This window comes from Mustelus asterias, chromosome 21, assembly GCF_964213995.1.
Source record: "Mustelus asterias chromosome 21, sMusAst1.hap1.1, whole genome shotgun sequence".
In the NCBI taxonomy this organism is placed as follows: Eukaryota; Metazoa; Chordata; class Chondrichthyes; order Carcharhiniformes; family Triakidae; genus Mustelus; species Mustelus asterias.
This window is the reverse complement of record NC_135821.1, coordinates 51,280,993-51,349,734: the sequence shown is the minus strand read 5'-3', so window position 1 is coordinate 51,349,734 and position 68,742 is coordinate 51,280,993. Positions and strand designations below refer to the sequence as shown.

Genomic DNA, 68,742 nt, shown 5'->3' with positions numbered 1-68,742 from the left:
CGACAATTGCTATTTGCTGAAGACCAGTAGACTTTTAAAAATTCATTCATGGGGCATGGGTGTCGCTGGCTGGCCGGCATTTATTGCCGTCCCTAATTGCCCGAGGGCAGTTGAGAGTCAATGGCATTGCTGTGGCTCTGGAGTCACATGTAGGCCAGACCAGGTAAGGACAGCAGATTTCCTTTCCTAAAGGACATTAGTGAGCCAGATGGATTTTTCCGACAATCTACAATGGTTTCATGGTCATCAGTAGATTCCTAATTCCAGATTTTTTTATTAGATTCAAATTTCGCCATTTGCCGTGGCGGGATTCGAACCCAAGTCCCCAGAACAATTTCTGGATTTAATAGTCTAGCGATAATACCACTATCGGCTCCCCTAATTGCCATGTCTTGCCAATTTGTCCAGGATGGCAGGATGGGTAGTAAACAACACAATTGTGATGTTTAGCTGCTAATCCTTTTAAAATCACGGCTACAGTATTCTGAGAGAGTAATCCAGGTAGCTGATGTCCGCTGTTGTTGCAAACCCCAGGGAGACTGATAACTTTTTAAAAAGAAAATTGAACTTCCAGTTACTTGATGAAAGAATGATACATAAGAACATAAGAAATAGGAGCAGGAGTAGGCCATCTAGCCCCTCGAGCCTGCCCCGCCATTCAATAAGATCATGGCTGATCTGACGTGGATCAGTACCACTTCAGATACAACAGATTTCACATTTTAAAACTTTTAAAATATTTTCTTTTGAGATTTTTCTCATTTTTACAAACAATGCAACAAACTCTCAAGGGCTGGTACATTACAGTATAATCATTTCTCCCCACACATACTACGTACGTACGTATGTATGTATATGTGGGGAGAAATGATTATACTGTATCTTTGGAGGCACCGTTTGTAATGAATAATCCAAACCAACTGCGTTGGTGCTTCCTTGTCTCCTGTATGTACCCATATCTCCGTAATCACACATACATGTACGTACGTACGTACGTATGTATGTACCCATATGTATGTATATACCCATATCTCCGTAATCACACATACATGTACGTACGTACGTACGTATGTATGTACCCATATGTATGTATATACCCATATCTCCGTACGTACATACGTACGTACGGAGATATGGGTACATACAGGAGACAAGGAAGCACCAACGCAGTTGGTTTGGATTATTCATTACAAACAGTGCCTCCAAAGATACAATCAAGGAAAGGATGTTTCAGACATTGGGGTAAAACAGGATAACATGATAAAGTCATAAATACATGACATAATGGTGTATGCCCTCGCTTACAGGATACTAGAGACAGAGCCATGTAACTTACATTCCAGGATTTTCAAAGTAGTTGCGTATTAAACCAAGGAGCATATATGATAACACAGTGTGGAAAAGGATGATCAGCTAAAGATTCTCACACAACGCTTCCGTGCATACCAGAACATACTTCCCCATCTTCAGCTATATAAGGGGCGCCATTGATACAGAACAATGTCTTCCCAGGAAATGTACTCGGTCTGCACCATTGCTGAAGTTTGTCAGGGATTCTTTGACCCCAAAATAACACAAATACAGAAACAAACTACGCAACACAATTAGTTCTAAGGCGGTTTCTTCAACTGTGAGGACTCATTTTTAAAATTCAAGTTTATTGATTAATGTCACAAGTAGGCTTGCATTAACACTGCAATGAAGTTACTGTGAAAATCCCCGAGTCACCACACTCCGGCGCCTGTTCAGGTACACTGAGGGAGAATTTACCATGGCCAATGCACTTAAGCATTGAGAGGAAACTGGAGCACCTGGAGGAAACCCACGGGGAGAACGTGCGGACTCCACACAGACAGTGACCCAAGCTAGGGATCGAACCCAGGTCCCTGGCACTGTGAGGCAGCAGTGCTAACCACTGTGCCCACCATATCCAAATCTGCAATCTGTACACCAAACCACCCACCTCCCTGCATTGGCAATACTCACATTAGCAATAACAAGAGTAAAGGATACCACATAGTATATACCACCATTATAAATACAAGGATTATGCAAGAAGAGAAAACATAAATATCGCATAGCCCGAGTGCCTTGCAATCTACCCAGCATGTTCTCCAACATTCAAGCTCTTTAAGGATATTGAACCCTAACTAGGATTCAATTTTGACACTGCACCAGAAACAATGCAAGTAGTTCCCCCGTGCCTCCTTGCACCCCTGGCATAACGAGGATATAGTAGGTTCAAACCAGTGTCTTTAGCTTGGAGTACTTAAAGGAATATGCTGAGTGATGCATTCCATTATAAACAAATGAATGTCCTTGATTTTCAAAGGGTAACTGGGGCAAAACTTGCCTCAGAGCTCACATACTAGATTACCTCCATCAACATGATAACATCACAAAATCAAGAAAAGTAGTATAATGACAATGGATAAAGTCCAGGATTAGCGATGAGTTGCAGATAATCACTCCAAATTATTGTCATCCATGGATTTTAGACAGGTTAAAGCCTGAGTAGGATTGTCAAACAGCTTTAAGGATCTGTCAGATGTCATCCTCAGGGTAGCAGGATAAAGCAGGGCAAACTGCTTTCAGACGCTTTCTAGCCTCATCAAAATTTCTGCAACCGAAGCTATGAAAACTTGAAGGGCACGTCGCATCCTGTTTTCAAGGCCTGACCACTGGCCGGTAGTCGTGCGATTAATCCGCCCAGTTTTCATATCGAGATTAAGAAAATGTGGTAGTCAGTTCTCAAAGGATTTAGCTAGGAGTTTGCCCTCAACTTCTTCTGGAAAACCTGTCACAGGGACACCCCTCCTCTGGCCCTGGCTCCCCAGCTCGATCAGGATATCTGGCATGCCATTTTTCAAGATTGAAAACGAGCACCAACTGAGGAAGCTGCATTCTTGACAATAAGGATTTTTTCCTCTGCTTCATCAAGCTGCTTCTTATCGGTACTCTGCAGTTCAGCAACATGAGCACTGAAATTCTGTGCCAAAAAACTGAGTTTGTCATCTAATCATGTTGGCAGTCATGTAAATGCCTTTGACACCACTGGGTCGAGAGCCCGCTCACTGATCAAATTGCCATATTGAGGGCTTGGCTTCACCACAGCTGTCTCTGGCTGCTTCTTTCCATTGAGGATTTCCATAACTTCGCTGGTTCAAGAGCCCGCTCGCTAACCCAGTGACACGGTGGCACAGTGGTTAGCACCGCTGCCTCACAGCTCCAGGTACCTGGGTTCGATTCCCGGCTTGGGTGGCTATCTGTGTGGAGTTTGCATGTTCTCCCTGTGTCTGTGTGGGTTTCCTCCGGTTTCCTCCCACAGTCCAAAGATCTGCGGGTTAGGTTAATTGGCCATGCTACATTGCTCCTTGATGTCCCAGGATGCATAGGTTAGAGGGATTAGTGGGGCAAATATGTAGGGTTGCGGGGATAGGATCTGGGTAAGATTGTCATCGGTGCAGACTCGATGGGCCGAATGGTCTCCTGCGCTGTAGAGATTCTATGACTTTACTTATCACTTTGCCCCAAAACCCAACCAGAAATCTTCCAGGGACATAGTACAGAGTTTTCACTCCAAGATTTGGCATTTATGGATAAATGAAAGGATTAAAAGATGAGTAGTGCCACAGCCATTCCTGCACTCCCATCACGTGTCCCCCACATTTAAAAGTTTTTAACAACCAATTATTAAAAGCACTATTGAATAAACATTTTCTTTTTGAACAGAATTTATACTTTAAACTACAGAAGAACATTCTGTTTTGTACTGATCACACATTGCACTCTTCATGGCTCTACAGTCCTTGTAGCAGACAATTCACGGTTTCTCCCAGCTTCCACTAGATTTCTGTGTTCTGTTTCTCTAAGTAGTAGCTTCAAGTGATCACCTCCAGGTGCTTTCCTCAGTTTTTGGAGAATTTCTTCAGTTCACCTGCAACAATAAAGCCTGTTCCAATGATTGTTCTTCCCCTGGCCATGCTGAGATAAATTTCTTAGAAACCTTAGCTAACTGCAAGATGTGACTCTTTGACTAGAGATCGCCTCCCTCCCACACATCTGGCTGTCATAGTTTGTGAAGCCAAGCGGCCTCTTCTCTCTGCTGACCAATGCAAAATTGCTGCTGTTATTGATATTAATTTATATATTTTTTCACTCAGAGGGTGGTGGGTGAGTGGAATCGGCTGACGTCGGTGGTGGTGGAGGCAAACTCGTTGGGGTCTTTTAAGAGACTTCTGGATGAGTACATGGGATTTAATGGGATTGAGGGCTATAGATAGGCCTAGAGGTGGGGATGTGATCGGCGCAACTTGTGGGCCGAAGGGCCTGTTTGTGCTGTGGCTTTCTATGTTCTATGTTCTATATAGGGAAGCCTGTAACCTGATCTCAAAAATTGCTTCCTCTGTCCTCTTTTCCCTTGGCAATGTGAAACACACAAGCCTTGCATCTAGGTGTAAATGCTGATTGATTAACAATTTTAACCCCAACTTTCTTTGGGTAGGAGGGTGAGCTGTGAGGAGCATGCAGAGATTGTTCAGTGTGATTTAGACAAATTGAGTGAATGGGCAAATGAATGGCAGATGCAATATAATTTGGATAAATGTGAGGTTATCCACTTCTGTAGCAAAAATGGGATGGCAGATTACTATCTGGCCATAAATTAGAAGAGGGAAATGTGCAGCGAGACCTGGGTGTTCTCGTACACCAGTCACTGAAGGTATGCATGCAGGTGCAGCAAGGAATAAAAAAGGCAAATGGTATGTTGGCCTTCAAAGCAAGAGGATTTGAGTACAGGAGCAAGGATATCTTGATGCATTTATACAGAGCCTGGGCGAGGCCACACCTGCAGTATTGTGTGCAGTTTTGGTCTCCTTCTCTGAGGAAGGATGTTCTTGCTCTAGGGGGAGTGCAGTGAAGTGTTACCAGACTGATTCTTGGGATGGCAGGACTGATGTACGAGGACAGATTGAGTTGACTAAGATTGTATTCGCTGGAGTTCAGAAGAATGAGGCTCACATTAACACTGCAATGAAGTTACTATGAAAATCCTCTAATCGCCACACTCCGCCGCTGCCTGTTCAGGTACACTGAGGGAGAATTTAGCATGGCCATTGCATCTAACCAGCACGTCTTTCAGACTGTGGGGGTAAACTGGAGCACCTGGAGGAAACGCACACAGACACAGGGAGAACGGAGCATAATATAGACAATGATAAAGCTATGTTTGTAAATTGCATCATACCAAAACTCATGCTTTTGATTTTTAAAAATATATAAATAGAGGCATAGAGTACAAACGCCAAGAGGATTTGCTAAACCTATCTGAAACTGTTCAATCTCAGTATGACTATGGTTTCCAATTCTGGGCAGCTGAAGAATGTGAGGGGGTGGGTGCAATAAGGAGTTTGGAAACAAGAATGCACCAGGACACATGATTTCTCTCCCTGGCCCTTGACTGCAGAACAAGTTACATGATTCCCTTAATTTCTCTAAATTTAAAACTACACTCCCAAAATATAATAATCTTATAAACCTCATAATTGTAACATTGCTCATGGATTGTACTTAACTCTAAACAATTTATAAATGCTTGTATGTTTCAAACTCCAGGTCAGTTTGTTTGCAACAAAGTATAACTCTGAAGTGCAACAGATGATCTTGCAGATACTAGCTGATTTCCTGTAATATTGTTCATAGGCGATCTGGATTCTGGACTAGAATTGCAATGTTTTTAACTGCTAATCAACCTTGATGCTTTAAGGCTATTTTTATTCTTCCACAGGATGTGGACGTCGCTGGCTAGGTCAGCGTTTTTATTGCCCATCCCTAATTTTCCTTGAGAAGGTAATGGTGAGTGAACCACCTTCTTCAACCGCTACAGTTATGTGATGTAGGTACACCCATTGTGCTGTCAGAGAGGGAGGTTCAGGATTTTGACCCAGCGACAGTGAAGGAATGAGGTTTAAGTTTGTTTATTAGTGTCACAAGTAGGCTTACATTAACACTGCAATTACGTTATTTTCAAGTCAGGATGGGGTGTGGCTTGGAGGGGAGCTTGTAGGTCGTGGTATTTCCATGCTTCAGCTGCCATTATCCTTCCGGGTGGTATAGGTTGTGGATTTGAAAGGTGCTGTCCCGGAACCTTGGTGAGTTGCTGCAGTGCATTTTGTAGACGGTACACACATCTGCCACCTGGGGTGGAATTTTACCAAAAAGATTTCTGTGTCAGAACGGCGAGAATGATGGAGTGAACAGCGATGCTCTGGCACACTCCACCATGTGATCTTTCGTCACTCAGTCACTTTTTTGGAGAGTTGGGAGTTTTGCACCAATACTGGGGGTGGGCAGGGTCTAAACACGCTGATGAGCACAGTTTCTGAGCTCTCGGGCACCCGTTTCGCAAAGGCGCCCTGACCTCTCAGTGTACTGGGAGACCCCCATCCCAACCCCCAGAGATCAGTTGACATGCCCCCCCCAAACACACTGCCGACCTCCTAATTGCTGGCTTCCTGATGGCCAGATCTGGCCTCCGATTCCCAATCCCACCTCCAGCGCCCATCCCCATGCAGAGTTCCCCCCCCAATTCCCTCCCCTCCTACCACCCTGCCCCCCCTCAGGCCCCACCTGCTGGGCAAACCCAGGGAGACCCCAATGGCCTCTGGTCCCACCAGCAAAGATGTGGAGATGCTGGCGTTGGACTGGGGTAAGCACAGTAAGAAGTCTCACAATACCAGGTTAAAGTCCAACAGGTTTATTTAGCAGCACTAGCTTTCGGAGCCTCAAGATCCTTCTTCAGGTGAATGAGGATTTGTGTTCACAAACAGGGCATATAAAGACACAAACTCCACCAGCGAGGCCATCACACCCGGGTCCCATTGATGGGGACCATACATGATCCCCATTGGCGTGGACTTCCACCGGTGATGTCCGAAACTTTAGCAAGCCGGGATGATAACGCCCCAGTCTCACTAAAGAGATGCAGAGCAGCTTTTGAATATTAAAATCAGCTTCGCACTGTTCCCCGGCGCGAGGCTGATTACGTTTTTTTTAAATGGCCCAGAAAGATTGTGACCAGCTGGACTCTGGTCGCGATTCCTGTTTTTGGCCTCCCGCTGACATTTCCTGGCCTGCTGCGTTACTTGAGCACAGCAGGCTGAGAAAATCGTGCCTAAATTGTGAGTTTTGGGAGCTAGATAAATGTAAAATAGAACCAACAGCAAGATTGGATAGACTTTAGAATCATAGATGTTTGTGGCACAAAAGAAGCTTCAGACTGTTATGTCTGCTAGCTGAAAAGTAGTTATTGAGCCTAATACGACTTTCCAGCTCTTGGTCCATAACCTCATAGATTATGACAGTGGTTCTCAAACTGTCCCCTAGAGATCTGCAGCGACCTACCGGGGGTTCATGATGTAAGACAAGCCTTACAAGGGGATAAATTAGCTAATGAGTGGCAATTACAGGTGTGATCTGCTTCTCTATTGATGGACAGGTAGTGAAAGGAGAAATCAGGCCTGTTTAAATTAATCCCCCTCCTGTCTGTAACACTACTGACCCCGGGCTCCTGTCAACAAGAGACAGGCAGTAAGAAGCAGATACACGCATCTCACTGTTACCTGATGTCTTAAAATTATTATTGAAGCAATCTTTAATATGTGGCACTTTCATATTATAAACATTATATAGTATAATTTACATGGGGGGTCTGTGATTACTAATCGCTTTGAAAAGGGATTCAATTAACTTTTGAGAACAACTGGATTAAGGCACACCAAGTACTTTTTAAATGTAATCAGGTTTTCTGCCTCTACACCCTTTCAAGCAGTGAGCTCCAGCTGCCCATGACCCTGTGATGGAAAGATTCTCCTCACTTTCCTCTATTCTTTCTACCAGTTACTTTAAATCAATGTCCCCCCAGCTATTGACCTCACTGCTAAGGGAAATATGTCCTTCCTGTCAATTCCATCTGGCCCCCTCAATCTTCTACACCTCAATTTAAATTTTTCCTCTGCCTCTTTTCCGAAGAAAACAACACCAGCCTATAACTTTCCTCAGCTAAAATTCTCCAGTCCTGGTAACATCCTGGTAAATCTCCATTTTATGCTCCCTAGTGCGATCACGTCCTACAATTCAGTGATCAGAATTGTGTGCAGTACTCTACCATGGCCGAACTGGTGTTTTATGCAGTTCTGGCAGCACCTCCCTGCTCTTGTATTCTCTGCCCTCAGCTAATAAAGTATAAAATCTTATTCAATTTATCTGGCTGTCCTGCTACCTTCAGGGTTCTGGGGGCTTGTACTCTTAAGGTCCCTCTGTTCCTCTACACCTCTCAGTAACTTTCCATTTGGCATGTATTCTGTTTTGTTCTCTCCAAAGGCAGTGCATCACACTTCTCTTGAATTTCCATCTGCTACTTTTCTGACCACTTGACGTGTCCATTGATACCTTCCTGCAGTCTACAGCTTTCTTCCTCACTCAGTCACATGATAATTTTGTACATCATGTGCAAACTTCTTAAATTTTGCCCCTACATGCAAGTCTAAATCATTAATATCAACCTCAAAAAGCAAGGGACTTCATGGTTCTAAAGAACCCCACTAAAATCAGCTCTTTAGCTACAAAACACCTGTTGATTGTTATCATTTGCTTCCTGCCACTGAGACAATTTTGGATCCAATTTGCCACTTTCCCTTAGAATCCCATGGGACTTTACTGCCCAGTCTGTTATGTTGGACATGCAAAGTATTTTGACTAAAATCAGCATAGATTACACCAAATGTTCCACCTTCATCGACCTTCATTGTTACCTCAAAAAATTCAATCAAGATCCCCGAAAACTACCTTAACAATGATTAACACTGTCCCTTGATTTTTTTCCAATAATTTTCCCACCACTGAGGTTAGGCAGACTGGCCTGAAATAATGTGGACTATACATTTCTCCCTTGTACAATAGTACAATATTGGTAGTCCTTCATTCTCCAGCAAGCCAGAAAGGATTGGAAAATAGTCAGAGGATGCATTATTTTCTCCCTATCTTAACAGCCTGGGATGGATTTAATGTGGACCCACGTATCTATCGACTTTCCAAGATGTTAAATATTTCCTCGTTCGTTCATGCTTATCCTCTCCAATATTGCATACTCCACCTTCTCAACTGTAATGCTTACACTGTCCCTCTCTTTTGTGAAGACAGGAAAAGTATTCAGTAAGAATACTTAAGATGCCCACATCTTAATTGGGTGATATGGGGAAGAGACTATTGATATGAAGATAGGACGGAACCCATAACTTAACAAGGCAGTAATTTGAAACATCAACTGCAGCACCAATAGAATGATTGGAATGGAACATGATGTGTGGGTTAGGTTAATTGGCCATGCTAAATTGCCCCTTAGTATCAGGGGGACTAGCAGGGTTAAATAGGTGGGGTTAAATGGATAGGACCAGGTGGAATTGTTGTCAGTGGAGACTTGAGGGGCCGAATTGCCTCCTCCTGCACTGTAGGAATTCTATGGTTAGTTGTGAACACAGTTCTGGAGCAAGAGCATGTGACCGGGACCAAAATTGTGTGGTGCAAATCCTGTCCTGCATCTGAACGATGGTACAACAGGATTACTATGGAAAAGCCATAGTGTCACAAGTAGGCTTACATTAACACTGCAATGAAGATACTGCGAAAATCCCTTAGTCGCCATCCTAGTCTGCCACACTCCAGCGCCTGTTCGGGTACACTGTGGGGGAATTTAGCATGGCCAATGCATCTAACTAGCACGTCTTTCAGACTGTGATTATAGATTAAGCTAAAAAGCTTTCATGGTGATAGGAGAGTTAACTGCAATTTAAAGCATTATAGGAAGAACTATTTTAAGAACGATAGGGCAAGTAGATTGTTTTCTTAGGGATAGAGTGAACATAAAATTCCAAGAAAAGGTAAATAAGAGAGATGATATATTTCATGTCGTAAATTTGAAGGCTTACAATTTGAATTTGCGGATGTTACCAGTATTGCACAGGAGGTACCAGCAAAGAGATGAAATGCAGTCATTAAATGAGATTCCACAGTTGGATGGACAGATATTTTTGTAACTATCATTCCCCACAGGTTGTTTTACCTTCCTAGTGCCAGAGTAAAGGACACCATTGGAGATGGTGGAGAATATCCTGCAGGGGGAAGAAGGTGGGTGCTTAACATTTAAGGATATTAAGTGTTTATAAAAGTTAGGGAAGGGAAAAAGAGATGGGGTGGCAGTACTGATCAGGGAAAATATTGTAGTGTTGGAAAGACGATGTCCTTGACGTAATGGCAGAATTCATTTGGTTAGAGTTGAGAACAAGATATGATTACATTATTGTGGTTTCTCTCTGGGTCTCCAAATAGTGAGAAATAGAATAGCAAATCTATAGGAAAATCTGAGATGTTCAAGAAGTATAGAGTGGTGAAACTGGGAATGTTAATTACCCAAATATTGATGGGGAAAATATTAAAGAGTAAGGAGGGAAAGGAATCTATGAAATGTGTTTCAGAGTAATTCCTTAATCAGTATATTCTGTGTCCCACTGTAACAAGGAGGCATTGCAGATCTATTGCTGGGAATTAGATGGGCCATGTGTTGGTGAGAGAATACTTGGGCAAAAATGACCTTGTATCACAGGATTTAGATTAATAATAAAGAACAAGGAAAAATCTATAGTTTCTAAATTGGAGGATTTCAATGGGATGAGAGGGTGTATCTAACCAGGGTAAAATGGAACCGAAAACTGGCAGGAACAAAACACGGTGATGTTTGAAAGAGTATGATGGAATGTACTTAATCTGTACCTGAAACAAGGGTGAATGGTAGGGGAATCAAAGCCAGTGCTCCTTGGATGATGAGAACATGCAACAAAAAAGGGTGTATAATGCACATCACTTGAATTAAGTGAGAAGTTGGCCACATTCAACAAGGTGAGGGGTAATGGAGACCAAAATAAGACTGGCAAATAGAGAAAATGAGAAAAGAATGCAGTTAACATAAAAGGGAACCTAAAAGTTTTCTACCAGTGTAAATAGTTAGGTATTAAGAGGTAAGGAGAATTTCATTAGGGGCATAATAGAAGGTGATGTGTACAAAAAAGCACAGGGCATTGCTAGAATACTTTGTATTTTGTATTGGTGTTTTCTAAGATGATGCCGAGAAAATATTGGTAGAAGTGCAAATGGTAGAGGTAAGGATGGAGTGAAAATTGATGGGTGAGATGCTGGTCTGGTCTGAATGGCTTGCATCCCAGGTTGCACGAGAAAGTGGAGATAGAGATAGCAGAAGGGGTGACCATAACCTTCCAATCTTCTCTAAACATGGGAGAAGGTGTTCGAGCAGGGTTTCCCAAACTTTTCCAGGCATAGAACCCTCCCAAGGGAACTGATGGAACCCCTGAAAAACATTCTTATTACATGAAATATATAAATTGTTTTTGAGCAAAAGGTACAAACGTACAAAAATAAATTTCAGTCTTTTCTATTTCTTATACATGTATTATAATTAAATATTATTCAACAAAGTACTTTTGTCATGGAGTGATGCTGCTTCTTTTGCTCACAAATTTATTGAATGTTAGGAGTGCTGCTGGAGAGCTGGATTCTCATTTCAGACACACACAAAAACTCACCTACATTGAACCCAGATACACATAGAATCCCTACAGTGCAGAAGGAGGCTCTTCAGTCCATCGAGTCTACACCGACAACAACCCACCCCTATCCCTGCTAACCTACACATCCCAGGACACTAAGGGGCAATTTAGCATAGCCAATCCACCTAACCCGCACATCTTTGGACTGTGGGAGGAAACTGGAGCATGCGGAGGAAACCCAGACACGGGGAGAACGTGCAAACTCCACACACTGACCTGAAGCTGGAATTGAACCCGGGACCGTGGAGCTGTGAGGCAGCAGTGCTAATCACTGTGCCGCCCAACTCCCCTCTCATTCACACTCCTCCCTCTCTTCCACACAGGCACACATATTCTCTCTCCCCTGTTCCGTGACCGCTTCCTCCCTCATTCCAAGGTCACTGGTCCTCCTGTCCCAAGGTTGTTGCCTACCTCGCTCCACCGTCCACTCTCCCTTTCTCTCACCCCAACCTTGGAGGACTTACTTTCCTGCTGATTCCAGTTTGTTTAATAAGCCTTTCCTATTGATTTCAGCTTGTCTAAGCTAGTGAGCCTTTCCTGATTTTCACAGTAACTTCATTGCAGTGTTAATGTAAGCTTACGTGTGACACTAATAAAATAAACATTTAAACAGCTAGTGAGCCTATTAGCAGCCAAATCAGGGGGAAACAAGTTTCTGATTACAACCTCATAGCATTTTTCAAAATTTTATACATCACTCTGGTCTCCCGGGAACCTCTGGATGTATCCCACAGCAGAAAACCCTGAGGTAGATGATGGCCAAGAGAGGGGGCAAACACATTTCTCGTAACTACAGACTAGTCAGTTCAACATCCATGGTGGATAAGGTTACGGAAACATTAATTGGAGAATACAATCAACAAGTACACAAGAGGTTTGAATGAATTAAATAATGGACTTGTTAAAGGTGTGACCTATCTGATCGAATTTTTGGAAGTAACAAAGATTGATGAAGGGAATAGAATGAATGTTGTTTTATATGGATTTTAAGAAAGTTTGAAGAACCCAACCTTGTCCTGCAATGTGAATGTATTAGATTTGCTTTATTCTGACCATTATTCAATACCATCCTGGTGCTGTATTTTTTAGGTTTGAAACCTAATACACAGTATCATACAAATAGTCCACAATTTGTGAACGATTTCTTCCAATATTCACTCCCAAGGAGGTGGAAAATCGAAAATTGGCTTTCTATTCCAGAAGCCTGCTCGAGCTTCCAGGATTGTGGAGACCGACCCGGGCTGCCGCCTGGACAGTTGTTTGGGCTCGAATTTCTTCAGATTTTTGTCCTTTTTTCGGCCGGTGGAAAAGTGGCGGCCTGACACCTGGCCATGGCTCGCTTCCCCTTGTGTAAGGGACTGGATTTTCCCCGGTTAGAGCCCTGGAAGAGCACCATGGACAGCCGGGGATGGGTGGGAACTGGGTCAGCCCTGAACCAACCTTGCATGCATCATTAACCAAACTGGACTTAGCCTCTGGCCAAGGCAGGGGCCTGGAACTGGGCCATAGGAACATAGTTAACCACCAAAAAGATTAGCTAGTGAGCCTATCAGCAGCCAATGCAGGAGGAAACCAGTTTCTGATTACCTCATAGCATTTTTCAAAATTTTATACATCCTGGATTCCTGGGAACCTCTGGATGTATCCCACAGCAGAAAACCCTGTGGTAGAGGATGGAGAATGCCGAGAGAGGGGGCAAACACATTCCTCGTAACTACAGGCCAGTCAGTTTAACATCCATGGTGAATAAGGTTTCGGAAATAATAATTGGGGAATACAAACAACAGGTACACAAGAGGTTTGAATTAATTAAATAATGGATTTGTTAAAGGCGTGACCTATCTGATCGAATTTTTGGAAGTAACAGAGAAGATTGATGAAGAGAATAGAATGAAAGTTGTCTTGTATGGATTTTAAAAATGCTTGAACAACCCAACCTTGTCCTGCAATGTGAATGTATTAAATTTGCTCTATTCTGACCATTATTCAGTCCCATCCTGGTGCTGTATTTTTAAGGTTTGAAACCTAATACACAGCATCATACAAATAGTCCACAATTTGTGAACGATTTCTTCCAATATTCACTCCTAAACTATTTTGAAATTGGGCGTTACAGCAGGGAGCTCAAGACCCTCCCCCAGCTTTGTGCTGAGGTTTTGTTTTATCAGTTTATAGTATTTTACTTGTTAACAGCCCCACTGGATAAATGTACATAAGAATGTCCCCTAAGCTAGCTGCAAAATGCTAACTATAACAGCCGCTACTCCTGTAATGTCAAACCAACCCTGGGGAGTGTGGGCAACTCAATGGAAAATAGCGGGAGGCTGTTCTCAAGATTAAACCTTTAAAAAAAAAATGACAACCTCGGCAGTCAGGAAGCTCAAAGGCAGCTAACACAGTACAATCACTGCAATGGGACTGAACAGTTTTGAGTGGCTCATGGTGGATTTCGCCTTTAAGTGCCTCCGGGTGTAAATCCGGGCGTTAAAAAGCACGTCCGGGTCGGGCCGGGCGGAGTGCAGCGTCGGTGGCGGGTAAGGAAAAAGGGGTTCGGGCTTTCGGCAAAGATTCACTCAGAAACACTGGGGGGAAAACACCCGGGACCGCTGACCCGCGGGGAGGGGAAAGTGTGTCAGTCACCCCCTCCCCCCCCCCCCCCCCGGCACCGGGGGCTGGGGCTCCGCACGGAGCGGGCGGCAGTGGCCGGGATTGTGCAACAAGGGTCCGCTGCCACCGCGGCGGTGACTGGCCCCGGGGGGGGTGGCTGTTTCAGTCAGCGGGGCGTCGCGTCGCGGGGCCGTTTGTTTCGGGCTGGCGCTCGTCCCAAGAACGGGCGGACAGGAGATGGCGGGTGGAGGGTTGATGGCGGGCGGCGTGGGGTGGATGGCGGGCGGCGTGGCGGTGGTGGGCAGAACGGGGCCGGTCGAGTGGGGTGAGGTGGTTGGCAGCGCGGGAGGATGGATGGACGGAATGGGCAGGGCGGGGTGGACAGTTGGTGGCCAGACGGATTGTTGATGGTGGGCAGTTGGTCTCGAGCGCGGGCGGTTGAATCCAGACTACTCGCGCGCGCTCTGAGCCGCGGGGGTGGGATTGGGTCCCGGGCTGCTCGCGCGCTCCCTGAGCCGCGGGGGTGGGATTGGGTCCGGGCTGCTCGCGCTCCCTGAGCCGCGGGGGCGGGATTGGGTCCCGGGCTGCTTGCGCTCTCTCTGAGCCGCGGGGGTGGGATTGGGTCCGGGCTGCTCGCGCTCCCTGAGCCGCGGGGGCGGGATTGGGTCCGGGCTGCTGGCGCGCGCTCTCTGAGCCGCGGGAGTGGGATTGGGTCCCGGGCTGCTCGCGCTCTCCCTGTGCCGCGGAGGTGGGATTGGGTCCGGGCTGCTGGCGCGCGCTCTCTGAGCCGCGGGGGTGGGATTGGGTCCCGGGCTGCTCGCGCTCTCCCTGTGCCGCGGGGGCGGGATTGGGTCCGGGCTGCTGGCGCGCGCTCTCTGAGCCGCGGGGGTGGGATTGGGTCCCGGGCTGCTCGCGCTCTGAGCCGCGGGGGCGGAATTGGGTCCTGGGCTGCTCGCGCGCACTTTAAGCCGCGGGGGCGGGATTGGGTCCGGGCTGCTCGCGCGCTCCCTGAGCCGCGGGGGTGGGATTGGGTCCGGGCTGCTCGCGTGCTCTCTCTGAGCCGCGGGGGTGGGATTGGGTCCGGGCTGCTCGCGTGCTCTCTCTGAGCCGCGGGGGTGGGATTGGATCGCGCGGGTCCCGGCTATTGTTATCCATTGGCTCGTTGCCATTTGATTGGCATCTGAATTGCCCAATTACAGTCCAGTATAGAGAATAGGCGGGATATATGAGCGACACTGCGCGCGCAATCCGCTCAGTCGCAGTTGAGCTCAGGCCATGTTTGGAGCTGGAGCTTTTTTTTCATTTTGGGGAAACTTATATTTTAAGACAGGAAGAAAAAAATGCATTCTCCTCATTGTCCAATTCTGGCTTTCAGGGCGCCACTTACTCCAAGTACTCCTCAAGTGATAAACATTTTATTTATTAGTGTCACAAGTAGGCTTGCATTAACACTGCAATTAAGTTACTGTGAAAATCCTCTAGTTGTGTGGATCCTTGAGAGGATATAGAGGAGGTTTATCAGAATGTTTTCAGGGCGGAGGGATTTTAGCTACAAGTTTAGGTTAGAGAAGCTGGGGTTGCTCTTCGAAGATTTGATATAGGCTCTCAAGATAATGATAGGTTCAAATGAGGTTTAAAGAAAAGTTGTTTCTGTTAGCTGACGACACAAGGACCAGGGGACACAGGCTTTGGTAAGGAATGCAGATCTGGAAGACCTTTTTATACAGTGAGTGGTAATGACCTGGAATGCACTGCCAAAAAGAGTGGTGGAAATGAGGATGGTGAATAATTTCAAAAGGAAATTCCATGGTCACTTGAGGGAAATAAATGGCAAGGTCAGGGAGCTGAAATGAGACTGATTGGATTGTTCTTGGGACTTGATGGGCCAAATGGTCTTGTGTGCTGTAATGACTCTGGCTCTAACTCTGAGTGAATAGGAGGATTGCAAATGGATTAGATTCAGAATGTTCAGACAGATTGTCATATTTTAAGTTGTTTAAACTCTCTCACCACCTCACTATGCATTTACATGGTTATTAGATTCTCCCTAATTTATTTAACCTTCTAAGGTGAAGGGCTACAAGTTACGCTTCCAATAAGAGGAAACTGAAATGTCTGCTTGCTCCACAAAAACAAGCAAGCAGTAAAAGTTAAAAACATTTCACTTTAGTATTATTCAACTTTCCAACCTTTATTATATTGAGGTTTCTTTATGGGTGGGTTAGCTGCCACCATTCTAACGGCTGATTTTTTTTTTTGTTTGATTTTTGCATTAAGAGGAAGATAGTGCATTTTACAGTGAGGCTAGATCCTCCTGTACTGTGAAATTCACAGTATCTAGCACAGAAACAAGTCATTTAACCAAACTGATCTATGCTGCTGCTTATGCTGCAGCCTAGCCTCCCCCTCCCCTTCTCTTTATCTAATCCTATCTGCATATACTTCTAATCTTTTCTTCCTCCTCTGCATATCCGGCTTCCTTTTGAATCCATCGATACTATTTCCCTCAACTTCTACCTGTGGTAGTGAGTTCCACATTTCTACCACTGTCTGGGTATAAATAAGTTTCTTCTGAATTCCCAGTTGAATTCATTAGTGACTATGTTAAATTTATGGTCCCTAGTTTTGAAATTAATGGGGGTGACACTGGAAGAAGCTGCTTTATTGTGAGATGATGAGCTGTAACCTTGGAGTGGCAGTCAGCATTGGATTGCCACTCTGCCCAAATACTTACTCAAAATTTCTTCTGTTCTTGTCTCGTCCTATCTTCCGATTCAGGCAGCATGACAGTCCTCGAAGCCTAACATCGAAGTGCAGGAGAGGTGAATTGAAGGGAACATGCTCCTTTTTACAGTATCACAGGAGAGGCGGGGGTGAAAGGGCTATCAGACATCGTGGGGGGAGGGGCTGGGTTTCCCAGGGAGGGGTCAGTTTGGGAAATACCATTTGTAGGGTGGGAAGGTATGAGTTGGGGGTGGATGGAGTTGCCTGGGCATAAATGGTGTGGGGAGTCTTATGGGAAGGCTGGCCTACGTCTTTACAATAGTTACCCAAAAGTATGGTATGGTGGCACAGCGATTAGCACTGCTGCTTCACAGTGCTAGGGACCTGGATTCGATTCTGGCCTTGGGGGGGGGGGCTGTGTGGAGTTTGCATGTTCTCCCCATGTCTGCATGGGTTTCCTTCATGTGCTCCACAAACCAAAAGTGTGCAGGTTAGATGGATTGGCCATGTTAATTTGCCCCTTATTGTCTCAAGATGTGCAGTTTAGGTGGATTAGCCATGATAAATGTGTGGGGTTACAGGGATAGGGTGAGGGTGTGCACCTGGGTAAGATGCTCTTTTGGAGACTCAGTGCAAATGTGATGGGACGAATGGCCTCTTTCTGCACTGTAGGGATTCCATGATTCTAAGTTATAGAGTCATAGAGGTTTACAGCACGGAAACAGGCCCTTCGGCCCAACTTGTCCATGCTGCCTTTTTTTTTTAAACACCTAAGCTAATCCCAATTGCCTGCATTTGGCCCATATCCCTCTATACCTATCTTACCCATGTAAATGTCTAAATGCTTTTTAAAGGACAAAATTGTACCCGCCTCTACTACTACCTCTGGCAGCTTGTTCCAGACACTCACCACTCTCTGTGTGAAAAAATTGCCCCTCTGGACACTTTTGTATCTCTCCTCTCACCTTAAACCTATGCCCTCTAGTTTTAGACTCCCCTACCTTTGGGAAAAGATATTGACTTTCTACCTTATCTATGCCCCTCATTATTTTATAGACCTCTATAAGATCCCCCCTCAGCCTTCTACGCTCGAGGGAAAAAAGTCCCAGTCTATCCAGCCTCGCCTTATAACTCAAACCATCAAGTCCCGGTAGCATCCTAGTAAATCTTTTCTGCACTCTTTCTAGTTTAATAATATCCTTTCTATAATAGGATGACCAGAACTTGGAAGAAATTTTAATTGTTCTAACTTTTTCTGGGTAACTACTTGTGCAACATGGTCGCAACCATCTGAAGTTAGCCATTTAAGTCACATTTTCGGATGTTTCCCAGTGCAGGGCAATTGTCCAGAGCAAGTTAGCACTTCTAGGCAATTGCTGTGCAAAACTTTATGCTTGACATTCCATGGAGGGTGGGTTCCCCCAGAGCATCTTTAGTGTGCCCCCAAATCTAGCGCTAGGGAGCTTGGAAGTTGCAGGCCATTATGTGTTTTATTTAATGGACACATGGTCATCTTTGTGTATTTCAAAAACAGCACATGATTGGAGATGAGAAAGAATGCAGTAAGTTAATCTTTTGGTTTGAATTCAGCAAATAAAATGGCTGACTTGATGCTGACACTCAAATGTATGAAATTCTACATTTATAAGTTTTGGTTGGGGGGCAGTGCTGGTGGTGGTGGAGGAGTTTGTATTTTCAGAAAAGCAACTTAGTTTGTGCGTCACCCGTAGAGTCACAATCCAAAAACACTCCTTAGTACTACTTGGTTCTACTCGGTGGAAATGATTAGGCCTACATCCTGTTTGTTGTTTGTGATGTTATTGGGGAGCTTTCGAACTAGAATGTTTGCTTAAGGTTGGGCTTGAGCAACAGTGTTAAAGTATAGGAAATAATCAGGAACAGGAATCAACTAAGAATTGTACATCACATATAGATTTATTACAAAGCAATTTAGATGATCACTCTGAGAACCTAGTATTAATATATTTTAAATGAAGTATAATGTATTACCTTTTACATCACTCTTCCTTATTGCCTAATACAGACTTTTTATAATGCTACTGAGAATGGATTGGGACTTATCATTAGTAAAGTGATGTTCTTCATGTTCACAACAGGCTGAGGTCACTGCGGGGCTGCTCTCAAAATGGAGATCTCCTCTCACCAAGCCCGTTTGCTTCAACAGTTAAATGAACAGCGCAGACAAGAAATGTTTTGTGACTGCAGCATTATCGTGGAGGGAAGAGTCTTCAAAGGTCATCGTAACGTCTTGTTTGCCAGCAGTGGCTACTTTCGGATGCTTCTCCTGCATAACGCACAGGATGTGGGACAGCCCACAGTAGCCACTTTCGACGTCTTTTCTGCTGATGCCTTTACCATTATTTTGGAGTTCATATATTCAGGGAGGCTGAGCCTCACAAGCCAAAATGTGATTGACGTGATGTCGGCTGCCAGCTACTTGCAAATGACTGATGTGATCAGTGTTTGCAAAAGCTTCATCAAATCCTCTCTGGACATCAGTGAGAAAGAGAGATACTTCAACCATTCCAGTAATGGTGAGACTAAATGCGGGGATATGTCATCTCTGTATACCAGCAGCCGAGGTTTGGAAAATAGCTCTGTTCATGTTCAGAAAAACACAGATCTGGGGGCTATTGTTGGGCACTCTTGGCGAAACCTCAACTTTCACCAGCCAGTCACAAACCTTCAGCATTCTCCCAGAGATCAGCTGCCAAACTCTTTTGTCAATAATCGAGCACATCAGGAAACACATGAACTCTCTGTTTTCAAAGTCAGTAGTGTGTGTGGTTCTGGTGTGAATGCAAGAACATCTGAAAACATAAACACAGTTTCCCAAGCTGAGGAGAAAAGAATATCGGATTCTGAACTGAGTGTCCCTCATATGAGTTATCAGTTCAGACATGAGCCAGATGCTTTGCCCAGAGACTGGCCATTGCCACGAAGAAACGGTGACTCAATACGGCAACCTCGAGGTAGAGGTCGAAAGACTGAAGACTGGTATCCTCCAATGCCTACAATTCTGGAAGTTGTGGGTGACTGGAGTGGAGAAGGTGCAGGTAAAAGTGTTGCATGTTGTTCATTTAGGAATGGAGTGAAGGGTGTTTCAATGTCTGGATGTTTTTGTCTCCTTGAGTAAAGCTGCTTTATCTCGTCCCTTTATTGTGCAGACAGTAATCCCCAAATATATCAGATCAATTCTGTGTAAGTTCTGGTTGTGTGTAGGTATTTCAATAGTTCAGTAATTGGACAGGTACTGTTGCTCATTTTAATTGATGTCTAATTGCAAATTTCAGATGTACAGGAGAGAAGACGGTAAGAAGACAGTATTGTCTCTTTGTGTGTGAATTGAACAAGTGCAAAAGATTTTGATGAGAGTGCAGTTTTAAATGTAGCAGCATTTTCCTTATTTCAAGATTACCAACAAGTTAAATGCCGCTGACCAGCTTTTTAAAAATATAAGTTTTATATTTGCATTCTCTCATCTGGTTATGTGCAGATTTAGAACACTATAAATACTTAAATTTTTTTATAATTGTACTGAACATTTGCATTTTTCTAAGGAGACTGCAATATGTTACCAAAAATGAGATTCAAGTGCCCATTCTGTACGCATACAGTGAAGCGGAAATCTGACCTGAAGAGGCATCTTCGATCACATACAGGAGAGCGTCCATATCCTTGCGACTCCTGTGGGAAGAGATTCACGCGACTTGAACATCTCCGTAGTCATGTTCTAACCGTGAGTGTGAAATCTTTGCAATATTAGTCACAGTAAAAGCAGCATTTTAATTTCCTATAACGTCTGTAGGGCCAACAATATCTGCTGTACAATACCATAAACAGTAAGCCTCTGCTGGTTGGAGTCATGCCTGGCACAAAGGAAGATGGTTGTGGTTGTGGAAGGTCAATCATCTCTGCTCCAGGACATCACTGCAGGAGTTCCTCAAGGTAGTGTCCTAGGCCCAACCATTTTCAACTGCTTCATCAATGACCTTCCTCCAATCATAAGGTCAGAAGTGGGGATTTTTGCCGATGGCTGCACAATGTTTAGTACCGTTCGTGACTCCTTAGATGCTGAAGCAGTGCATGTCAATGCAGCAAGACCTGGACAATATCCAGGTTGGGGCTGGCAAGTAATATTCATGCCAGGCAATGACCATCTCCAAAAGAGATATTCTAACCATCGTCCTTTGGCATTCAATGGCATTACCATCACTGAATCCTCCACAATCAATATCCTAGGGGTTACCATTGACCAGAAACTGAACTGGGCTAGCCATATAAATACTGTGGCTACCAGAACAGGTCAAAGGCTAAGAATCCTGTGACAAGTAACTCCCCTCCTGACTCCCAAAGCCTGTCCACCATCTACGAGGCACAAGTCAGGAGTGAAATAATCTGCACTTACCTTGATGAGTGCAGCTCCAACAACACTGCTCGGCACCATCCGGGACAAAACAGCCCGCTTGATTGCTACCCCTTCCACAAACATTCACTCCTTCCACCATCAACAAACAATGGCAGCCGTGTGTACCATCTACAAGATGCACTGCAGGGACTCCCAAAGTTCCTTAGGCAGCATCTTCTAAACCCACGACCACTATCATGTAGAAGGACAAGAGTAGCAGATAGTTGGGAACACCACCACCTTGAAGTTCTCCTCCAAGTCACTCACTATTCTGTTCCTTAACACTGTTCCTTCACTGTCGCTAGATCAAAATCCTGGAATTCACCATCCAATAGCACTGTGGGTGTACCTACACATCAAGGCCTGCAGTATTTCAAGAGGGCAACTCACCACCACCTTGTCCAGGCAACTAGGGATGGGCAATTAAAATGCTGGTCTATCCAGCAACGCCCACATCCCATAAAAATGAATTTAAAGAAAACTGGAATGGGGAGAAGTAACCCTGATCAGTACCAGAATGATTACATGGGTGAAATCAGCCACTCTTTACCTCTTTTCACCTTCCTCCTCCACTGTACTGCGTTTTAAATCCTAAGTTTAGTCTGATCAAGCTATTCTGTGACTTCATCTTGTTTTCCTCTCCTGCTATCCTTTGGGCTTCCACTTTTATTTCTTAACAAAAAAGCACCACTTAATTCATTCAAGCATGTTCTATCCTTGACTCATTGTCTGCTGATACTTCATCTTGAGCCTTCTTCTTGGCCGCTTTTGTCAGTGGGGGTTTGCCAATGCCCTCCACTTTCAGGGGCAGTGAGAGGAGGCAGGTCCCAAATCTATCTTAACCGCAAGAGGAATTGAGCCTGTGTTATTGGTGTTATTCTGAACCACATTTTAGCCAACTCAGTTCACCAGATCCTTGCTTAACATTTTATATCCGTACAAAATAACAGACTATAGTAAATTCACAATGTCTATTTGATTGCAGATAATTTATGGATAACTAAGACTTTCTAAAACTGATAGAACTCTGCTTTTATTCAACCTCTTGCATTGTCTTTCAAAGCTGTGGCTCTGTATGGTAGAGCTAGTTCCATTTAGCAGAGGAGGAATTCAACTTGAAAATTAGCTTGTTGATTACAAAATAAATCTTACTGTTGCATTACTGATCACCTAATATGATCAGTGGACAGTATCTACACTCATTGCACATTAATTTTCTTTCTACATTTTCTCAGAATCACGTCACTTTGCCCCCCATCCACTAAAACACAAAAATGTCACAATTGTGTGATGGAACTGAAGTTATGAACAGTGAGCCTATAGAATGAGAACAGCACTAAAGTGGCCATTAAATCCATTTTGCCAACGCTGGCTCTTTGTTCGAGCTATCAAAATAGTCTTGTTTCTCTGCTCTTTCTGTACAGCTCATGTTTTATTCTCTTCAAGCATTTATCCAGTTTCCTTTGGAAAGTTAATTTCAAAGGTGCTTCCGCCACCCTGATCACAACCTCGCTGCATGAAACAATATTTCCTCGTGTTGCCTCTTTTGTTTTGCCAATTACCTTAAATCAGCGTCCCCTAGTTACCGACCATGCTGCTACTAGCTGGAAGTCTTGACCTGTCCCTGATTTTAGGTATAGCTTTAGTTTCATCCTTATTTATATCTTGTTTGAACTTTTCCCAGATCCACAAATCTGGAAAGCTTGTTATCTGCAAAGTCTGCAGGAAGCCATTCACTGGCATTGCAGCTAAAATTGTGCAACATGATGGCAAGTGCTACGGGCTGTGCAATAACTGTGCATGTCTGATGAACTCTGGTCATGACGATGAACCCATTGATCTGGATGCGCAGCCGGACCAGGATTTGGAATTTCAGGAAAGCGACAAAGAATCTGGATGGATATCCACGGAGCCAGATGGGGAGACTGAGGTCCTGAGCTCAGGAGGAGAAGGTCCAGGAAGCAACGAAGTTCATGCAGTACAAGAAATCCTAGACGATGCAGATGAAAAAGCCCAAATGTATGAGAAAATTGAGAACAGTGACTGAGTAAACATATTGTATGTCAGATCTTTTTTTTAAAGAAGGAAGAAGGGTCCCTGAGACATGTCTCAGCAATTTATTTGCCTCTTAAAATTTTAAAGGCATCAATTGTGATTGTTGTTTCTCATTCCTGTTCAAGGGAGGTCGGGTTAATTATTATATAAATATCTAGTTACAATTTTAAAACTTATTTTATTATATGATGGACATTTAAAAAAAAAATACCAGGAACTCAGTTCTACAATGGAGAGCCGCTTTGTCAGTTTTTGTTCGTTAAAGAGATAATCTCTTTACACATTCTGCACTCTCTCGTTTCCTTCTATGAACAGTATGCTCTGTCTGTATAAGCGCGCAAGAAACAATACTTTTCACTGTATGCTAATACATATGACAATAATAAATCAAAGATAATGAATCTTCAGAATTTGATCTGAATAAATCTCTCTCTGGGTTTCTGTCATGCTGTAATATTGAGAAAAGTATTTCAGCTGCCAAATGTTCAGTTCACTTGGTAAACTGTCTTATAGTATTGTATATAGGCTGGAGTTATTCAGCAGCAACATTTTGTACTCCAAATGGTCCTGCAATTGTATTTCTTTTATTCATGGGATCTGAGTGCCACTTGCAAGGCCAGCATTTATTGCTCTTGAATCGTGTTAATAGTCTGACATGAACAAATGCAAAGCTCATGTTTTGGCTTGCTCTAGAAATGCAAGAATCTGTGGAAAGGGAAAGGAAAATTATATGATCAGATTAATTCCAGCCAGTGTAGTGCTGCAGGCAGCCCCAGTTTGTTCATCCATCAAAATCGCTATCTGATCAATCATTCTCAATAGTAGGGAGTTAAAATAAAACCCATTTTGATTTGCTTATCATTGTTGCCAAATCAAATTTTGTCGGCATAATCTTTCCAAAGGTTTCACTTTTGAAACTATATTATTTGCTTTTTGGTCACTTGAAGTGTAGGGAATAAGCATTCCATATCACTAGCTATTTTACTCCTCAAGTGCAGATTCTTCAATCTCTTCGGCTCACCGATCAAGCTAAAATAATTGATCACGCTAAGATATATGGAAGTTTATAAAATGTCCATGGTGTTTGGATTTCTTGTCATTCAGAATTATAGTATTCACACATACAACAACAATGCAGCACCTTTAATAAGGTCAAACTAGGTCAACCTAATCCTCTGTTTGCCTTTGTAATTAGTAACTCATTCCACAAGGATCATTACTGACTGATTTATTACCATTACCTTCAATTCCTCTTCATGATCCAGGGTTATCAAGGTATTACTGGTCGTCCTGCCATCTCCAGATGTAGAAGATTGCTTAGAAGTGGCCTCTCTGATGCATGCTGAAGCTTTAAATTATGGTGCATGTTCAGGTGACATGTTGAGTACCAGTGTCGAGTGTTTACCCACTCACTGGATGCCTTCCATGATCTGTAGGCACTGTGGGATATATGTTTATGTATTATTTATTAACCAGCCTTGGTGCCAACTTGGATCCAGTTCACATAGCTGTGTGAAAAGGAAGACACAGAATTTGCTTTCAAGCGATCATGGATTAAAATGTCAAGGTCCAAATTTTTAATTAAGACTGATCCAGAATAGTTGTATACTATTGAAATGAATGGAATTTTAAAAAATCTATTTTAAAAATGTTTGTTGGATTTGATTTTAAAGGAGTTAATAAGCTTGCTCCAATACAATATGGTTTATTACCCTGTATGACTGTGTTTTGTTCGGAATTCAAATCTTCAGAATTAAAAGCGAGGTTCTGTCGTGGGACTGATTATTTAATTAAGGTATGGATCGAGTGGATGAAATGTTTTATATGGTTATATGCGTATGAGTTTAATAGCTGAGATGTGTAATGCATTATATTAGCTTTAGAACAACAGTGTTTTTAAATCATGTCCAAGTTGTAAGTCTAGAATGACTTTGTACTTTAGGGACCAGGAAATAAAATCTGATTATTCAACAGTGTGTAAATAACTGAAATGAAAATAAAATTGAACATTTTTCACAAACTGTGTCAGTCACTTGCAATTTTCTGTGCTTTGGAGATGACGCTTTCAGTACAGCCGACCTGAAAGTTGTGGATCAATTATCTAAAGTAAAAGTAAAGTTTATTTATTGGTCACAAGTAAGGCTTACATTAACACTGCAATGAAGTTACTGTGAATCTGCATTGCTTCTCTGAGTAAATTTTCGGATTTGGGGTTTCAGCCAGATGGTCTCTTAGTTTCATTATTATTGGTCTTTTTTTTTTCATAAGACCTCATTCTTTACAATAAGGAACTTACTTTCTATTGCCCTGTATCTAGCCCTAGAATAGTGTCCTGGGTTCAGGACAATCACACTTACTGTTGTATGAATTTAATGCTGTACTTCCAGTTTTGTTGCTACAGGTGCTTCTCCAGTCTTCTCACTGCGGCCAGTGCTAAATCAATAATTTATTTTAGAAACAAGTGAACATGAAAACATTTTATAGTAAACCTTATTCCAATTTATTTTAGTGCCACTTTTCTTAATCCTTCTGGATGTACACAGCAATATATAATTGGGAGCAGGAGTAGGCCATTTGGCTCATTGAGCTTGCTCCACCATTCAACAAAGAAAAGGCTGATCTGATTGTGGATTCAATGTCACTTCCGCCCTACCCCGATACCCTTAGACCCCATTGTTAGCCAAGAATCAATCTATCTCTGCCTTAAAAATATTCAGTGATCATACCATTCTCTAGGGAAGAGTGTTCCACAGACTCATGACCTTCTGACAGAAAAACATTTCTCCTCATCTCAGTCTTAAATGGGAGATCCCTTACTTTTAAAGTGTACCCTGATCACTCCCACCAGGGCAAATGTCCTTTCAGCATCGACTCTGTCAAGTCCCCTCAAGATCTTATATATTTCATTAAGATCTCAACCTTCTCAATTTCAATGGATGCAGGCCCAGCCTGTCCAATCTTTCCTCATAACCTCCATATCCCAGAAATTGATTGAGTGAACATTCTCTGAACTACTTATAATGCAATTATGTCTTTTTTCTTAAATGAGGAGACCAAAACTGGACACAGTACTCTAGATGTGGCCTCACCAATGCCCTGTACAACTGTAGCAAAACATTCCTACATCTTTATTCCATTCCCGTTGCAATAAATGACAACATTCAATTTGACTTCCTAATCACTTACTGTACCTGCATATTTTTTTTGTGATTTGTGTACCAAGACACGCAGAGGTCTACAGTATCTCTCTCCATCTAAATAACATGCTGCTTTTCTATTCTTTACTAACTTTCTCCACACCTTCCCCCAGGGAATTCTGCTCCTCTAACTGAGGCCTCTTGTTCATCCCCTGCGCATGCAACTTTAGTAACAGAGATCTTGTGCTTTGGAATTTCCTCCCAAATCTCTCTGCCTCCATTTCCCTCCCTCTTTAAATCTCTCACCTCCTTTAAGATCCTTATTAAACTCAACTCTTCAACTTTGATTCCTCTTTCTAATATTTCCTCCTCTGGCTTTTACGTAATTATCCAGTCAACCATGAATCATCAGTTAATTTGCACCTAATATTGTGAGTTCCTCTCCCATTGACCCAATTTGATGTGTCCATCCCAAAATAAGTTTGCTAGGACTTGTAAACAAACCTCCATAATCTCCAAGTTGAAATAGTAAAAATGAACTATTAATGTGGCTGGACTACATTAGATTGTGACAATTCTCCTCAGCAGGCCAACAATCAAGTGATAATGCTAATAGGGATGGGGTGGAAGCAGGAGTGCTGAAGAAATACGTGTACTTGACTAACATCCTTTCAGAATGTTGTAAATTTAAACCCCCCATCACTCAACGACTTGATATAATCTAGGCTACCAAAGAGTAACATGTAGGGAGCACGGGTGTTATCCCTGGGAGTGCAGGCAGATACAAGCATGAACAAAGAACAATACAGCACAGGAACGGGCCCTTCGGCCCTCCAAGCCTGCGCCGCTCAAGTGCCCATTAGACCATTCTTTTGTATCCCTCTATTCCCAGTCTGTTCATGTGGCTATCTAGATAAGTCTTAAACGATCCCAGCGTGTCCGCCTCAATCACCTTGCTTGGCAGTGCATTCCAGGCCTACACCACCCTCTGTGTAAAATACATCCCCCTGACATCTGTGTTGAACCTTGCCCCCCTCACCTTGAACCCGTGACCCATTGTGTTCGTCACCTCCGACTGGGAAAAAGCTTCCCACTGTTCACCCTATCTATGCCCTTCAGAATTTTATACATCTCTATTAGGTCGCCCCTCATCCTCCGTCTTTCCAGGGAGAACAACCCCAGTTTACCCAATCCCACCTCATGGCTAAGACCCTCCATACCAGGCAACATCCTGATAAACCTTCTCTGTACTCTCTCCAAAGCCTCCACGTCCTTCTGGTAGTGTGGCGACCAGAACTGGATGCAGTATTCCAAGTGTGGCCTAACCATCGTTCTATACAGCTGCAACATCATATGCCAACTTTTATATTCTATGCCCCATCCAATAAAGGCAAGCATGCCATATGCCTTCTTCACCACCCTCTCCACCTGTGCTGCCAACTTTAAGGATCTGTGGACTTGTACACCCAGGTCCCTCTGTGTGTCTATATTCCTGATGGTTCTGCCATTTATTGTATAGCTCCCCCTTACATTAGATCTACCGAAATGCATCACTTCGCATTTGTCTGGATTAAATTCCATCTGCCATTTCTCTGCCCAATGTTCCAGCCTATCTATATCCTGCTGTATTCTCTGACAATGTTCATCACTATCCGCAACTCCAGCAATCTTCGTGTCGTCCGAAAACGTACTGATCACACCAGTTACATTTTCCTCCAAATCATTTATATATATCACAAACAGCAGAGGTCCCAGTACAGAGCCCTGCGGAACACCACTAGTCACAGACCTCCAACTGGAAAAAGACCCCTCCACTGCTACCCTCTGTCTTCTATGGCTAAGCCAGTTCTCCACCCATCTAGCTAGCTCACCTTTTATCCCGTGAGATTTAACCTTTTGCACCAGCCTGCCATGAGGGACCTTGTCAAACGCTTTACTAAAATCCATATAGACGACATCCGCGGCACTTCCCTCGTCAATCGTTTTTGTCACCTCAAAAAACTCAACCAAATTTGTGAGGCATGACCTCCCTCGTAAAAAACCATGCTGTCTATCGCTAATGAGATTATTCAGTTCTAAATGCGCATATATCCCATCTCTAAGAATCTTCTCCAACAACTTCCCTACCACGGACGTCAAGCTCACCGGCCTATAATTACCCGGGTTATCCTTGCTACCCTTCTTAAATAACGGGACCACATTTGCTATCCTCCAATCCTCTGGGACCTCACCTGTGTCCAGTGAAGAGACAAAGATTTCTGTTAGCGACCCAGCAATTGCATCTCTCGCCTCCCTGAGGAATCTAGGATAGATGCCATCTGGCCCTGGGGATTTGTCTGTCTTAATGTTTCCTAAAAAACATAACACTTCCTCCCTTGTAATTGAGATTTTTTCTAACGGGTCAACACACCTCTCTGAGACAATACCAGTCAACATGTCCCCCTCCTTTGTGAATATTGATGCAAAGTACTCGTTTAGGATCTCACCTACTTCCTTTGGTTCTAAGCATAATTCCCCTCCTTTGTCCCCGAGAGGTCCGATTCTTTCCCTAACAACCCTCTTGTTCCTAACGTATGTATAAAATGCCTTAGGATTCTCCTTAATCCTGTCTGCCAAGGACATTTTGTGACCCCTTTTTGCCCTTCCAGGTCCCTGTTTGAGTTTTTTTTTACTTTCTCTGTATTCCTCCAGTGCTCCATCTGTTTTTAGCTGCCTGGACCTCATGTATGCCTCTTCTTTTTGATTGGACCCACAATTTCACTGGCTCTCAAATCCTACCTTTCCTATCCTTCCTCTTTACAGGCACATGCCTGTCCTGCAGTCCTATCAACTGCTCCTTAAAAGACTCCCACATGCCAGATGTGGATTTACCCTCGAACAGCCTCTCCCAATCAACAGCCACCAAATCCTGCCTAATCCGGCTGTAGTTAGCCTTCCCCCAATTCAGCACCATAGGACAACACTCATCTTTTTCCATTACTATCCTAAAGTTTACAGAATTGTGGTCACTATTTGCCACATGTTCCCCTACTGCAACTTTGATGACCTGACCGGGCTCATTCCCCAGTACTAGGTCCAGTATAGCCCCCTCTCTAGTTGGACTGTCAACATATTGTTCCAAAGAACCTTCCTGTATGCATTTTATAAATTCTTCCCCGTCCAGGCCCCCAGCCCTAAGCAATTTCCAGTCTATACAAGGGAAATTAAAGTCTCCCATGACAACAACCCTATTTTTTCTGCACCTGTCCAGAATCTCCTTACATATCCGTTCCTCAACTTCCCGTGGGCTGTTGGGAGGCCTGTAGTGTACCCTCAGCATAGTGACTGCGCCCTTCCTGTTTCTGAGCTCCACCCACAGTGACTCGTTACCTGACCCTTCCATATTGTCCACCCTCTGTACCGCTGTAATATGTTCTCTAACCAGCATTGCTACTCCCCCACCTCTCCTCGCCCCTCCTCTGTCTCGCCTAAAACACTTGTGCCCCGGAATATTCAGCTGCCAGTCCTGTCCTTTGAACCAAGTCTCCGTCACTGCAACCACATCCAAGTTCCGCGCAAGCATTAAGGCTTTAAGCTCGTCTGTCTTGCCTGTGACGCTCCTTGCATTGAAGCAGATGCACTCCAGACCTCCAGGCCCACTGAGGTCATCCTCCCCCAGAATGCTCTTCCTCTTCGATAGCCTTGTCTTGGCCCCAACCTCGTCCCCAGCCTCTATGCTTATTGACCTATTGTTCTGATCCCCACCCTCCTGCCACATTAGTTTAAACCCACCCGAACCACACTAGCAAAACTCCCAGCTAGGATATTCGTGCCCCTCCAGTTTAGGTGCAACCTGTCCTTCTTGTACAGGTGCCATCTTCTCATGAAGACTTCCCAGTGATCCACGAATTCGAAACCCCCCCTCTTGCACAGTCCTTTAGCCACGCGTTCAGCTGTGAAGTTTCCCTGTTCCTAGCCTCACTAGCTTGTGGCACTGGGAGTAGTCCAGATATTGCTACTCGAGAGGCCCTGCTTTTTAGCCTACTACCCAACTCCCTGAATTGCTCTCGCAGGACCTCCCTGCTCTTTCTGCCTATGTCATTTGCACCAATGTGGACAATGACGTCTGTCTGGTTACCCGCCTTTTTTAGGATGCTTCCTACCCGCTCAGAGACATCCAGGACCCCGGCACCAGGGAGGCAGACTACCATCCTGGAGTCTCGTTCACGCCCACAGAACCGCCTGTCTGTGCCTCTAACTATTTCATCTGCCACTACTATTGCTCTCCTGGTTCCTCTCATTCCCTTCTGAGCCACAGAGCCCGATTCCGTGCCAGTGACCTGGTCACCGTGGCTTACCCCTGGAGGATCATCCCCCCCCACAGTATCCAAAATGGTATACTTATTTTGGAGGGGGACAACCTCTACCATCACTGACTGCTCTCTCCCCTCCTCTCTCCGGTCTGACACCCATCCCTTACTGTTAAGGGGGACAACCACCGGGGTACTCTCTGGTACGTGACCTTTACCCTTCCTAACCGTGACCCACGTGTCTTCCTCCCGTGGCCCTGGTGTGACGACCTGCCTGTAACTTCTATCTATTAAATTCTCATTTTCCCTGACTAGACTAAGGTCATCGAGCCGCAGCTCCAGTTCCCTAACGCGGTCTCTCAGGAGCTGCAGTTCGACGCACCTGGCGCAGATATGGACTTCCGGGAGGCTAGGCGACTCCATGAACTCCCCATCCGACACCGACAGAAAAAAATTGGCCTCCCACTCATAATTACCCCTTTCTTTAAATTACTGGATGAACGAAGAACAGTACCTACCCTGCCTCTGCCTGTTTACGCCAAAGCCCGATGAGCCAAAGCCCTTTAGCTCTCACTCTGCTCCCTGCTCACTCCGCTGCCCGCTAACGACGCTGCCTGCTGGATAGTGCGGCCTGCTTTTAAACCTCCCGCGTGCTTAAAAAAAAAACAAATTTTCTTCCCAGGTCACCCCGCGCCCGGTCTACTTCCGCTTTTCCCTTAAAGTTAGTAACAAAGAAACCCCGCGAAAAGGTAAGTAATAAAAGTCGATCCCTTACCCTTTTTACTGTGGCCTCAAATCACTCCCCTCAGCCTTGTATCTTCTCAGCTAGTGAATGAACTATTGTTTGTTACATGCCCTTTGCTGTCAGTGTTTTGAGAACCCAACACATATACGTGATGTCAGGAGTTGGCAGGATGGCACAAAACCTTTGCTACATCGACTCGCTCGTCTTTGATGAAAACATTGCAGACAATTGGGAAAAATTCAAGAAGGAATGGCATATTTACTGCGGTGATGCTTTATCTGACAAGTCAAAAGAGTTACAAGCTTACACCTTATTAAACTTCGCAGGCCCTCGAGAAATTCAAATTATTTTCCAGATGGAGGAGGAAAAACTGGAACCTGAAATAACTCTAGATGGCTCGAGAATATTTACCTTCTGGCGTTAGGGTGCCAGATCAGAAACCCCAGGTATGTTATGAAGCCGGACTAGAACCCAACAATTTTCTATTTTGGCATTAGTGTGAGGATAAGCTGTTACAATCCAGTAACGATTTTACTGACAGAATGGGAAGCTTTTATCAAAACAAACTTAACAACACAGTTTAACTATAACAAATGAATTAGCTTAACCTTTAACAATTGAACAATACTTAAACATGACAAGATATAAGTCTTAACTGCTAACGTATCGCTATAAGTTCCAATTCAAGCAATATTCCTCTTATAGATGTAAACCTCTTTAAAATTAGTAAGCAAAATAAAGGCATACTTGCTATGACTTGGGTTACCAGCCCTGGAGCTCTCAGATGTCTTTTTAGAGGGAGAGAGCGAGCCACTGTTTTCTTCCAGCATCCAGGCTGCTTGTATTTTTAAAATGAAACTGAAGCAGCATTTCTTCCCTGCAAGGTTAGCTCCTCCCATTAACCACATGGCTCTGTATACCTAGTCTGAAACCCCAGGAGAACCTAAAGAAACAAAAGGTCCATTAACTCTACAATGTAACAGATTCCTAACTAAAATCAATTATTGGCCTGCATTCTTAGCGTAGAGCTACATGTTTATCAGACAAATTGACTCTTGTTACAAAACACTGTCTCTTAAGGTAACCCCACCTCAGACACAAAATATAAAAATAAGCACAGTATCATCACACTTGGTTTTTAAAAAAATCCTCCACAGGCATACGTTTAATTCAACAAACCAACAAGCAGATGAATCAATGTGATCTTATACACTTTGCAAATCTTCGCAAAGAAGTGTGCATTTGGCACCTTCACTGATGAGCTAGTCTGAGGTCCAGAGTGATCTAGTCTGCCAACAGCTGCTGCAAGGGAACGGTTTAACTTTACAAACAGCCATTAGCATCTGCATGTTAAATAAGCAATGAGAAAAAGCAGAGATTTTACACGGCACAGTGATACAGTGGTTAGCACTGCTGCCTCGGTAAGATGCTCTTTCATAGAATCGATGCAGACTTAGTGGGCCAAATGGCCTCCATCTGTAGGGATTCTATGGAAACCAAAGTATTTGCAGTACAGGGAGCGCCCTGCTCCAACTGCAGTGGCCATCACCTTCCGAACAGAACAGCTTGTCCTGCCTGTGGTAAATGATGGAACAAATGTGTAAAATGGAATAATTTTGCGAAATGCTGCAGATTAAAATCACAGCAGCCTTCGTCTGCCGTCAGCGGCTTGGCAGCCAGTCAGTACTCCAGGTGTAGAAGTGTCAGGAAGGTGAATGAATTGGAGCTCAGCCAAAGCAACAAAACTACAGAGCCTCCAGTGTCAACACTGTCACAGAAAAGGGTGAGATCTTCACCACCCTCAACATGATCTGCAGCAACTCAAGACTGAAGGTAAAGATTGACACTGGAGCAAAATGTAACTGACATATTGTCCAGCCGAATGCTCTGGGAAGTAGACACGTAAGGGTGGACCTTGTGGCTTATGGCAGACGAACCATCCATACCAAAGTATAGCTGATCTCCACTGCACACAGGGCAGTTGCAAGACCTAAGGCCTCCACAAGATCTTCAGGACAGCATTACATTGGGGCTCATTTAACTCGGTCCAGAAATGCATGCTTTACAACACCAGGCCCCAGAAATGTTAGCATACAAAAACCCCTTTGATTATGATGCCATTGGTAAGCTACCAGTTTTATACCGCATGAGACTAGATGAATTGGTACCACCAGTAGTTTGTGCTCTGAGAAGAGTATCAATAGCAATGAAGCAGAAAGTTGAGCTGCATCGGATGACAACACTAGGTATCATAACTCCAAAGGTAAGGCCACAGATTGGGTTTCAGCAATAGTAGCTGCAGTAAAGAAAGATGACACAGTCAGGATTTGCATTGACCCAGTGCACTTGAACAAGGCACTAAGCCCTCATCACTCTTTGAAGACAATGAAACAGGTGATAGTGGTCATGCCAAATGCCAAGGTGTTCGGCATCCTCAACATGAAATGTGGGTTCTGACAGATTCCATTAGATGAAGAATCTTTGAAACTGACCACATTCATGACTCCAGTGGGCAGATATCGTTTCCTTCGCATGCCCTATGGGATCTCCACGGGCAGTGAGGTATTCCGGTGGTGCATGGAGCAACTGTTTGCAGGCCAACCTTACAACATCATTATTGATGACATCCTGCTTTGGAGGTGTACTATGCAAGAACATGATGCACATATTCGCCTCATCCTTGACAGAATCAGGACGAAACAGCTGAAGCTTAACCCAGCAAAAATGCAGATTCAGGATCAACCAGGTTCCTTAAATAGGTCATCTATTCACAGCCAATGGTGTAAAGCCTGATCCAGACAAGGCCACGTCTATGTGTCAGATGGCCATTCCATTGGACAAGCATGCTCTACAGCACTTGCTTGATATGACAAATTATCTTTCTAACTTCATTCCGTGTTATAGTGAGGTCACTGGACCTCCTTTGTCAATTTTTCCACGAGGGCATCAAATAGTGCTGGCAAGAGCACGCACACACGGCGGTCTTCAGCAGAATCAGTCACTCACAGCGCTACCAGTGCTACAATACTTTAACATTCGAGCACCAGTACTTATATCAGCAGATGCCTCCCAGCATGGACTTGGAGCAGTCTGATTCAGAATGGCAGACCGATAGCCTTTGCTTCAAGGGCCTTCACTGACACTGAGACTTGTTATACACAGGTCAAAAAGGAACTCCTTGCCTCAGTCTTCGTCTGTCAGAAATTTCATGACTTTATATATGGTTGTCCTGCAATTGTTGACACGGATTGTCAGCCATTCATAACTATCTGATAAAGCCTCTCCATGGCTGCAACGCGTGGTAGCTGAAGCTGCAATGGTACAATCTCAGCATCATCTACAAACATGGTAAGGAGCTGTAAGGAGAGAAAAGAGCTGACCCTTCAAAGGGTCATCTGGACTCAAAACTTCAGCTCTTTTCTCTCCTTACAGATGCTGCCAGACCTGCTGAGATTTTCCAGCATTTTCTCTTTTGGTTTCAGATTACAGCATCTGCAGTAATTTGCTTTTATCCAGTGTTTAACTCACTGCCACTTCTCTTCCAGGAATGCCTACCCTGAAGAAGTACTGCTCTTCTCTCCGACAGCTTTGACAAAGGGTCATCTAGACTCGAAACGTTAGCTCTTTTCTCTCCTTACAGATGCTGCCAGATCTGCTGTGATTTAACAGCATTCTCTCTTTTGGTAAGGAGCTGTACTTGGTGGATGCCCTCCTCAGAGCCTTCTACCCACCTACAGACCAGACAGATCGTGAGGAAGACAGAGACATCATGACAATAGAGGTGCTGTCCAATGTCCCAAGGATTTGAATCCCTCCCTGTTGCACCATCCATCAAGCCACGTATTCATCTTAGCTATCCTGACATTCTTACTTTGACTAGCATGTGGCACTGGTAGCAATCCTGAGATTACTACCTTTCAGGTCCTACTTTTTAGTTTAACTCTTAACTCCCTAAATTTAGCTTGTAGGACCTCATCCTGTTTTTACCTATATTGTTGATGCCTATATGCACCACGGCAGCTGGGTGTTCACCCTCCCACTCCAGAATGCCCTGCAACCGCTCTGAGACATCCTTGACCCTTGCACCAGGGAGGTAATATACCATCCTGGAGTCTTGTTTGTGTCTGCAGAAACACCTGTCTATTCCCCTTACAATTGAGTCCCCTATCACGATAGTTCTGCCACTCTTTTTCCTGCCCTCCTGTGCAGCAGAGTCAGCCCCGGTGCCATGAACCTTGCTGCTGCCACCTTCCCCTGGTGAGCCATCTCCCCCAACAGTCTCCAAAATGGTGTTCTTTGGAGGGAGATAACCGCAGGGGACCCCTGCACTGCCTTCCTACTCTTCCTCTGTCTGGTGGTCACCCATTCCCTATCCCCCCCCAGTAATTTTTATCTGCGGTGTGACCAACTCACTGAATGTGCTATCCACGACTTCCTTAGCATCGTGGATGCTCCAAAGTGAATCAATCTGTAGCTCCAGAACTGTCAAGCGGTCTAACAGGAGCTGCAGTTGGACACACTTCTTGCACGTGAAAGAGCCAGGGACACGGGAAAGGTCCCTGAATTCCCACATCGCGCAAAAGGAGCATGACACGGGTCTGGGATCTCCTGCCATGATTTAATCCTTAAGTTATCTTACAACAACAACTACAATGCCAAGAGAAAAAGAGAGAGAAAAAAAGAAAAAGCTACTTACCAGTCATCAGCCAATCACTTACCTGCTGGCTGTGACTTATAGTTCGATTTCTTTCTACCTCTCACTTGCCCTCAAGTCTCCCTCACAGGTCCACCTCTCCACTTCTCCCGAAGATGAGCACCTCTTTCCCCTCAGCACCAAATTCCCCCTCAGCTTCAAATTTCCGAGACTCTCTCTCTGGCTGAATCTCACCCAGGCTGAATCTCACTCCAGCTGCAGTCTCTCTCCCACTGGCGTGCGCAAGCTCACTAGTCAACATATTCGAATGGAACACCTAGTCTTAGTTGCTTTATATTCCAGGTGGTTTGAACTCGACTACCTGCCAAACACGATGAATAATAGTCATCATCAAGCTCAAGAGACACTTCGCTGCACACGGCGTCCCGCAGAGACTCACGACAGCCAATGCTCGCCAACACATCTCCACTGAATTTTGAAACTTTACGCACACATGAGACTTTGAGCATATTATGAGCAGTCCCCAGATCCACAGACAAATGGTTTGACAGAACGGGCAGTACAAATGCTCAGCTAAGCATCTTCTAGTGAAATGTACACGGGGTCACACAGACTCTTATGCTGCACTCCTTAGCTTGGGAAATCTACAACAGGACCTGCCCTCGCCAGCATGACTCTTTTCTAGGCGCACCAGGACAACAATTTCTACTGCTAAGGCCCTGCTGCAACCCAAATTTGGAACCAACGTGAATGATGCCCTTATGCGACGCTGAATGAGAAGCAAAACGCACTATGATCGAAATGCCCACAGACCTGACTCTCCAACACCTGGTCAAACGGTCAGGATTCAGACCGTACGTGGCCATGACAAGCTGGCAATGGTAGACATCCATGCCCTGCAAATGAACAGTTATGTGGTAGTCCCAGATGTGGATGCATTGGAAAGGGTGCAGAGGAGATTTACCAGGATGTTGCCTGGTATGGTGGGAAGGTCTTATGAGGAAAGACTGAGGGACTTGAGGTTGTTTTCGTTAGAGAGAAGAAGGTTAAGAGGTGACTTAATAGAGGCATACAAGATGATTGGACAGTGAGAGCCTTTTTCCTCGGATGGTGATAGCTAGCACGAGGGGACATAGCTTTAAATTGAGGGGTGATAGAAATAGGACAGATGTCAGAGGTAGGTTCTTCACTCAGAGTAGTAAGGGCATGGAATGCCCTGCCTGCAGCAGTAGTGGACTCGCCAACATTAAGGGCATTTAAATGGTCATTGGATAAACATATGGATGATATTGGAATAGTGTAGGTTAGATGGGCTTTAGATTGGTTTCACTGGTCGGCACAACATCGAGGGCCGAAGGGCCTGTACTGCACTGTAATGTTCTATGTTCTATGTTCTAGAGGTATGGTCCCCGGAAGAGTAGGAGGTTTTAGTTTAATCGGGCAACATGGTCGTTGCAGGCTTGGAGGGCCAAAGGGCCTGATCCTGTGCTGTAATTTTCTTTGTTCAAATATACAGAAAGCTTCTACACATACTTATCTTTTAAGGCGTGCCACAGTAGTGTGTTCACTATGTGGGAATCATAAACTGGCATCGTGACTTTGTTGGCAAAGTTACACTTCTTTGTCATCGTACATTCAGGAGTTAATGTGCAACAGAACATAGGATCAGGAGTCGGTCAATCAGTGCCTTGAACCTGCTGCACCTAACAATCAGTTCATGGTTCACGGGAGAACTGTATTCATCTACATTGCTGTAAACCCCAAAGTCATAAAGAAAAATCTACATATTAACCATCACTGCTGACACAGAAGGTTCATTCACTTCTAAAGGCCTGCGCTGATTTTCTGTTTCTGTGAATGCATCTTTATAGCATCAGCAGCTTTAGGATAAGGGGTAGCAAATTTAAACAGAGTTGAGGAGAAACTATTTCTCCCAAAGGGTTGTGAATCTGCGGAATTCTCTACCCAAAGTGCGGTGGATGCTGGGACAGTGAGTAAATTTAACAAGGAGTTAGACAGATTTTTAATTGGTAATGGGTTGAAGAGTTATGGGGAGAAGGCAGGAAAATGGGGATGAGGAGCATATCAGCCATGATCGAATGGCGGAGGAGACTCAATGGGCCGAATGGCCTAATTCTGCTCCTATATCTTATGAATTTATGAACTAAGTAGAAATCACCAGTCAAAAAGCCCCACACGAATGAGATATATTAAGTGGAAAGTGTCTTCAAGGGAGCAGTGTCTGAGGAACCTATTTTTGGGGGGTTTATGAAGCATATAACACAATTATTTACACAGCGCCGTGTTACTTGTAAATGGCATCATTTAGGATGACAATAATATCTCAAAAGATTTCCCACTCTCCGAGGAAGACGGTTCCACTTTAAAGCTAATTTCTGTCAGACGATCATAATTCGTTTCAAATATTCACTGGCGATAACAATCGCTGTCAAAAGGATTGCAAGTCTAGGGATGGGTGCTTTATAGTTACACCAGGAGTTTGAAAGTAAACAAGGGAATTCTACTGCTAAACATTTCCTGTACCATTGCAAGCCCAGCCTTTAAAGAGGAAGTAACGCAAGAGACAATTTCCGCATTTGCTATTACAGGGAGCGCTAGCTGCTGAGTATGGGCTGGGAGAGTTTTGTCAGTTGTGTTTGTATAACTGGGATTTTATGGCCGGGTGTTGCTCCCGTTCGCCGCTACCAGCCGGACTGGAAGAGTCTGGACAGCAGACCCCTGCCCGCCTGGTACGACGAGGGTAAATTTGGGATTTTCATCCACTGGGGTGTCTTTTCCGTGCCCAGCTTCGGGAGCGAGTGGTTCTGGTGGAACTGGCGAGCCTTGCATCGACTCCAGTATGTGGACTTCATGAAAAAGAACTACCCAGAGGGGTTCACATACAGCCAGTTCGCCCCGGAGTTCACCGCAGAGTTCTTTGATCCGGATCAGTGGGCAGAGGTGTTTCGGAAATCCGGAGCCAGGTACAAGATTTGATTTGATATATTGTTGTCACATGTATTGGTATACAGTGAAAAGTATTGTTCTTGCCCGCTATACAGACAAAGCATAGGGTACCTAGGGGAGAAGGAGAGGAAAGGAAAGGGTGCAGAATGTAGTGTTATTGTCATAACTAGGGTATAGCGAAAGACCAACCTCATATAAAGGTAGGTCCATTCAAAAGCCTGATGGCAGCAGGGGAGAAGCTGCTGAAGAACGTCTAAACTCAGAAAATGCTATGAACAAGTAGAATCATAGAACCCCTACAGTGCAGAAGGAGGCCATTCAGCCTATCGAGTCTGCACCAACAATCCCACCCAGGCCCTATCCCCATATCCCTACATATTTACCCACTAATCCCTTTAACCAATGCATCCTGGGACACTAGGGGGCAATTTAGCATGACCAATCAACCTAACCCCCACATCTTTGGACTGTGGGAGGAAACTGGAGCACCCGGAGGAAACCCACGCAGACACGGGGAAAACGTGCAAACTCCAGACACTCAGTGACCCAAGCCGGGAATCGAACCCTGGAGCAGTGCTAACCACTGTGCTACTGTGCCGTAGTGGTGAAAGTTAATATTTACTGAGCGATGATTATAATAGAGTTGACAAGACATTAAAAATAGTTGCAAATTTAAATAAAAAAGAATATTTGTCACTTTTGTCTGATGTGATGGTTGACAAACCGGCAGTATTGTTCTTTTTAATTGTATTGGGTGGGTTAATATCAGCAAAATCATTTCATGCTGATTTCAACAGAGTTGCTAAACTGGTTGGTGGCATTTTCTTGAGGTTTGATCATATGATGCTCGGACCACATGATATTTCACAATGTGGTGCATGATCACTTGATACATACCTGGGAATAACATTGCGCCAGCTATCCCTGTGTTGTTCAGTGTGGTTGATTATCTTTGCTGGTTTTGTGTCAGCTTCCCTTCACTGGTATTGTATCCACCTTCCTCAGTGTGAAAACTGAAGCAAATTCCCTGAATTTTTTCTTCACAATTGTATCACAGCAGTGACAGAGGTTACAAACTGGAAATTTGAATTGTAAGCAGAAAATGTTGAAAACACAGTCAGTCCAATAGTTTCTGAAAACAGAAAAGCTGTTCTGGCAGAAACTTGTTCGCATTTCTGACCCCTGGTCCCAAAACCAATTGAATCTGTATTGAGCTCCAACTCCCTCTGTTCAGGCTCCTTATTAGATACTGGAGTAAAGTTTATTGATGGTGGATGTGTGAGATACAGGAAAGTACTTGGAAATGGGTTCTGCTGTTCTAAATACGATTATTTGAATATTACGGGATTAGGTGTATTTTCTTTGTATTCCATTGCATTTATCCATTTTTATAAAAACATAAAACAATAGGAGCAGGATTGGCCATTCAGACCTTTGAGCAATTATTGATCTCACTCTTGAACCCCTGAGCCTCCATTGCCCTCCGGGGCAGTGAATTCCAAAGATTCATCAACCCCTGAGGGAAGAAATTCCTCCTCATCTCAGTCCTAAATGACCTACCCTTATTGTGACACAGTGTTCTCTGGTGCTAGCTACCGGGTACGCTGCAGGAAAGGATGTCCCGAGGCATGGTACATTGGGGAAACCATGCAGACGCTACGACAATGGATGAATGAACACCGCTCGACAATCACCAGGCAAGACTGTTCTCTTCCTGTTGGGGAGCACTTCAGCGATCACGGGCATTCGGCCTCTGATCTTCGCGTAAGCGTTCTCCAAGGCAGCCTTCATGACACACAACAGCGCAGAGTCGCTGAGCAGAGACTGGTAGCCAAGTTCCGCACACATGAGGACGGCCTCAACTGGGATCTTGGGTTCATGTCACACTATCTGTAACCCCCACAGCTTGTCTAGATTTGCAGAATCTCACTGGCTGTCCTGTCTGGAGACAATACACATCTCTTTAACCTGTGCTTAATGCTCCCTCCATTCACATTGTTTGTACCTTTTAAGACTTGATTATCTGTAAAGACTGCATTCCAATCATTATTCTGTAAATTGAGTATGTGTCTCTGTATGCCCTGTTTGTGAGCATTTCTCCACTCCACCTGTCGAAGGGACAGCCTGTTCCGAAAGCTAGTGGTATTTGCTACCAAATAAACCTGTTGGACTTTAACCTGGTGTTGTTAAACTTCTTACTGTGTTTACCCCAGTCCAACGCCGGCGTATCTCCACATCATGTCTAGAACAACCAACCCAGGGAAATATTCTTCCTGCATCTTCCCTGTCCAGCCATAGAATCATAGAAAAGTTACAGCACAGAAGGAGGCTACTCAGCCCATCTTCTCCATGCCAACCCAATGATTCCCAGGTGCCCTTTCTAATCCCGCCTTCCTGCATCTGGCCAATAGTCCTGTGCTGTAACCACAGATGCTGCAAACCCTGTAACAAATTTGTATATTTGAATGAGCTCGCCTCTCATTTTTCTAAACTTCAGCAAATAAAGACCAAGTCTATTTACTCTTCCCTCATAGGACAATACCTTAATTCCAGGAATTAATTTGGTGAACCTTAGTTGCACCAGGAGTGCAATTATATCTTTCCTTTGGTAAAGAGACAAAAACTGCACATGATACTCCAAGTGTGGTTTCCTCCCACAGTCAGAAAGACGTGCTGGTTAGGTGCATTGACCACGCTAAATTCTCCCTCAGTGTACCCGAACAGGCGCTGGAGTGTGGCGATTCGGGGATTTTCACAGTAACGTCATTGCACTGTTAGTGTAAGCTTACTTGTGACACTAATAAATCAACTTTTAAAACTAAAAACCAAGGCTTATATAATTGCAATAAGACATGTTTACCACTTAACGCAAATCCTTTTGTAAAATAAATTTGTTAAAACATTTTATTAGAATTGAAGTATAGAATTGATGTCTAGAAGATCACCCTCTTTATGTCTCGCCATGATAGCATGAATGTTCTGTTAATGTGCCTATAATGTTCTAACAGAAACATTGGGTGGGATTTTACAGCCTTGCTCAGGCGAGATCATAAAATCCCACCTGAGGCCAATGGAAATTTCTGTTTTGGGAACCTCGCCCACCCCAATTCCGGGGCGGGCTGGGTGGTATGGTTTTGGTAATTATATTTGTGACATAGTCACTGCAATATTAATTTTATTCTGTAGTGGATTATGGGCAAACAGCACTGCGGTCTTTGAGTTGAGAATTGACTGATGTTCCATCCCCAGTGATGGACTAGCGTTTTCTTTAAACATATCCCTTTATTGCAGTTATTTCTAAATCAGATTAGGTTACCAAAATACATCCTAATATCACATTCAATCTGTTTCTTTGCTATATATTTCCTGCCGATTTTGTAGCTGTGCATTGAAAATACTCTGAACTCCATCATGGATGTTGATACATTAATCTCAATTATAACACGAGAACTCCTTTGAGAGTATTCCATTCTGTATTTCTTGATTGATGCAGCCCAAAGCAACACTCCGAGTGTTTATATTGGAGTTTGGTGAAAGTTAGGGTTAGGACAAAGAAGAGTTGGTGGCCTTGCTAAATAGGGCCTGGTGAGTATTTCTACTTCTCCAGTTGCAATTACTTGAAGTCTGCAATTCGGAGCTGGAGCTGTGGCTGGAGTCACTGTGGAGCATCTGCAAGGATGAGATATTCGTGGATAGCATGTACAGTGATGTGACCACATTTGCAGGTAAAATGTGCACCGGCAGAAAGGGAATGGGTAACTGCTCGGCAGAGCAAAAGCACTAGTCAGGTAGTGCAGGAGTCCCATGGGTCCATCTCCCTTTCTAACAGGTTTTTCATTTTGGATACTGCTGGGGGAGAGGGTTTCTCAGGGGAATGCAGCAACAGCTAATTCTAACAGGACTGGACAGACTAGATGATGATGTTTCCTCTAGCAGGATGGTGTAGGACAAGGGGTCACAGTCTCAGGATATAGGGTAGGCCATTTAGAACTGAGATGAGGAAAAATATCTTCACTCGGTGGTAAACCTGTGAAATTCGCTACCAGAGAAGGCTGCAGAGGCCAAGTCGCTGAATATATTTAAGAAGAAAATAGATGGACTCTAAAGGTGTCGGGGGTATGGGAGAGCACGGTAGTATGTCGTTGAGATAGAGGACCAGCCATGATCATATTGAGTGCTGGAACAGGCTCAAAGAGCCGAATGACCTAATCCTGCTCCTATTTTCTATATTTCTAATGTCATTTGTGTGGCCTAAGGAAAAACATTGGTAGGAAGAAAATCTTTACAACACTTGCCAAAAACTAATTTGGAAAATCTCAATGGAAGAGCAAGCTAAGTAGTTTTTGTTTGAATCCTTTGCTTCTCATAGAGCTGATCTTAGTTTGAAATGATCTAGAATATCCAGAAGTGTCGGGGACATTGGTATTGATTCTCAAGCAGCTTTCTTGTGGTTTGTGCTTTCAGGTATGTGGTTCTGACAAGCAAACACCATGAAGGATTCACAAACTGGGGATCATCCGTGTCCTGGAACTGGAACTCAATTGACACGGGTCCTCATCGAGACTTGGTGGGTGACCTGGGAGTCGCAGTTCGAAAACGGTTTGTATTTAATTCTGTGTAGTTGGGGAAATTGCAATGTATTTACAATCACATTGATGCATATTGACAATTAAAACCCATGCTAATCCCATAGAATATAAACAGAGTGGTACCAAAATACACCATTCTGAGTCAACCAGGATTTGATCAATGGTGTCTTCACAAAAGTTTAACACCCAACTGGAAACACACTGGGAATTAGTAACCTGGTTCAATGTGCATAGACTTTCCTGTGTAGGGAATCCCTACAGCTACTCAACTGTCCTAAAGCAGGCTTTGTGATGATGGGATTTTGTTTTTATTTCTTGTATTTACAGAAATGTTAACTAAAATTACAGGAATGCCTTGTAATCATTATTTTATTTTCTGCGACATTAACAGGAATATCCCCATTGTGGGGATATTGGAAATTGAAGTGAAACTTGCTGACAAGTTTGCCAAAACTTTAGCATTTCCATTTTTTAGCTTTCGAAACTTCAGGTGGCAAATGTATGCCTAAGCAAACACATATCATTCGGGGTTAAGGGAAAGGGAGGGAGGGCTGTGTTAAAATAAACTGTTAACGTTTAGCTAAGGTTTTTATTCTCAAAGAACGAGGATTATTTGCAGGGTCTGAGCCATTGAAATGTATTGCTGTGGGTAATGGTCTAGCTAAATCTTGAAAAGTTTCACAAGCACTCTTAAAAACCTATCCCCCAGCCTTCTCAACATTTACCCCTTCCCTCATTACAGACTCAGCCAATGCATTTGAGGCTTTTATTCCCATTGCCACATCTTTTGTTCTGCATCTTTATTAGTTACAATCTCATGGGTTCTCAAATGTGAGCTCCAGTTTTCTTCATCTAGTGCCTTACCTATCTTGTAAAAAGAATAAGAAGATTGCTTCTGAGGTTATTTATACCTACCCAGAATACTTAAGGAAGTGTCCTTAGAAATAGTGGCCATCTTCCAAGATTCTATAAACTCTGGAGCACTTCATACAGATTGTAGGATAGCAAATATAACCCCACTATTTAAAAAGGAAAGTAGAAAGAAAACAGGGAATTATAGACCAGTCAGCCTGACGTTGGTAGTGGAGAAAATTCTAGAGTCCGTTATAAAAGATTTAGTAGCACAACCCTTGGAAAACAGTGGCAGGATTGGAAGAGTCAGCATGGATTTATGAAAGGGACATCACGCTTAATAAATCTATTGCAATTCTTCAAGGACGTAACTAGTAGAGTGACGATGGGGAAACCAGGCGATGTAGTTTATTTGGACTCTCAGAAGGCTTTTGATAATGTCTCACGTGAGAGTTTAGTGTGTAAAATTGAAGTGCATGAGATTGGAGGTACTGTATTGAGATGGATAGAAAACTGGTTGGCAGTCAGGAAACAAAACATTAATTTCCTGAATGGCAGGCAGTGACTAGTGGGGTACTGCAGGGATCAGTGCTGGGACCCCAGCTAGTCACTATATAAATGATTTGGATGAGGGAACTAAATGTAATATCTCCGAATTTGCAAATGACACAAAGCTGGTGGGGGATCAGCTGTGACGGGGATGCAGAGAGCCTTCAATGTGATTTAGACAAGTTGAGTGAGTGGGCAAATGCATGACAAGTGCAGTTTAATGTGGATAAATGTAAAGTTATCCACTTTGGTAGCAAAAACAGGAAGGCAGATTATCTGAACAGTTGCAGATTAAGAGAGGGGAATGTGCATTGAGACCTTCAGTCGCTGAAATTAAGCATGTAGGTGCAGCAGGTGGTAAAGAAGGCAAATAGTATGTTGGCCTTCATAGCAAGAGGTTTCAAGTGCAGGAGCAGGGATGTCTTACTTCAATTATTCAGTGTGGAACCACACCTGGAATATTGTGACTGTTTTGGTCTCCTTATCTGAGGAAGATATTCTTGCTATAGAGAGAGTTCAGCAAATGTTTACCAGACTGATTCCTGGGATGGCGGGACTGACGTATGAGGAGGGATTGAGTTGGTTAGAATTATATTTGCTGGAGTTTCGAGGAATGAGGGGAGGATCTCCCAGAAATGTATAAAGTTCTAACAGGACTAGACAGGGTAGATGGGAGTTCAGAACCAGGGGTCACAGTCTAAGGATACAGGGTGAACCATTTAGGACTGAAATAGGGGGGGGGGGGGGGGGGGGGGGAATTTCCTCACTCAGAGTGATGAGCCTGTGAACATCACTACCACAGAAAGCAGTTGAGGCTAAAACATTTTAAGAAGGAGTTACATATAGCACTTGGAGCTTAAGGGATCAAAGGATATGGGGGGAAAGTGGGAACAGGTTGCTGAATTGGATGACCAGCCATGATCATAATGAATGGTGGAACAGGCTTGTCGGGCCAAATGGCCTACTCCTGCTCCTAGTTTATGTGCTTTTATGTTTGCTATAGTTGTTTCACTATTGATCTTAAATATTTGAATATATTGAAAACAAACTGAATGGTCCAGTTTGAAATTTAATACATCAAACATGTCCTTCTGTTGCAACAGGAATTTGACTTACGGAGTGTACCATTCTCTCTTTGAGTGGTTTCATCCTCTCTACCTGCATGATAAACAGAACCATTTCAAGACCCAGAAATTTGTTGTGGAGAAAACATTACCAGAGCTGTACGAGTTGGTCATGAGGTAATGGAATATGTACTTGTACAATATTGTCTGTGAGCGCACATCATTACTGAGACACAATGCCCCCCCGCCGCCACTGACTGACTGCGTTTCCCAACGTTCAACATCGGGAACCTCACTATAATAAATTAACATATAATTATCAGGCCCATACACCACAATCACCCCCACGTCAAAAAATCCACTCACAGCATATGCGAATGATGTGAAGCACGACTGGTCTCAGAAGGCGTGCACCTGGCGAGCACTACTCCCAGGGGAGCTTGGAAGTGCACTCAGTGCTCAGGAAGGAGAGGGTAGTGCCAGCTTGATGCCAGGCGGGTGCAACGGGGTGCACCCGAGTAAAGATTATTTCCTGATTTGCTAGCTGTGTGCTGGGGTGGCTCTTAAAAATGGCGCCTGGATCACTGAGTGTCTGATTTGATGGCAGGGTTAGCGAATCATCGATATGTCATGTGACATGTGTGATATATCATGTAAATGTGAAAGCCACCATTACCATCAGCGGCTTCAACGCTGCTTTTCCTGCCCGACATTGCCCTTCGCTGATATTGGGGAAAATTCCGGTCAGTGTGTATGCACAGGGTGGTGGCATTGACCACGGACTCTACTCACTTCTTTGGCTTTGCTACGTAGACCAAAATGTAATTCAAACCCGACAGTTTGCTTGGAGTATCGGTTTAAATGGTGCTGAGGGCAGAGGAGAGAGGGGGCATGTGTCCAGTATGGAAGAATTTTTCAAGCGGAATTAATTCTAAAATTGCCAAGAATTATCCGCTCTGCCATCTCAATTGAAAGGTCACAATGCTGCCCCTCAGTAAGTAAACCTGCCTGGAAATGATGCAGTGTGATATTACTGTGTGAAACATCACATTTCTTTTTTCCAAATGGTTAAACAACCTTGTTAAGATAACAGCAGAGTCCTTTCAGACACGTAATGGAGTGTTTGAACAATAATATTGCACAGTTTAATGTCCAGGCTTATAGCTAAGGTGGTATGATTTTTCGTAATTCCTCCTTGTTAGTTTTTGACCCCATCCAGGATAGATACTAAAAGATGGCACTCATTTTTCAGTGTCAATAATCCTGTTACAAGTCAGTAAGCATCTTGTGTGCCTTTAAGGAAAGATATAAAGATTGCATTTAAAGTTGTTTAAACTGCCATCACAATCAAACTTAAACTTAAAGCTATAGCTTATTCCTAACACCAACAGAACTAATATAACTTGTTTAAAATCATCTCTATTTCCTAACATGTGAATGTTTCCCCACCAGGTATAAACCAGATATCATCTGGTCAGATGGAGACTGGGAAGCACCAGATACCTACTGGAACTCCACTGGATTTCTGGCCTGGCTTTACAACGATAGCCCTGTCAAGGTACTTATTAGCAATATTCACAAGATCATTGTTGGCGATTATAATTAACTCATTTTTAATTTGTTTATCTATTTGGGGATGAGGTATGTTAAACCGTTCTTTTGTTCTTTTTTTACCCTGCATATTCAGCATTATGTCTAAAAGTTGTTCCATTTCTCTTGTGAACAATTCCCCTCCCTCCCAGCTTCTACCTGCTTTAGTTGTTCCTTCGTTTCATTTAATTTAGCTGTGTTAAAATTACATATTTGTCTTCTGATCCTGGATGTTCCTGACTGCAGCTCATGTTAAATTCAAGCGTTTTGTGGTCACTGTCTTCCTCTCCACCTGTAGGGATAGTATAACCTCCACCTAGTATACCTCTTATAAGAATCGATGCTTGAATTCTGGGTTATTGACAAATCAGCTGTTACAATCCTAATTGATGTTACAACTGGACGGAAAGATCCCAGAATGGATCCCTAGCTCAAAAGACAGTAACTTTAACTTTTTTAGAAAACGTGGAGGAAAAGTCACAAGGCTGCCATTTAGCTTCTAACAACAAAAAATTATTAACGTGAAACGTTTGACAATAATACAACATTCCTTCACTCTTATCTTTACAAATGTTTACATGTTTTAAGGATCGCACAGGATACAAAATATGTTTTATGTCATAATGTTTTCAGTAAACGCAGTTCCTGTAACCCAACAGGCTAGAAGTTCTCAGATAACACCCCACTCTGAAACCAATTGGCAGGTGCCACTCGATCAATCTTCCGCGGATTTTTCCTGAAATTCCCCCCAGATGTTTATCACACAAGTATTTCTGATATCCACTCACAAAAAGATGCCTGTTAACATCTTCTTCCAAACCAATCTCGGCTGTTTTAGCAACGATTGGCAGATCCTCTAGGTTTTCCAACTCTCCCTTCCTTATTCCTTTGTCTTGAATTGCAACATGCATCCAAATGTCCACACAACATCTCAAATACTCATTTCCCAAAAGAATACTGTTGTTTTCAAAGGTTGGAAGTAAAGACACCAAACTTATGATTTCTTCAGATATGTAGCTCTACTATAGCCAGCCTCACCATGTCTCACTTTAACTTCAGTGAACAACATCCTGTTCCAATGGCAGTTCCCCTTTGTTCCTTTTTACTTCAATATTCCTGTAGTTTCTTTTCCATTCCCTGGTTTCAAGAGCAAACTGTCCTTTAGTTCCTCTGGAGCTGTTTTCTTGTGCGCATTACTCCATTGCATGGCTTTCCTGCTGCTAGCAGAGTTGAGAGCTGTTCCCTCTCTGGCTTCCTATACCAACTGCCTGGATCAGGTTAAACACTAAAACTCAAAAGGTCTTCCCCCTAAAAGTGACCCCTGGTTGCGAAGCAGCATTGTATTCTTTCCGCAAGCTTGTGTTTACTTTTCCTGTCGTAAACTCACTTAACACAATTGAAACCCAGTTTGAACTGAAACCCAAACCTCCAGACATGCAAACATCCTTGTTTAACATGAATCTAACTAGACTTGCACCCCTTACACAAAAACACTAAATTAAACTCACTTAAATCTATACCTTATTTCTCATATTTCACAATACAAATAGCGATCACTTAAACCTACCTCTGTTTCTTGACACAGCATAAGCTGAGCACTGCCTCGTGTGATTGTCTTGCCAAATTGGGCTATGAACTGCATGTATTTTTCAGAGTTTGTATTAAAATAATAGAAATGTACTTTAAAATCATATTCCAAATCTAAGTTCCTATCCTATTTTTTTGGATTGCCTTTATACCTATGCAAACCTGGTTGTCTATTACAACATCCATTGTGTTAGCTTGGAGTTTTCTCCACATTAGAGATGTTCACTTCCTACCTTTAGCAGGATCCATTGCTTTGTCTTTCCAAGTGTCCCTCATGTATGGAGACATAAAGATGCCTGCTTTTTGTCCACTCCATCCTTTCTGAGTGCCATGTAACCTCTGAATGGTTTCTATTTCCCTAGGAAGCTACTTTTCATCACATCGCATGACATGCAGACAGACCATTCCCAGCACCACCACAAACCCTTCCACCCATTTCCAAATCTTACATATTTGTAAAATTCTGTGGAGCAAGAAACCAAGTTAGTGCTTCAGGCGAATGATCCTTTGTTAGAACTGAGGCAACTGAGAGATGTAACAATTTCTGTGCAATGTAGGGGAAAGGGTTAGTGGGGAGGCAGGGCAGGACAAAAGGAGAAACTCAGTGATTGGCAAGAGAGATTTACAAGACCAAGGAGATAGTAATGGGAGACATAAAGAACCAAAAAGGTGTGTCTGGAGGAGAGGTAAGTGGGAATAGTAGAATCATTACCAAATGCTGTGCTCCAAAAAATGGGCAAAGATCGTGATCAGAATTGTTGAACTCGATCTTGTAACCAACATTGTGTAAGTAAAAAAGACATTATCTGGCCATTATCACGTTTCTGTTTTGGGCTCTTGCTGTGCATCAGTTAACTGCCATGTTTCCTACATTTCAACAGTGACTGCACTTCAGAAGCATTGCATTGGATACAAAGTGCTCGGTGGCATCCTAAGAATTGTGAAAGGCACTATATAAATATCTGTTCCTTTTGCTAGGATACTGTGGTAACCAATGATCGTTGGGGAGCTGGTTGTTCCTGTAAACATGGCGGATTCTTCAACTGCGCAGACAAATACAGCCCCACCAAGCTTCAAAACCACAAGTGGGAGAAATGCACCACAGTCGACAAACAGTCATGGGGATATCGCAGAAACATGCACTTGAGTGAAGTATTGGATGTGCCATCCATTATCAGTGTACGTGCTCCTGATTAATCAATAGTGAACAGCACTAAAGAACAACAAAAGAACTAGAATGATAAGTTCAGGTGAAGGTGCATTGGAGCTCTGGTGTGAGCTACCTTTGCTAACAAGTGAATCAGAGTATTTCTAAAGGTCAGCTGTACCAATGTTATCAGGGAGGTTTCCAGGTTGTTACACAGTCTGTGCTGAGATATTACAATTGGCCTGAATCTTGCTGAATTTGGGAAGGATGCTTTTGATTACCAGCAAGCCCGCTATGTTGAAAGTGCATGGATGTTGGGTACAGAAGTGATGCCTCTGCACTAAATAGCCTGTTGATGCTCCAAATCACCACTCTCACATAACCATAAGGCTTTGAAAGTTCCTATCAATCCAAATGATAGAAGGAGCTGAAGGAACTTTAGAGGCAGAGGGGAGAAAATTGATGAGCTGCAATAATCAGCAGCATAAAGTAATTCTGTATATTTAAATGGGGATTGTTTGACAAAAAAATGACTGACAAACCATTTATTTTTCTTAGGGAGATAAATGAGCATTCAGGTTTTAATGTGCTTTGACATGATTTATATCAGTGTTTATGGGGTTTACAAATAAATGGAAAAATGTTTGCCACATTGTTTTGTCCATGTTAATCAAATGAAATGAGGGCTATTTATTCAGCAGGTATTGAAAGGATGTAGATAATGGGAACAAGGTAAATACTCTGCATATGTTGGGTGCTGTAAAACTGCCAAAACATGGTGTTCCATTACTGTTATGAGGCCGAAGCTTAAAACAGCAACAATGGACAATATAGACAGTAGCTCTATCTCACTGACTTTTCTTTCTTCGACAGAATTTGATGGACGCTGTGTCTTTTGGAGGCAACTTGCTGCTTAATATTGGTCCGACCAAAGAAGGCACTATCCCTGTCATTTTCCAAGAAAGGCTGGAGGCCATTGGACAATGGTTAAATGTTAATGGTGAAGCAATATATGCATCAAAGCCATGGCGAGTGCAGAAGGAAAACTCTACAGACATATGGTAAAGTCTGTCAGGGTTAAATATAGCATAGCTGTTTCTCCTCCCTTCACTTTATTGCCCCCTTCTTCATAGTTATCTTTAGTTGAACCTCGTGCTTAAATACAAAGTGAGAAACATAGAACAACTTTGATACTGCTGATATGCAGAGAGTGCAATGGACAAGGAATAGATACTAAGCAGAAGGGGGGAAAGTGAAAAAGAGAGGCTGTGGGAGGGAAAGAGGTGAGAGGTCAGAGGGACTGGGGCTCTAGAGGACAGGTACACAGTGAATGAATGAACAGTCATCAATGGTGGAGTGGAGAGTGTGGGGAACAAGGAGATTTCAGAGAGGCGGAGGGATGTAGCTGGCAGTGATCGTTGAGGTTGTTTCAGATGTGGCGATGGAGGGGCTTGAACAAAGATCAAGAACCATGGCCAACAAAGGTATGAAAGCAACAAATATTGAAAAAAAATCACTTTCACTAAGTAATTTTTGTGGATTGACTTTAGTGTTTCTACAACAACACATTGATCTCTTCTCACTAAGTATATTTCAAAGCAGCTCACTTAACTGGTACCCCATCCACAAATATTCTTCCCCTTTACCGTCAACAAACAGTGACAACAGTGTGTACAAGACAAGATGACATCTACAAGATGCAGTGCAGGAACTTGCCAAAGTTCCTTAGGCAGCACCTTCCAGACTCTTCCAGAAGGCGAAGAGCAGCAGACACATGGGAAGAACACCATATGGAAGTTCCCCTCCCAAGTCACTCACCATCCTGACTTGGAAATATACTGCCGTTCCTTCACTGTTGCCAGGTCAAAATCCTGGAATTCCCTCCCTTACAGCACTGTGGGTGTACCGACACCACAGTACACTGGCCCTGCAGCAGTTCAAAAAGGCAGCTCACCACTACCTTCTCCAGAGCAAATAGCGATGGGCAAAAAATGCTGTAAATGGTAAAAAAAAACTTATTCTCCAACATCAGTATCAAAATTCAGTTATAACACTGGGTTTAGTATAACATTTGAATATCAATCTTAGGACTTCAATGGTCTGTGGTCTTTCACACCAGGTAATAAACAGCCTGCAAGAGAGCTGACATGCAGCTTTTCATACAATTGTTGGATGTGCAGCAGCAGATTCTATAATGCTATTCAGTTCTCAATTATCATTTCTTTTGAAGGGAATTTTCCAGTGGTGATTCCTGCATGGACCAACAACAGTAAAATCATGGCTTATGATCTGAGTATTGAAAATGCCCTAAGGACAGTGTTGAGTTCTGTAATAACTATCTGTGTGCAATTGATAAACATTAGTTTTGTGAAAGAGATGTTACTTCCTACGATCTGGCTTCTAACTGTTGTGTCAAACTCAGATGTACCTTTGCACAATTTCAACACTCATGTTCTCCATGAAACCTGAGATTGTAAATGCTCTGTGTTCATGTATCATGGATAAAGAATCATAGAATCCCTACAGTGCAGAAGGAGGCCATTCGGCCCATCAAATTTGCACCGACCATCAAATCCCACCCAGCCCCTATCCCCGTAGTCCCACATATTTAACCTGCTAGTTCCCCTGACACTAAGTGGCAATTTAGCATAGCCAATCAACTTGACCCGCACATCTTTGAAGTGTGGGTGGAAACTGGAGCACCCGGAGGAAACCCACGCAGACACAGGGAGAACGTGCAAACTCCACACAGACAGTGACCCAAGCTGGGAATCTAATCCGGGTCCCTGGTGCTGTGAGGCAGCAGTGCTAACCATTGTGCCATTCTGCCGCCCATATATATAATCCCCATTTCCAGTAGAGGTTATGTTGAACAATGAATATTTAAAAATCACATTTCTCACAAGCCTCTGTCTTTAATTTGGTGTTTACCTGTGTGATGTGTCTTTGCCTCCAGGTACACTAGTAAGGGATCTTCAGTTTATGCGGTGTTCATTAAGTGGCCCAGTGATGATCTCCTAGATCTGGAATCTCCGAAGACCTCACCAAACACCAAAGTAAGTGCCATGGGATTTGTTCTCCTCTGTGGCTGTTTCTTCACCTTTATCTGACCTGTGCACAGCTGTCTCCTCTGGAACCACAGGAGGAGCTGGACATCTGACGTATTTGAGATCACTGTTAACCCCGTGGACCAGCAGACAGTGACACTCCATTGTTGGTTTTGCCTCTGGTAGTTATCAAGTTGCTGAATCTGCATAGATGTTACTCGGGTTCTGCAATTGATTAATAAGGTCCAATGAGGTTGAATAGAGAAAAGCTCAGTTGTCTGATATTTCTTCGTCATTTGAACTTTGTTTCTTTTTGTCTTGTTAAATCCATTATTTTTGCTTTTTGCAAGCTCTACTTAACCTCTCTTATTCCTTTGTCTCACTCTCACCTTTTAATCTTTAACTATGTTTCTCTTTTGCCACTCACAACATCCCTTGCTCTCAAATTCTAACTTCCACAAACTTTATATCATCCGAATCTCTTCTGACCTAGCTCGCACCAAGTTCCCTTCACCCATCCCCCACTCTGCTGGCTGTTCTACACCACAACTTTAAGCAACAACACAACTTTAAAATTCCATTGTTTTCACGTTCATCCGTGCTCTTCCAACCCCACATCCCTCTTGAGATGTCTGCTCTCCTCTAATTCCGGCCTGTGAAATATCCCCAATATTAATCACTCCATCACTGGCAGCCGTGCATTAAGCTGGCAAGAAGCTAAGCTCTGGAATCTCTCTTTCCACCATAAGACTCTCCTTAAAACCTATTTCTTTAACCAAGCTTTTGATTATCTACCCTAATATCATTACATGGCTCAGTGAGAATTTGCTTTATAATGCTCCTGTGAAACATCTTGGGATCTTTTATGGCATTAAATGTGCCACATAACTGAAGACAACAGCAACAGGTATTTATGTACTTTTGTTAATTCTTCAGTGTACTAAATGTCTTTTGGAATTTGCATGTTTGGTGTAACTTGCTACGATAATTTTTATTTTACTTTAGGAAATTGTAGTAATATTTTTACCTTCTCTTGTGATGCTAAGGACACTGCAGCCTGAAATCACCCTCATAGAAACATCGAAGATAGGAGCAGGAGGAGGCCATTTAGCACTTGGAGCCTGCTCTACCATTCATTACGATCATGGCTGATCAATAGCCCTTTCCTGCTTTCTCCCTGTAACCTTTGATCCCATTCAGCCACCTCTTGAATACATTCAATGTTTTGGCATCAACTACTTTCTTGGTAATGTGTTCCACAGGCTCACCACTCTTTGGGTGAAGAAATGCCCTAAATGGTCTATCCTGAATCCTCAGACTGTGACCCCTGGTTCTGGACTCCCCACCATTGAGAATATCCTCCCTGCATCAATCCTGTCTGGCTCTGTTAGAATTTTATAAGTCTGTATGAGATCCCCCTCATTAGTCTGAACTCCAGCAAAAACAATCCTAACCTAGTAAATCTCTCCTCATACATCAGTCCCGCCATCCCTGGAACCAGCCTGGTAAACCTTCGCTGCACTCCCTCGAGAGCAAGGACATCCTTCCTCAGAAAAGGAGACCAAAACTGCACACAATATTTTGGGTGTGACTTCACCAAGGCCCTGTATAATTGCAACAACACATCCCTGCTCCTGTACTCGAAACCTTTCGCAATGAAGGCCAACATGCCATTTGCCGCCTTTACCGCCTGCTGGACCTGCATGCTTACCTTCGGTGACTGGTGCACAAGGACACCCAGGTCCTGCTGCACACTCCCCTCTCCCAATTTACAGCCATTCAGGTAGTAATCTGCCACCTTGTTTTTGCTTTCGAAGTGAATAACCTCACATTTATCCTAATTATACTGCATCTGCCATTGATTTGCCCACACACCCAACCTGTCCAGGTCATTCTGAAGGATCTCTGCATCCTTGTCACAGTTCACCCTCCCACCCAACTTGGTATCATCTGCAAACTCAGAGATGTTACATTTGTTCCCTCATCCAAATCATTAATATATAGGGTCCGATTTTACCATTGCGCGCGCCCACTTTCAGGCGTGAAAACTTGGTAAAGTCAGGCGTGAGGCCATTAACGCGATCTGCGCCCGGGTCTGCGCAGATGCCCACTTTACCAAGGCCCAAAAATGGCCGCGATCCTATTCGTGTCTGAAACAGACGCAACGGCGATTTAAATGCGTTTGCATGCATTTAAATTGAATTAATGGGCTGCCTGCCCAACTTTACCAGCATTTCCCCCTTTAACATCGCGTTCGCGTGTCCAGATTCGGCGCGAAACAGATCTGCTCGGCAAAGGTCTGTTTTGAGCGCTCCAGCTTCTGAAGAGGTAAGTTCAGAGCTTCCAACGGCTCTCTGATTCAGATTGGTGGTGGAGGGGGGAGGGAGGTGGGCCAGATCATTCTCTGGGGAGTGGGGGAGGAGGGCAGAGGGAGGCCCGATTGCTTTCTGGTGATGGGGGCGAGGGAGGCCAGATTGCTTTCTGGTTGGTGGGGGGGTGGGGGAGGAGGCCCGATCATTCTCTGGTGGGGGGTGAGACGGGGGGCAGGGGGGTCCGCTGCCACTCTGCGGGCAATCGGTGGGGGGAAAGGGGGCAGAGGGTCGTGATCGGTCTGGGTAGTGGGGGAGGGGGGCAGTGGGTGGATAAGGGGGACAGTTATGTTGTGGGAGTGGGGCGATGTCTGTGGGGGCCATCGCTCCTGCTGTTCGCTCTTGAGCCGCTTTATCTGCTTTTTGCAGCCCGGGAGTGATGTGACAGGGGCGCATTTTTCAAATTTTTTTTCTCACTGCGCATGCACAGTTCAAAGCTCCGATCGTTTCAGGTGTGATAAGCCCCGCCCACAGTGCGATTCAGACCCGTGATTTCTTTTTCAAGCTCAGTGCGTATGGGGGCATCTGAGAACAGGTTTCCAAGTCGGATCTGAATTGCGCCCAGATTCAGCACTTCGAATGAAAATGGTAAAATCGGGCCCATAGTGTGAATAGCTGGGGTCCCAGCACCGATCCCTGTGACACCCCACTAGTTATTGCCTGCTAATTTGAAAAGCACCCATTAATTCCTACTCTTTGTATCTTCTCTGCCAACCAGTTTTATATCTATCTCAATACACTTCCCCCAATCCCATGTGCTGTAATCTTGCATGATAATCTCTTGTGCGGGACTTTGTCAAACGCTTTCTGAAAGTCCAAATATACCACATCTACTGGTTCCCCCTGTCAACTCAACTAGTTACATCTTCAAAGAATTCCAACAGATTTGTCGAGCATGATTTCCTCATGCTCCTTTTGCACCCAGATATCTCATTCCCTTCTGCACCTCCCTCCTCCACATCCCCTCTTTGACTAGTAACAAAATCACAAAATAATTATTTAGTCATTCTTAACTTCCCTGTCCTCAGTCACTATCCCCTTCACAAAACTCCATGCTGCTGTTGACTGATCCAGTGGGTAGAATTTTACAGGAAAAATTCTAAGTGTCCAGCTAGCGTGAAAATGGAAGAGTTGCAGATCCGTCTTTTGTGTGAGTTTTTACTCCCAATCTTGAGCATATGGTGCATGAAAAAATGAGCTCGAGGCAGTGGGCAGGGCTTAATTCGCCAGCCAGCAGCAGAGGGACCTATTGCACCTGTGCAGACCTCATGCGCAATTCCAACAGCAGAGGCTTGACACAGAGAGAGAGAGCTGGCAGGCCTCTGCTGTTGGAGCCAGCCTGAACCAACCAACCCCCCCCCCCCCCAACCCCCCACCAACCCCTGCAATTGGAGGGGCCCATGGCCGATCGCGAGCCCCACACCTGAAAATGTAGGCCACACCGCCCAGACTGATCGTGCCCCCCTCCTGCGGCAGCAGGGCCCCCCCTTCCTCTGCCGATCACAGGCAGAGCAGCAGTGCCCCTCCACCCTCCTTCCTCCACCGATCTGATGCAGAGTAGCAGTGGGGCCCCCTCTTGCTCCCCCACCGATTGCAGCTGCAGAGTACGCGGTGGCCCACCCTCCCTCCCTCCCTGACCAGGCCGCCCCTTCAGGTCCTGCCACTGGTTCCAGGCTGTCAGGGCCAAGGTGCCTGGCTGGCACTGCCAGAAGCACTGCCCAAGTGGCTCCTTGCCCTCGGCCTCCCCAGGGGTGCCTTAATGGCCTCTGATTCTACCGGCAAGAGCAACACGACTGATCCCCATTCATGGGGAGCAGGTGTTTTCCTTGCTGGATAGAACCTCCCGACAAGGCCACAAAGGCACGCACGCCTGGACGATTGAGCGCCGAGCTCACTAAGCAGATGTAAATGAAGATTGGAATAAATTAACTTAATATATTCAGCCTCTTGCAGGAAATGGGTGAGAGGCTGACTGCATCGGAAATCCGGTATGGTACGATTGCGAGAGCCAGGAAATTGGATCCTGATTTCTCAATTATCGTGCAATTTTACCGGCTCACTGGGCGGGGTGAGGGGCAAACCGGTAAAATCACGGCCACTATCTCTCTTTGAGATAATATCTGGCTACATCGTAGTCAAAACTCAAAAGGATGAATCCAAGTAGAGATGTAAAAAGCTGCATGAAACTTGAGGGTTTCATCAGCTACCTTCATGGACCACCATCATATCATGCTGAGAAATATGGAGCACAGGTCTGAAGGAGCATTGCAAGTGCTGGATTTGCGTACGGGAAACAGGGGAGGGACTGAGAGAACTTTTCTCAGGAAATTGTGTAGACTGGGAAAGAAGTGAGCTTGCTGTGTTGAATCTTTTTGTGTTCTCTCTTCAGGTGACGATGCTGGGAATTCCTGATCCTCTGAAATGGAAGAGTTCTCCAGGGCAGGGAATCCTCATCTACTTGTCCCCTATTTCTCCGTTCAATCTCCCATCGGAAAATGGTTGGACAGTGAAACTCGAAGGAGTTTCATAATCGGGAGAAGCTGTCTGTTTACTTGAGAAGAAGCTCGGTCCTTTGAAGCAGCTCTTGGTTTAAAAAGGTTTTGAGTGACTTCGCACTTATGTGACAAAACAATTGCTTCAAAATTTTTGATATAAATCAGCATGATTCATTTTTTGATAACTTGAAAGCATTTGTTGCACTGCTGTCTTTGGAAGCGGCAAGTAGAAGTGGGGTTTGGTAGTGGCAAGAAAATAGATAGAAAATATGACGATAGGTTATTGTACAGATCGTAGCTTATGTCACCTGACTAAACATTGCAAGCAGAATTTGACACAGTTTTGGGATAACTATTCTGTTTTCAGGGGCTGCTTTTTCATTCTCATTAATTCCTGTTTTAAGTGATTCAGTCGCGTAGAAATATTCCTTCTGCGTTTATGTTGAAGATTTCCTTTCTTACAAAACGGAGCAGTACCCAAGATTTTATAATATTTTTTATACAAAAACAGAAAATGCTGGAAAATCTCAGCAGGTCTGACAGCATCTGTGGGGAGAGAATAGAGCCAACATTACAAGTCTAGATGACCCATCGTCAAATAATATTTACTATACATGGACTTAAAACTTTTAACTTGGAACCTATCGATATGATTTTGTTAATTTGCTATAAATTTCTAACTATTTGGCACAACTTATGGAGTTGCCTTGTGCCAAATGAGTCTCTTAACTGCAGTCCCTTAAAAATATTAATGGTCAGGTGGGTAGTACACTCCAGCATTGTATGATCACCTGTGATTTAATGAGACATAAATTGGAACCCCTGAATACTGAAACATCCTAGTTGCAATAAAACATATAACCACTTGATATGGCTCACAACAGGTGCCAAAACAAGAAACTTATTAAAACCTGTTGGTGTCTCTTGTCGCGGTTCTGCAGCTGAAATGTGAGAATTGCTTTAACACAAAGTTAACGTTGCATCATTGGAACCAATAATGTCATTGGGTGGAATTATTGAATATTATGTCAACTCCCGCCTGTCTTCTGCAGAACCCTCATTGTTGGCAAATTTTGTGAGGTAAAAATTGTGGCTGGGAATGTGACAGGTTGGAGTTGTTGTCGCTCCTGTGCTCAGGCTGATGTGCCACTACCCACTTTCTCACTGCTCCTCCAATCACACGCTGTTTCCCTTTCGCTTTTGCTGCTGATTGAGCCTGTCAGCAGCAAGCATGAGAGTAGAACAGCCTGTGATTGGCAGAGGAGCTCCTCACAGGTTCTGTAAAAGAGTAGACTGCACTTGTCTTACAGGTGAGTGAAGAAGAGGAAAGCTGTGGATCTTGACAGTCTTGTTTCACCTGACCTTAGCAGTCATCTATATTAAAGAAGATGGAACTCAAAATATTTAAAGAACCATTTGGAAATCGGCCCTTGATCTCGGTCCAAAAGGAACCTACTTCAAGTGGACAAAACCAACAGTTCGTGATGTAACAGAATTTGGTCTGTGAGAGAAACGGACAGTTAATCATACATGGGTATAGGTCAGACACCCTTAAAATACATGTGCCAACACAAAGCGTAATTAAGTTGATTCCTTTAGTTTTGTGACATTATGTTGGCATCAGTGGTAAAATGAAAGAAATTCCAGTAATTCTATTTGTATCCAGGAAGATGATGTCAGTCCAGATAGGAAGACAAGTTTTAGATAACATATACGTTCATGAGTAATTAAACACCAGAGTCTTAGATGATTGCAAGGATCGACTAGATCAATACATTAGTAAATTTGGATATGACATCTCTCCGGTACCTGAATATCTGACAGATCTAATAAAAAGGATTGAAACTTCTTATTGACACTTTTGTATTCTACAACAACAAAACATGGAACTTAAGGAAGAGATACTTGTGGCGACTAGGGGATTTTCGCAGTAACTTCATTGCAATGTGAATGTAAGCCTACTTGTGACTAATAAATAAACTTTACTTTTTACTTTGGAGTTAAGAGAAATCAGTATAATTTGGGACAAACTATTGGGATTCTATTATGGGACAAGATGATATCACAAATATTTGGTGTAACCGTATTCATTGTTTTAACCATAGAAACTATGAGCTTGATCAGTGTAAAGTGAAAGGTTAACAATTTGGAACAATGTCTATTTGTCATTACATGCAAAATGAAGGTAGAGATTTGAAAGGATGATGAGGGATCAGTATATTGATTAAATATTTCTCACACAATCTGGGGAATGTAAGTAAGCTTGGATGGTGCTTTTAAGTAAAAATAATTCTCAGACTAACCTTATTGAATAAACTAACAGGATCAAATGAAGCCAGCTTTGAAGTAACATATGATTCCTTGACAATCACTTATGTGAATCTGTCTTGTGGGTCTCTGAGGGCGTAAAGGTGACTATAGTCCCCGAGGGAGATGGACACGGCCAGACAGTGGCCTGTCAATGTCCCTTGGCACAGGTTGGCACCATATCTGTTCCAAGGGATGGGCCCCAGTGGGAGCCTCATGGGATAGGGGGATTAATTCAGATTTGGTTGTGGGCCGGGAGTGGACGGAGGAGCAGGGGGATGCCAGCAATGGCCATTTGAGAGGGGTAGAGAGTGGGGGATGAAGGGGCCGATGATTTGTTGTGGAGTGGGGAAAGGAATGAGAAGGCGCCCTTTAAGGATGGCACCCTGACCTCAGTGCAGCTGGGTTTTGGCAGTGTGTTGAGCACTCCCCGTCCCTCTGCATGACAGCGTGAAATGTACCCTTTGATTTTATTTTAGGCAGATGTCATATGTTCTGGATAGAAAACTGGCCTGTTTCTCGGAGAAACACACTGGTTTTCTCACCAGAAACAACACTGCCAGTTTTTGGTAGGATTTCCCCCATCGTTTGATAAGATGTTAGCCATCTGCTTGTCCAGAAGATGAAAGAAGATACATGCTTTCATGGAACTGATCACCCATTGAAAGTTATAGAGATCTTTTGGGTAAAATGAGCATGAGTTATTTTAGGTGATGTACATGAAATTAGTTTAATGTAGAAAGAAGACAGAACAATGCTCATGAGAAGGTTCAATTGTCTGGATGCATAATTCTGACATTGATTTATCTAATTTTGTATTACATCTCCATCCTAATTGATATTTTTCTTTAAATAAAACTTTGGATTCACCATCTGAAGAGTCTCACCTTTCCTTGTGGGTTTAAAGTCTTGTTCGAAACCCAAGAGTTAATGAATTACTGGTGAATTGGGTTGTTTCCAATTGAAATTCATCCAAAAAATCCATCATTTGCCAACCACTTTACAGGGACAAGATTAAAAGGCTTGGTGTTCAGGTAAGTGAATTTTAAAAGGTTGTGAAAAAAGAATAAATATTTTGTTAGTGCAATCGATTTATTCTAGTAAGAGCGAGAAAGAAAGAATGGAATTAGAGATCTGACCTTGGTGTCTCAGTAACTGAATTGAGTGAACACCACAGCTCGGCAACTAACAGTTGACGTCACAGTTGCAGAGAAATCTAATGCCATCTCTGTTACTTCATTCATACCTCGAGAAACCTTCTAGTTTCACTTCATGTTTTGAATTCTCTCAGTAAAAGATGTTAACTCTTTGCTAAACGTTCTGTTGGATGAAACAGAGAAACCACGAGAATGGATAGACTGAGCTAAAATTATTTCAATATCGCTATCAGAATATCCTGACAAACAGAGGCTTATTAGAATGAAACCTCTTGCAGCCCTGTACAAAGAAAAGACAGGCCAAATATATGGTCCAGGTTTCAAACACACTATTTGATGTGTCAGACAAATGAATTTTAGTTCAAAGATATAGATGACAAGATCTCCTCAAAATCTTGATTAAAAAAAGGATAAAGAATTCTTGAAATTAAGTGCATCCTTTTGTGTTAGGGAAAATGGTAATGTCATTCAAAAGTTAAAATTGGAGTTAGGCCAAGAATAGGAACTTTGAGTAAAGAGATAAAGTTAAGGAAAGTGGAGCAAGAAATGAATATTCTTGCCTTATAGTTAGATATAGATTGTACAGTTTCCATGTTGCATCATCAGGGTGACACTAGCATTGAGGCATTGAGTATTGCTGAAGAAGTTGAAACTTCGGATTCTCCTATTGCAGCATTGTGCACTGTTATTTCTACTCCTCCAGTCATAACTCCCCCACTCCCCCATTCCCATCTGAAAACAAACCAGCTCGTGTTGCAGTAGTAACAAGAACATCATGGGAAGGGAAAAAGTCTGGCCCTCTTTCTCACACAGGTAGTTGTTAAAGTTTATTTATTTAGTCACAAGTAGGCTTACATTAACACTGCAATGAAGTTACTATGAAAATCCCCTAGTCACCACACTCCGGCGCCTGTTTGGGTACACTGAGGGTGAATTGAGCATAGCCAATGCAGACAGTGACCCAAGCAGGGAATCGGACCCGAGCCCCTGGCGCTGTGAGGCAGCGGTGCTAACCACTGTGCCCGCCATGAATACAAGCTTGTGTCCATGAATTGGGAATGATTAAGGATGGCGATGACCCCTTAGAAGTGGGCAGACGTTGGGCAAACTTTAGGAGAGATCACTCAGAACTAGAAGACAGTGATTGGAAACAAATTCTTTTAACTGCTTGTACAAGGAAACCAAAGGAAAATGCAGATCCAGAAAGAGATGAACACAAGGACATTTATAAGGAATTTACATCCAAACTTTAAGAGTGCTTTTGGGACTTTTGGTTGTAGCTGATCACTGGCACATTTTGAGTAAAAAGCTATGGAGGCAGTCGGTTAGAGATTCATTAAAAGAACAACCAAAGGTTCTCCCCTGCTTCCAGAAAGAAAGCTGCAACAGTAGAAAGTCAAAACCACCCCTTTTCTAGAAATAATCTACGAGCCCTAAGAGTGTCTCACTATCCCTGTTGCAATTGTAGTAAAACTGGTCACTTTGGGATTATAAGGAAAAATCCCTGGTCCTGCCCAGAAAGGCCATAGAGGACCAAACCAAAACCATGTTGATTTGATCTCATGTAAAATCAAGAATCAAATGAAAGAGATACCTATCTTTATTAAAGATCAGTTTACTGATGCAAAGAATGATGAGCAATATCCAACAGAATGTCTCATCAGCAAGTCGATCGCAAATAGGATCCCAAAGGAGGGATTTGAGCCTCTTCGAATGGTTGGTAATGGGGTTCCAACATGATTGTGATTGAAGTGCAGTCATTCCTGTTGTTTTTGATGGAGGCTGCCAATAGATTATGTTAATTAACAGAGGTTCTGCAGTTACAATCATCCATACCTCATACCCTGAACACCACGTGGCAGCAGACAAGGGTTGTATAGAATTAAGAGGATATGATGGTTGTGAACAATTTCCGCTTCGAGGAGAGGTTACTGAACTCCAGTTGGGAAGTCTCACCTATCTAGTTGATGAACCAATGTCTATGAACATACCAATAGAAATAGGGATATTGGGAAGCTATGTATTGAATCGGTAAGGTGCAATTATAGATTAAAATCATAACTGTATGTAGGCTGGATCAGAAAATGAAAAGACTAGTAATCTCAGATGTTCATTCTGTATCTGCAATATAAAAGCTTACTTGTATGATCCCCCCAAACTTGAAAATGACTGAGTTGAACAGTTAATTAGGAGACATTGTTGCCTTTGCGACAAGTAAACATGATTGTGGGTGAATGAAAGGAGAGGAAACGTGATAGAAACTCTCATGAATTTGTTAAGCTGTATCCAATCCCTAAAGAAAGTCAACTGTACATCAGAGGAATAATTCAGCCCCTCATCAAAGTTTAAGACAAGGCATATTCACAATCAGCTCACCTATTTGGCCCATAAAGAAACCTGATGGTAGTTGGAGATTAACAATAATTTATTGTAAACTTAATACTGAAACATCAGCCTGGTCTCTTGCTGTGTGAGGTGCCCTGACTGGGCGGCACGGTGGCGCAGTGGTTAGCATTGCTGCCTCACAGCGCTAGGGATCCAAGTTCGATTTCTAGCTTGGGTCAATGTCTGTGTGGAGTTTGCACATTCTCCCTGTGTCTGTGTGGGTTTCCTCCGGGTGCCCCGGTTTCCTCCCACAGTACAAAGATGTGCTAGTTAGGTGGATTGGCCATGCTAAATTGCCCCTTAGTGTCAGGGGGATTAGCTAGGGTAAATGTACAGGATTATGGGGATAGGGCTTGGGTGGGATTGTGGTTGGTGCAGACTCAATGGGCCAAATGGCCTCCTTCTGCAGTGTAGAATTCTATGATTCTATGACTCTTGTCAAAGATCCCAGTTGGTTCCAAGAATTTTTCCACCTGAGATATCACTAATGGATTTTGGAGCATTTATGTTACAAAAAAATGATCCGTGCAAATTTGCTTTCATGTTTAAAGGTCAGAGTTACACTTGGACTTGTTTGTTCACTGGGATTTCACAATACTCCTATAATATTTTACAAACAGCCATTTTGAGAGACTTGTCTAGACCTGACTGCTTGTTGCAACATGTTGATTACATTCTGTTGGCAACTGAAACTGTGAACGAACAATTGTCCCAACTGGATGAATTGCTTATGATCCTAGCTCAGGCAGGTTTGCAGGTCATTCCACAAAATGATCAATTGTTTAAAGTAAGATATTTGGGAGTAGCAGTTTCATCAAAAGTGATAAATACAGACTCTCACAAAGTCGAGATTTTTCGGAGACTCCGAACCCCTACATCCAAATGGCCCTAATTTTTCAAACATTATAGTCAAATTTATAGAATTTCAAAGGCTGAGCTATTTATTAGGTGTTTGTTGTAAATTGTACAATTAATATCATTAAGATTTAAAGATCAATACAAAATCACTATCTTCCAGCCTCAGTTCATGCTTTGAGATAGATATGCTAATATGGGTAAGGACAAGTAGTGTGGGAGAGGAAGGGAAAGGACAGAGTTTAACAAAAAATGCACATTGGCGAATTAGGTTATTTTTAAAAATCATTTATGGGATGTGGCTGACTTCAGCTAGGCCAGAATTTATTGCCCATCCTGAATTGCCCTTGAGAGGGTGGTGATGAGCTGCCTTTTTGAACTGTTCCAGTCATTGCAGTGAATAGAATCGTAGAATCCCTACAGTGTGGAAGGAGGCCATTTGGCCCATTGAGTCTGCACCGACTCTTTCAGTCACATCCCATAATTTGGGTAAGAGTATCCTTACGCACATTACCTTGACATTTCTCTTCGGATTTCTAAATATCCCTTCAGCCGAACACCCCCACCCCTGATTAGTTTAAAGCTTTGTCCATAGCCGTATTTACACAACTGGCCAGGCTACAGGACCCAACTCCATGTCTGGTAATTGTGTCTTGTCTCCATGACATGTGTCCCAAGAATGGTGTACACAGTAAGAAATATCACAGATTCACTGCATAGAAGTTTATTAAAAAGCACTGCTGAAAGTTACTTAGGTACATGTGATAAATGTATTACCTAAAATACAGACACAGAGATTAAAGAACAAAGAACAGTACAGCATAGGAACAGTCCCTTCGGCCCTCCAAGCCTGTGCCAATCATGATGCCCTAACTAAATTAAAAAAAACCTTTTGCCCTTAGTCCGTATCCCTCCATTCCCTCCCTACCCATGTACTCATCCAGATGCCTCTTTAATGTTGCTAATGTGCCTGCTTCCACCACCTCCAGGCACCCACCACTCTGTGAAACACTTCCCCTGCATATCTCCCTTAAACTTTCCCCCTCCCACCTTAAACCTGCGTCTTCTTGTAATTGACACTTCCACCCTGGGGAAAAAGCCTTACCCTGTCATAATTTTGTAGACCTCTATCAGATCTCGCCACAGCCTCTGTCTTTCCAGTGAAAACAATCCTAGTTTATTCAACCTCTCCTCATAGCCAACACTCTTGAGACCAGGCAACATCCTGGTAAACCTTCTTTGCACTCTCTCCAAAGTTTCCATGCCGTGCTGGTAGTGTGGTAACCAGAACTGCATGCAATACTCCAAAAGTGGCCAAACCAAGGTTTTGTATAGCTGCAACATGATTTCCCAACTCTTGTGCTCAATTCCCCAGCTGATGAAAGCAAGCATGCCATATGCCTTCTTAATCACTTTGGGCACCTGTGTTGCCACTTTTAGGAAACTGTATACCTGCATACCCACGATGTAAAGATATAAAGATAGTTAAAGGTAAGATTTCCGGTCCCTCTCGGTGAGATATAACTGTGGCCTGTTGCTTGAATTCCTTTGTTCAGAAATGAAGGGGTTGAAACTTGAGGTTTGGTTTAACAGCTGTGATGGTTTCTAGTGTTGAAGAGTTGAAGTTTGCCTTTGCAAGTGCACTCAACAAACAGAAGAGGTTCTAGGAGTGAGTGAAAGCTCCTGTTTTCACATTATGGCACAGCTGATGGTGGTTCTTGGTAGCCTGATTCAGAACAGCAGTCCAACAGCTGTTTCTGCAAACCTCCCTCAGTTGCTCCTTGTTGAGAAGTAGTTCCTGCTTCAGGGTACCTTTCACACGATGTTCCAGAAGATTCTGCACACAAAATGGCTGTTCACAGCCAGAATTTATACAATTCCAAAACTTAAAATGGATTTGTTTTGATGACCACAAAGGCTATCCATCAATAGATATGCCCATGGGCCTCACGGAGTACAAGCTGCCTTATTGAGCAAGCAGGTGCTCCCCGCAATAGGAAGCAGCCAGCAGGGGTTTTTAAGCCTGTAACTTTACCTGGACCAGAGTTGTAGGCCCCAAGGTGAAGACTAGCTGACTGTAAGCCATGGGTTCAGCCTTTTCCTTTGGTGCAAAATAAAGAGTGCTAGTGACGGGAAACTGGCATTTGGCTGAAGTACTACATTGGTGACGAGGAGAAAAATGATTTTTTTTTCCTCCATCTTTCCCTCCGGAAACCTCTGAACGTCAAGAATTTCTCCAGTAAGAAAAAGCCATGATTTGTTTTGGGAGAAATTCGTGCCCTATGACACCAGTGGGGAAGACTGGGCCCAATACACTAAGTGCATGCATTACTTCTTCCATGCTAATAACATTGAAGGAAATGGAGAGCAAAAAGTGATATTGCTAACAGCATGCACTGCCCGACTTTCAGGATAATACATCCGACCTATCTGGGTGCCCCAACTTGAAAAATTTTAATAAATTGGTAGACCTGGTTTTAAAAAACTGCACTATGACCCAAAGCCCCTGATAATTCTCCAGCGATATCACTTCAACATGGCTGGGAGACCCCCCTGAGGAACTTGTCACATAGTTCTTGGCTAGGCTGTGGAAACAAGCTGAACACTGAATTTGGACCACCTCTAAATGAAATGTTGTGGGACAAATTGGTATGTGGCATAAATTATGCAAAAGAACCTGTTGACAGAACCCAATTTGGAATTTAAAAAGGCCATTGAGATAGCGTTGTCACTGAGAATGCGGAAAAGAGGGCTCAGAAGTTACAAGAGGAATCAGGCAGCAAGGTCATCCAACTAGGGAGAGGGATCTCATGCAACCAGCCCTCAATGGAGAGTTCTTGTGTCAATCAGGTATTAAAGGGCCCCATTCGATATAGGAATCCTAATGTCATCACCAGAGAGTCCAGGAATGGCAGTGCATACTTTAAAAGTATTAAAGAACATACTTCTGAAAGACATAGTTGCCAGTGGATGGATTATTCTGAGCACTGTCAAAGGACACAGCCACGGCACTGTTTCAGGGACAGGCAAATTGTGTGCTGCTGAGGAAAAAACGCAAGGCTGGTACCTGATCATACCATGCAGGTATCCCCTCTTCCAGAGACTGGGACACTAACTGAATCATATTGCAACAATAAATGTTGCCCTGATAATGGTGAAATAACTAGTAAATGACCATTCCTTGACAATGGAGGTGGACATGGGAACCACAGTCTCCATTAGTGGAGAACAGACCTCCATTTGGTTATCCAACTCCTGAAGTTGGAAGATACAAAGGCCAGACTACCCACCTACAAGGGGGAATCTTTACAAATAAAAGGCACCACAATGGCCCCAGCAACTTATAGACAGGAGTCAGCTTGTTTCCCACTCATTGTTGTATGGGGACATGGACCAAGCCTTATGGGGAGAGATTGGCTCCAGCAGATTCGACTCAACTGATTGGAGATCTCCAGGCTAGGTGTGGG

General features: G+C 43.6%; 2 protein-coding genes across 4 annotated transcripts; both read left to right on the top strand.

Moving 5' to 3' along the window:
- Positions 1–14,015: 14,015 nt before the first annotated feature.
- LOC144509253 (zinc finger and BTB domain-containing protein 8A-like) lies at positions 14,016–25,507 on the top strand. 3 transcript variants are annotated; one of them, XM_078237825.1, is made up of 4 exons: positions 14,016–14,209; positions 19,124–20,083; positions 20,588–20,766; positions 23,120–25,507. In XM_078237825.1, the coding sequence occupies exons 2-4, from the start codon at positions 19,153–19,155 to the stop codon at positions 23,480–23,482; spliced, it is 1,473 nt and encodes a 490-aa protein (XP_078093951.1). In that variant the 5' UTR covers positions 14,016–14,209; positions 19,124–19,152; the 3' UTR covers positions 23,483–25,507. The 3 variants fall into 3 exon arrangements, with proteins under 3 accessions (XP_078093951.1, XP_078093953.1, XP_078093952.1); XM_078237827.1 differs by having other exon boundaries at positions 14,180–14,209; positions 20,591–20,766; XM_078237826.1 differs by lacking the exon at positions 14,016–14,209 and having other exon boundaries at positions 18,849–20,083.
- Positions 25,508–38,811: 13,304 nt separating this feature from the next.
- On the top strand, positions 38,812–61,752 carry LOC144509252 (tissue alpha-L-fucosidase-like). The gene is made up of 8 exons (XM_078237824.1): positions 38,812–39,299; positions 43,747–43,881; positions 46,376–46,513; positions 47,789–47,894; positions 50,492–50,692; positions 51,534–51,721; positions 53,617–53,716; positions 58,466–61,752. The coding sequence occupies exons 1-8, from the start codon at positions 38,944–38,946 to the stop codon at positions 58,604–58,606; spliced, it is 1,365 nt and encodes a 454-aa protein (XP_078093950.1). The 5' UTR covers positions 38,812–38,943; the 3' UTR covers positions 58,607–61,752.
- The last annotated feature ends 6,990 nt before the right edge of the window (positions 61,753–68,742 follow it).

Bases quoted from the DNA above. Each gene is read 5' to 3' on its own strand.
- LOC144509253 (XM_078237825.1), top strand. From the start codon at position 19,153: ATGGAGATCTCCTCTCACCAAGCCCGTTTGCTTCAACAGTTAAATGAA. The intron at 20,084-20,587 runs GTAAAAGTGTTG...CATTTTTCTAAG, and splicing joins CTGGAGTGGAGAAGGTGCAG to GAGACTGCAATATGTTACCA. The intron at 20,767-23,119 runs GTGAGTGTGAAA...AACTTTTCCCAG, and splicing joins TCCGTAGTCATGTTCTAACC to ATCCACAAATCTGGAAAGCT.
- LOC144509252 (XM_078237824.1), top strand. From the start codon at position 38,944: ATGGGCTGGGAGAGTTTTGTCAGTTGTGTTTGTATAACTGGGATTTTA. The intron at 46,514-47,788 runs GTAATGGAATAT...TTTCCCCACCAG, and splicing joins CTGTACGAGTTGGTCATGAG to GTATAAACCAGATATCATCT. The intron at 47,895-50,491 runs GTACTTATTAGC...TCCTTTTGCTAG, and splicing joins ACAACGATAGCCCTGTCAAG to GATACTGTGGTAACCAATGA.